Source organism: Dasypus novemcinctus, chromosome 8, assembly GCF_030445035.2.
Source record: "Dasypus novemcinctus isolate mDasNov1 chromosome 8, mDasNov1.1.hap2, whole genome shotgun sequence".
Lineage (NCBI taxonomy): Eukaryota > Metazoa > Chordata > Mammalia > Cingulata > Dasypodidae > Dasypus > Dasypus novemcinctus.
In genome coordinates, this window is record NC_080680.1 from 16,757,836 (window position 1) to 16,829,924 (window position 72,089).

The 72,089-nt window shown below is 38.5% G+C and overlaps 1 pseudogene; it reads left to right on the forward strand.

Annotated features, from left to right (window-relative positions):
- The first annotated feature begins 26,067 nt into the window (after window positions 1-26,067).
- LOC131279408 (GTP:AMP phosphotransferase AK3, mitochondrial pseudogene) lies at window positions 26,068-27,003 on the forward strand (annotated as a pseudogene).
- The last annotated feature ends 45,086 nt before the right edge of the window (window positions 27,004-72,089 follow it).

A 72,089-nucleotide genomic window follows, 5' to 3' on the forward strand; every position in this document is an offset into this window, starting at 1 on the left:
ATTTGAGGAGCCATCAGTGATAGTTTTAGTGCCCTTCCTAACTCCCTCTCCAGGGCACTTTGGAGTGGTTTGTTCCCCTTTTTGGGTTCCTGGCCCTGTTTTGACTGGGAGAGACATGATTTGGGAATGTCTTCTCAAGGGTGGTCTTCCTCTCAGGATTTGTCCTCCAGACAAAATCAGCATGAGAGAATGAATGGAGTACAAAAATCTGTAGAAGTGGTCAGCCTGGAAAAAGGCCTGCCATCTTCAAATATTGGGGAGAGAAATGTCTGTCCCTGAGGACAACTGAACTCCTGTAAACAGGTGAACTCCAAAACATCTAATAAGCAAAAGCCCAGGACAAGACAGAGGCCCAATAAGATAGGGAAAACCTTACACACTTCATTTGCTTTGGACCAACCTTCGCAATAGGACTGAAGCTCAAGAAAATCTGTTTTATCACCAGCTGGTTACAAAACCAGGAAACAAACATCTCAGGGAATAAATCCCAGAGTTACTATTTTAAAATATAAAATAAAAATAATTAAAATGTATGCTCTGCAACAAGAGTACAAGACCAAAAAAAGGAACAGAAAATGATGACCTATCTAAAAGAAGATGAAATACAGAAAACACCAATGAAGAGGAGGAGAATGTGGTTATATTGAACAAAGCCTTTAAATAAATGACCTAAAAATGCTCAAGGAAATGAAGTAAAGTACAGAAATAGAACTAAAGAACATCAGGAAAGCAACAACTCATATAAGCAATATGAGTGGTTAAGTAAAGAGATAAAAAATTTTTAAAAGAACCAAACAGAACTTCTAAAGTTGAATACCATAATAACTGAAATGAAAAAATGCCCCAGAGGGTTTCAAGGGAAGATAGGAGCTGGCAGAAAAAAAGAATCAGTGAATTTGAGGACAAGACACTTGAAAGGATTCAAGATGAGGAGCAGAAGGAAAAGAAAAATATTAAAAATGAAAATAGCCTAAGACAACTATGGGATACCATCAAGCACCAATATATGCCTTACAGGACTCACAGAAGCAGAAGAAAAAGAGAAAGGAGCAGAAGGAATAGTTGAAGATATAATGACAGAGAACTCCAGAACTCCCCAAACTTAGTGAAAGATGTGAATATGCACATCCAAAAAGTTCAGAGAACACCTAACAGGATAAATATGAAGAAAAATACACCCCATCATATAATGATTATTATAGTGGATGTAATGACAAGGACAGAGTGCTGAAAGCAGCAAGAGAGAAGCAATGTATTACATATAAGACAGTCCCAATTAGATTGAGTGTCAATTTCATCAGAAACCACAGGGTCAAGAAGACAGTGGGTGGAAATTCTTACAGTGCTGAAGAAAAACAACTGCCAACCAAGAATTTTATATCTGGCAAGACTTTCTTTCAAAAATGAGCATGAGATTAAGACATACTTAGATCAAAAAAAGCTGAGGGAGTTCATCACCCCTGGACCTGCCCTACAAACAATGCTAAAGGGAGTTTTCCAAACTGAAAGGAAAGGCCACAAGACAGTGGTTCAAAACAGTATAAAGAAATGGAGACCTGTGGAAAAGGTAAACTTTTGGATAATTACAAATTCCAGTTTATTTTATATTGTTTGGTGTATAATTCTTTCTTTCTGCAGGTGCTAAAATATAAATGCATAAAAAAGAGTGATAAAGCTATGTTTTTGGTATAAAATGTACAATGATATAAATGGTAACAAGTACAAAAAATAATGGGGGACTAGAGGGGTATAGGGAAAGTATATGTACATGCTGTTGAAGGTAAATTGGTACCAAAACAAATATGATTGTTATGTGTTGAGGATATTAAATTTTAACCCCATGGTAATCACAAGGAAAACAGATGAAAAATATGTCAAGAGAGATATGAAAAGATATTCAATATGGTAAAGACAAGGAAACAAAAATATATAAAAGTGGACATTAACATAAGTGAGGTACAGAAAAGATGAAAGACTTACAAAGGTTAAATAATAAAATGGCAGACAAAAGCCCTGGCTTATCAGTAGTGACTTTAAATGTCAGTGGATTCATATCTCCAGTCAAAAGACAGAAAATGGTAGAATGTATAAAAAAGCATCACCCAACTATATGCTGTCTTTAAGAGACAACTTCAATCCAAAAATAAAAGTAGGTTGAGGGTGAAAAGAAGGGGAAAAAAATACTATGCAAGTAGTAACCACAAGACAGCTAGGGAGGCTATACTAACATCAGATAAAATAGACTTTAAAATGAAAACAGAACAAGGGGCAAAGATGGTCATTACATACAGATAAAGGGGACAATTCAACAGAAGGATGTAACAATTATAAATAATAACATTTAACAGCAGAGCTCTAAAGTATATGGAACAAACACTGACAGATCTGAATGGAGAAATTGATGGTTCTACATAAATAATAAGACACTTTAACATACCACTCTCAATAATGGATAGAACATCTAGTCAGAAGATCAATAAAGAATTACAGAACTTAAATTATACACTAAACCAACTAGACCTAAGAGACATATATAGAACACCGCACCCAATGAAAACAGAATACACATTCTCCTTAAATACACATGTCAGGATAGACAATATGTTTGGACGCAAAACAAGTCTCTATTATTTCAAAAATATTGAAATCATAAATTATATATTCTCTGACCCCAATGGAATGCAATTAGAAATCAACAGCAGGAGAAATGGAAAATCCACAAATATGTGGAAATTAAACAGCATACCCTTCAACAACCAATGGTTTAAATGGGAATTCAAGAGAAAAGTTACAAAATAAGTTGAGGTGAATGAAAATGAAAATACAACATACCAAAACTTATGGGATGGAATGAAGACAGTGATAAGAGGGAATTGTATAGCTCTAAATGCTTACATTAAAAAAGAAAAAAAGATTTCAAATCAGACACCCAACCTCAAAACTGTAAGAACTGGATGAAGAGCAAACTAAACTCAAAGCTAGCAAAAGGAAATAAAGATTAGAGCAGAAATAAAATAGAAAATGAACAAACAAAAACTAATAGAATAAAAAAAATGAATGTTGGTTCTTTGAAAATATCAATAATGTCAACAAACCTTTAACTGGACTGACAAAGGAAAAGAGAGAGACAATACACACAACAAAAATCAGAAATGTGAAAGGGAATATTTGCATCAACCCCTCTGAAATAAAAAGGACCATAAGAGGATACTGTGAACAATTGTATGCCAATAAGGTAGAAAACCTAGATGAAAGAAACAATTTTTAAAGAACACACCAACTACCTACATTGACTCAAAAATAAATAGAAGATGTCTGCAAATCAATAACTAAGAAATAGATTGAATTTGTGATTTAAAAAAAAAAAAAAAACCTTCCCTACAAAGAAAAGCCCATGACCAGATGGCTTCACAGGGCAATGATACCAAACATTACAAGAATATTTAACTCCAGTTCTATTAAAACTCTTCTAAAAAAAATTGAGGAGGAGGGAACACTCCCTAACTCATTCTATGAGGCAACATCCCCCTCAATGAAAGCCAGATAAAGATAACACAAGAAAAGAGAACTACAGACCAATATCTCTTATGTATGTGGATACAAAAACCCCTAGCAAAATACCAGCAAACTGAATCTAACAACAAATGAAAAGAATTATAACCCATGATTGCGGCTGCTTGCTCAGTCGGTAGAGGTGGGGTCTGGCTGCGGACGAGGGGTCGGTCCAGCTCAGGACGAGGGGTTGGTCCCGCTTGGGACGAGGGATCGGTCCCGCTTGGGACGAGGGGTCGGTCCGGCAGCAGACGAGGGGTCGGTCTCACAGGGGTTGCGTGGTTCAGCTGACGGGGTCGCCCGGCGAAGCCGGCGACGAAGGGGTCGCCCGGAGAAGCAGGCGAGGAACTGGGGACAAGGGAGGCCAGGCCCTTGTCGGGGGCTCTCAGGACTGGAGGGCGCATGGCAGAAGAACCACCGGGGAGACAAGGTAAACACGCAAGTCCGCTTTATTGAGGGAGAGGCAACAGTTTTATAGGGGCTGGGGAAGGCTGATTGGTCGAAGCCACGCCCTGTTCTGATTGGTTGCCGGTGAAAGGTCAGTGGGAGGTACTGGACGGGGGAGGGGTGGTGGTTAGGGATTGGCTGTTGCTGTTGCTGGGGGAAGGGGCAGGGTTTAGGGATTGGTGGCTGCTGTTGCTGGGGTGGAGGGCAGACTTGAGTTTCCCGCCCACGCCTGGCTGTTGCTGCTGTCGGGGGGAGGGAAAAGGGCAGACTGGATTTTTCCGCCCACACCTGGCTGTTGCTGCTGTCGGGGGAGGGGAAAAGGGCAGACTGGATTTTTCCGCCCTGCGCCTGCGCAGGGAGAAAGAAGAAGAAGGGTGCCGCCCCACAAGGCATCGTGTGGCGCCATCCAGGAGGAGGGGCGGCCGCGGAAGCATGGCTGCTGAGAAGGGGAGACCCAAGGGCACTCTGCGCCCATGCCGAGCTTCCTTCAGGGGTGGCGGTGAGTCCGACCAGCCACCCTATTATGGGGGCAGCAGCTTGGCCTGCCGCGGCTGCTCCCCCGCCAGGCCAGCAAACCACACTTCAGCCCGAGGGGTGACCGCACATGATGAAGTGGAATTTATCTCTGTGATGCCTGTTGGTTCGACATAAGAAAATAAGTTAATGTAATACATCACATTAACAGAATGAAGGGGAAAACATTGATGATCATCTCAATCAATGCAGAAAAATTATTTGTCAAAATCAGCACCCCTCATTGATAAAAACACTTAGAAAACTAGGAATATAAGGAAATTTCCTTAACATGATAAAGGGCATATATAAAAACCCATAGCTAACATCCTACTTAATGATGAAAGAGTGAAAACTTTCCTTCTAAGATCAGGAATAAAGCAATGATGCACACTGTCACCACTGCTTTTCAACATTGTTCTGAAAGTTCTTGCCAGACCAATTAGGTAAGAAAAAGAAATAAAAGGCATCCAAATTGAAAAGGAAGAAGTAAAACTTTCCTTATTTAAAGGTGATATGATTCTACCAATAGAAAATCCTACAAAATCCACGACAAAGCTACTGGCACTAATAAATGAATTCAGCCAAATGGCAGGGTACAAAATCAACACCCCAAAATTAGTGTTTCTATACACAAGCAATAAATAATTAGAAAATGAAATTAAGAAAAAATTCTATTCATAATAGCAACTAACAGAATGAAATATCTAGGAATAAATCTAACTAAGGATAAAAGGACTTGTACACAGAAAACTACAAACATTGTTAAAAGAAATGAAAGAAGACCTAAAGAAATGGAAGGATATTCCATGTTCATGGATTGGAATATCATTAAGATGTCTATACTACCCAAAGCAATGTACTGATTTAACGCAATCCCAATCAAAATTTCAACCATCATTTTTTGCAAAAATGGAAAAGCCAACCATCAAACTTATGTGGAAATGTAAGGGGCCCCAAAGAGCTAAAGCTGTCTTGAAAAAGAATGAAGTTTGAGGATTCACATTTCTTGATCTCAAACTTATTACTAAGCCACAGTAGTCAAAAGAGCACAGTACTGGCACAAGGACAGAAATATAGACTATTGGAATCTAATTGAGAGCTCAGAAATCAACTCTCACATTTACAGTCAACTGATTTTTGACAAGGTGGCAAAGACCACTCAATTGGGTAAAAATAGTCTCTTTAATAAGTGGTGCTGGGAAAACTGTATCTCTACCTGAAAAAAAAGGAGGATCCCTAATTCATACAATATACAAAAATCAACTCAACATCAATCAAAGACGTAAATGTGAGAGCTAGAACTATCAAACCCCTAGAAAAAAACATAGGGAAGCATCTTCTGAACCTTGTATTAGGAAACATTTTCTTAGACTTTATACCCAAAGCACAAAACAAAAGAAAAAAATAGATAAATGGAACCTCCTCAAAATTAAAAACTTTTGCTCCTTACAGGACTTTATCATGAAAGTAAAACAAAAATTTACACAATGAGAGAAAATATTTGGAAACCACATATCTGATAAGGGATTAATATTCTGAAATTTTAAAGAAATCTTTCAACTTAATAGCAAAAAGACAGACAACCCAATTTTAAAAAGACAAAAGATTCAGACAGACATCTGTCCAAGGAAGATACACAGATGGCCAGAAAGCACATGAAAACATCATCATTACCCATTAGGGAAATGCAAATCAAAAACACAATGAGATACCATCTCACTCCCATTAGATGGGAGACTATTTTTAAAATGGGATAAATGTGTTGGAGAAGATACAGAGAAATAGGAATGTTCATTCATTGCTGGTGGCAATGTAAAATGGTGCAACCACTATTGAAGACTGGTGGTTTCTCAGAAAGCTAAGTATAGAACTATCATATGATCTGGCAATCCCACTACTAGGTACATACACAAAAAAATTGAAAGCAGGGACTTGAACAGGTATTTGCACACTGATTCTCAAAGCAGCATTATTCACAATCGCCAAAAGATGGAAGCAAATTAAGTGTCCAGCAACCAATGAATGGATAACTAAAATGTGGTATATACATATAATAGAATATTATTCAACCAAAAGGGCAATGAAGTCATGATACATGCAATATCATGGATATACTTCGAAGACATCATGTTGAATGAAATAACCAGACACAAAAGGACAAATATTATGTGATCTCACTGTTTTGAAACAATTAGAATAAGTAAATTCAGAGTCAGAACTGAGAATATAGGTTACTATGGGATAGGGTGGGGATAGAGAATGGAAAGTTAATGGTTAAAATGTACGGGCTCCTATTCGGAATGTTGGAAGTATTTTGTTATTGGATGGGAGTAATGGTACTAGAACATTCTGAATGCAATTAACAGCATCAATATATATAAATATACATATATATGAATATGATTAACAGGGGTAATGTTAGATTTTATATGTGTAACAAATTTTTTTTAAAAAAGAGTGGATATCCTTGTCTTGTTCTTGGACTTTGGAAAAAGCATCCAGGTTTTTGTGTGTGTGTTTGTTTGTTTACCATTAAATACCATGCTGATTGTGGATTTTTCATAGGTGGTCTTTATCAGGTTGAGAGGGCTTCCTTTTCCCTTTATCAATTTTTTCCTTAATCCATAACGTTTTTGGTGTTGTATCTTAGAGTTTATGGCCAAATCCCTGGACACCTGATTTTCCTCTTATAATATCTTCTAAAATTTTATAGTTTTGTGATTTACATTGAGAGTAAAGATCCATTCTGAGTTATTTGTACGTATGTGTATGTGAAGGACATAAGGTTTCTGCCTAGCTTAATTTTTTTGGCACATAAATGTCTAGTTTGTGTCTCAGTATTTTGAAAATGGCAATCCTTTCTCCATTGAATTGTCTTTGCCTCTTTGTCAAAAATTAGTTGGCCTTTTTTGCATGTGGGTCTATTTCTGGGTTCTATGTTTTGTTCTGTGGATCTGTTTTTCTCTTCTTTCTCCAACATCAGACAGTCTTGATTACCAAAGTAAATCTTGAAGTTGGATAGTATTGGTCCCTTTGATCTTCACCTAATGTGTTGGCTATGCTGTTTCTTTTGCTTTTCCATAAGCTTTAAAATCAGTTTATTGATGTCTACAAAATGAATAACTGAGATTTTTTATTGAAATTATATTGAATCTACAGATCAGGTTGAGAAATACTGACTTCTTAACAATATTGTCTTTCATTCATGAACATGGAATATTTGTCCAATTATTTAGATCTTATGTTTTTTTCCCCAGAGTTTTGTAAATTCCCTTATATTACTCTTATACATATTTTGCTAGATTTATGTATAACTATTTCCCCTTTTTGGTGCCAGTACAAATAGTGTTTGTTTTTCTTTCAAATTCCAACTATTCATTGCTGGTGTATAGGAGAGATATTGACCTTCGTATATTAACTTTGTATCTGCAACCTTGATAAAATGGTTTTTGAATTCCAGGAGTTTGCCTTTTATTATTCCTGTTGATTTTATACATAGACAATCATGTCATATATGAATAAAGAGAGCTTTGCTTCTTCCTTCCCAATCTATATACTATATTTCTTTTCCTTGTTTGATTGCATAATCTATGGCTTCTAGTACAATGCTGAGTAAGAGTGGTTAGTAATATGGCCTGTGCATAAATTCAAACTTATTCTATATCCAAGTATGCCTAGTTCCCAGATAGCCAGTTATAAGCTCTATAGGCTTTGGCTATTCAGGGAAGATGCAAACTATATGTGTTAATTCAAACTTACCTGGAATGTGGGGGGTATGTGTTAATTCAAGCTTACCTGGAGGATATGTGTTAATTCAAGCTTACCTGGAAAGTAGGGAATATGTGTTAATGCAAGATCTATCTGGTACTCAAATAAAACACTTGAAACTCAAACTAACAAAAAAAAAGAGATCCTTTTGCATATAAGCACTGTTTGACTCCCCACTCCTATATCATCTGTATAAAAGGGACCCAAAAATCCTATTTGGGGCTCAGTTTTTGTTAGGACAAGAGTTCACCAAGCCCAGCTGGCTGTTAATAAATCTTCCTTCTCAGCTTCTCACATCCTGGCCTTCAATACCATGTACACCCAACTTCTCTCTGCTACAACATCTCTGGGGGCTTGTCTGGCATATGCTGAGGCCAGAGGTGGAAACAGTTGATTGCCCCTCCCAGACATCTCCAAGAAGTCCAGGAGGGCCCAGGCAAACCCCAGTCCTGGGCACCTCTGTACTCCCCTTAGTCCAGATAGAGGTTATGGATTCCACCAGAGTTCTCCCAGAGAAACTGGAGGCACGAGAGGGTTCAAAAGAAACCCTGAGAATGAAGCAAGGAACTCTGCATGCCAGATGGGTAAGACCCCCCAGGGGCATAGTGCAGGAAAAGCCTAATTCTAAAAAACAAGGGGAGCCTGATTAACTCCCAAAGAAGACCCCAGTATTCCTGAGGAGAAGGGAGGAAGCTGTCTTCTCTAGGTCCAAGAAAGAATAGAGGGTGGTTGTGTACATGTGAGATGCAGAGACACACTTCTGCAGGATGGGGGTAGAGTCCCAATTCATGGTTCCATGGTGACTTCATCTGGTCAAGGGCTGTCTGGAGGGCCCCCTGCAAAAGGACCCTCTTCTGAGTTGGGGGCTTGTACAGACCCACTAAGGCTAATAGGCACCATAGTCTCGCCTGAGGTATGTGGCCAGAAATGTCGATGTGCTGCATCGACACAGGGTGGAAACATGGGAAACACACAAAGTAGGACCCCATTAGGTTGTATGCTGAAAAACTTTCCCTGAGCATTCCATGGAGATGTATATGGCATAAAGTTCCAGCCAGGAAAGTTTAGAATGCTTTGTGAATTAGAATGGCCAACTTTTGGTGTGGGCTGGCCCCAGGAGGGCAACTTTGACCCCTGGATCATCCATAAAGTCCACAACATAGTAACCAGAAAACCAGGGCTCCCTGACCAGTTCCCCTACATCGATGCCTGGCAGGATGCTGTGAGTCAAAGTCCACCCTGGCTAGGGAAATGCATGACTAAAGTAGCCAGAATTTGCCTGTAAAAAGCCCAGAAGTGCTGTCCCAGGAACTAGGCCAAACAAGCTCTGTGCAAAGGGTCAGAGGAAGTGAGCCCCAAATCCAGTGTCAACCCACACATTCTAGAAGAGCCAGACAAATATGACCTCCTGCCACCTTACACAACTACTCATACCATGCCAGTGCTGAGGAGTAGGGATGAGCCAATTTCCCTGAGTAGTGCATCCCTGCCACCTCCACAGCTGCCTTTGCCACCATCCCCACTGGGAAGTGCACCCCCACCACTCCACAGCTGCCTTTGCTGCTATCCCCACTGGGACGTGCTCCCCCACCACCTCCACAGCTGCCTTTGCCACCATCCCCACTGGGAAGTGTGCCCCCACCACCTCAACAGCTGCCTTTGCTGCCATCCCCACTGGGAAGTGTGCCCCGGCCACCTCCACAGCTGTTTTGCCACCATCTGCACTGGAAGTGCGCCCCCACAGCCATTTGCCCCTGGCAGCAAAGTGCCGCCCATCTGTCAAAAGGAGTCCCTGAAAGACAACAACTCAGACCATAGAGAGTGCCAGAGACAGGTGGAGCAGATGGAGCAGGTAGAAGGGCTGCCCTACAGTTACCTTTCCATGAAGCCCAAGCTCTAATTTATTGTGATGCAGATGGTCAGATTCAAGGAGGAAACTGAACGTTCATGTACCAACCCTTCACTACCACCAACCTTTTTAACTGGAAGAGTCAAACCCACCATACTCCAAGAAGCCTTGGGCCATGACAGACCTCTTCCAGTCCATCATATAGACCCACAAATCCACCTGGGCTGATTGTAAACAACTCATCATTACCTTACTCAACTTCGAGGAGAGAATGTGAGTCACACAAAGGGCTCTAACCTGGCTCGAAGAGCACCCACCTGAGGCAACCCTGGACAGTGACCAATATGCCCACACATGGTTCCCAGAATAGGACACCCAATGGGATCCCAATGACACAATTGGGCTCAACCGACTAGAAACTTTCCAAAGGACCTTAGTTAAAGGGTTCAAAGCAGCAAACATGGCAAAAACACCCAAGCCCTACAAACTCTTGGTGAAAGTCTGGCTCAATTCTATGAGAGACTATGCAAGGCATTTCATGTATACAAGCCCTTTAACCCAGATGCTCCTGAAAGCCAAACAATGGTCAATGCAGCATTCATTGCCCAATCACAGGCTGGCATCCAAACTACAGATGTTAGATGGGTTTTCTGGTATGAATATTTCCCAGTTCATGGAGGTAGCCATCATGGTTTATGTTAATTGCAATGTAGAAACCAGGAAAGAGGAAAATTGGAAAATGAAAAAGAGAACAGACCTTCTCTCAGCAGCAATAGTCAAAAGAAGCAATCCTGTGTCAAGGAAAGCAAACTGGGAAGCCCCTGCCCCCAAGGAGATGGGGCCCACCCCTAGGGTGAAATCAGTGCATGTACTGCAAGGAGGAGGGGCACTGGAAACAGGAGTGCCCCAACAGGCCACTAGACCCTGTCCCCGCAAAGAAAGCAGCCAAAGCATCAGCCAGGAGAGCAAGCAGACTATCGCAAACTAAACCCCGGGTTCACAAAAATTCAAAAGGAAAACCTGCAAATCAGCTCATCAGACTTGCAGAATAGAGGGCTCTGATGGAGATTATTAGGACACACTGGGCTCCTATTCTCTCAGTCCCATGGAGCCTATGGTTGCAGTCCAAATTGGAGGCTGCACCATATATATGATAGTTGACACTGGGGCTCAACACTCTAATGACCAAGCCAGTTGAACCATTATCAAAAAGACAAGCCACTATCATAGGGGCAACTGGTAAAAGCACCTGGTGGCCCTTCCTCCAAGCCAGGACCTTGGGGGTAAAGAAGTCGCTCACAAGCTCCTGTATCTCCCAGAATGCCCAGCCCCCCTCCTGGGTCAGTACCTGCTGCCTAAACTACAGGCTAAGATTAACTTTGACACCACGGGGCAATCCGTATTAACACTGGGACCACCAAACACTCCAAAAATAGCACTAACCCTCCCTCTGCAGGAGGAATGGAGACTATTCTGCCTCAGCAGTGTTGGCCAATCCATGGCCATACAGCTCCCTTTCAAAGACGTACACAAATTATGGGCAGAGGGCAACCTAACAGGGATGGCACATGATATTCCTCCAATTATTGTTGAAATAAAGCTCACAGCCAGCCCAGTGAGCATAAAGCAATATCCAGTTCCACATGAAGTGCAAGAAAAAAATCTGGCTACATACTCAGAGTTTGCTGAATGAAGGCATACTAAAGCCATACCAGTCTCCATGGAATACCCCACTCTTCCCAGTTAGAAAGGCTGATGGGGATTACTACCAGGTCCAGGAGTTGTGAGCAGTCAACTCAGCAGTAACAACCATACATCCAGCAGTCCCCAACCCTTACACTCATACTCTCCTCAGCTTGATACCCTTATCAGCAATCTACTTTTCATGCCTGGATCTTAAAGATACCTTCTTCAGCATTTGGATAGTGCCCCTGAGTCAACTGATTTTTGCCTTTAAGTGGGGCAATCCAAGCTCCAGTGAAAAGCAACAGCTAACCTGGATACAGCTCCCTCAGGGATTTAAGAATGCACCCACTAATTTTTGGACAAGCCCTGGCCAATGATTTCAAGTCATTTAAACCAGAAAGCCATAATTGTTTTCTCCTCCAATATGTAGATGATCTCATCCTCAGAAGTCCCACCTACCAAGATTGTGCTAATGGAACCCATGCTCTCTTAAAACATCTGCAACAAAAGGGGTATTGGGTGTCCAAGAAAAAAAGCCCAAATCTTCCTACCTCAGGTCAAATATCTAGGTTATAAAATAGTACAGGGGCTCTGTGAATTGGGACTTGAAATAAAGGAGGCAATCTGCAGCCTCCCTGAACCCAGCACTCGCTGAAAGTTGCGAGAATTCCTCGGAGCCGCTGGAGTCTGCTGCATTTGGAACCCCAATTTTTGGGTCCTCGCACACCCTTTATATGAAGCCACAAAGGGAGGAGAGCATGATCGCCTGCTCTGGGAAACCCCACCGAAAGTTGCTTTCACCACTCTCAAGCAGGTTCTGATGGAAGCACCAAGCCTCGGGCTTCCAGATCTCAGTAAACCATCCTACCTATACATCCATAATCACCAAGGTATAACAGTAGGAGTACTCACTCAGTACCTGGGTTCCTGGCAAAGACCTACAGCCTAGCTATCCAAACAACTGGACACTGTAACACAGGGATGGTCCTCATGCATGCAAGCTGTAACAGCTGCAGCACTGCTAACACTAGAAGCCATAAAATTAACTCTTGGGCAGCCTATAATTTTTCATGTTCCACATGCAGTAATCACAATCTTAGAAGCCAAAGGAACACACTGGCTTACTAACAGCTGCCTGGTTAAATATCAAACCCTATTATGTGCAAATCCATCTGTCTGACTGGAACTCATAAAAATAAAATAAAATAAACCTTAATCCTGCTACCCTGCTACCCTTTGAGACAGGGGTTCCAACCCATAACAGCCTGGAAACATTGCAAGAAGTGTATTCCAGATGGCCTGACCTCCAAGACCAGCCACTACCAAATCCTGACATGGACTTCTTCATAAATGGGAGTAGCTTTGCTCAGGGCAGTGAGTGGGATACACTGTAGTAACCTCCAAAATGACAGTGGAAGCCCAGCACCTCCCAGATAACACATCAGCACAAAGCTGAACTCACTGCCCTCACCCAAGCCCTACAACTTGTGGCTAGGGCCAAGGTTAACATCTACACAGTCTCCAAATATGCCTTTCTAACCCTGCATGTGCAGGAGCCTTATACAAACAAAAAGGACCCATTAACTCAGGAGGAAAGAGCATTAACTTTGGCACACAGATTCTGGAACTACTAGAAGCAGTCTGGGAGCCCAGCAAGTGGCCGTGATGCACTGCAAGGGACACCAGACAAGCCATAGCCCTGTTGCTCAAGGAAATTGAAGGGCAGATGCTGAAGCAAAAAGAGCAGCATGGGAAGGATCCCTATCTGAAAACCTGGCTGCTGCCCTCATTCCTCAACCTTTTAATTATCAGAAACTCCAGTATTTACTACCTGCTCTCATCCCACAGCCTCTGAATCACTCAGAACCACAATATACTCAAGCAGAGAGAGAATGGATACTCTCTGAGAGTGGTACACAAGGAGCAAACAGGTGGTGGACACTGTCTGATTACAGAATAGTCACACTTAGAATATTAGCCGGAACCATAGTTCAAGACTACCATGAAAACACACACTTGGGAAAAACCCATCTTAAAGAAGTGCTAGAAAAATACTTCGACATCTTTAGTCTAGTCACTATCACCCATGCCATATGCCAGCAGTGCATGACATGTGCAAAGAATAACCCTCATGAGGGACCCATGGGAGCCCCAGGAGTCCAAAGAATTGGCAGTATACTTCTTGAAGATCTAGTAATTGATTTCACCAAAATACCACAATCTGGAAGCTACAAATACCTCCTAGTCCTCATTTGCACCTTTTCTGGTTGGGTGGAAGTCTTCCCTACTCAGACCATAAAAGCTGAAGAAGTGGCCAAAGTTCTCCTCAGAGAAATCATTCCTCAATATGGGCTACCCCTCTCAACTGGCTCTGACAATGGACCTGCCTTCATCTCTGAAATCACTCAAAAGCTTGCCAAAGCACTGTGCATCCAATGGAAATTGCACACCTCTTACCATCCTCAAAGCTCAGGACAAGTAGAGCAAATGAACCGTACAATAAAAACTTACACCCAAGTGCAATTGCAAAGACCAAAAAAGAAGGATGGTCCAACAATGAACCCTTGATCCTAATAAGTATGCTTGTGAGCCTGTGCGCCTGAAATAAGAACTAGGCCTAGAGCTGCAGGGTGCCGAAGAGTTACCTCCTGAGAGCCTCCATGTTGCTCAAATGTGGCCAGTCTCAAAGTCAAACAGCATATAACTGCATTGCCTTCACCCCAGTGTGGGACGTGACTCCCAGGGATGAGCCTCCCTGGCACTGAGGGATTACTGTCAAGTATCACCTGATGTTGTAATTAGAAAACAACCTTGAATAAAAGGGGTTAATTCAGACCAGCAGAATATCTCAGCCTACATGTAATATCAGGAGTTAGAAATGTTTTTTGACCTTGAATAAAAGGGGGAAGTGGAAAGGGCAAATGAGTTTATGTGGCTATGAGTCTCCAAAAAAAGGGCCAGGAGGTCATTAGAGGGGTCGTCCTTATGCATACCTCAGCAGAGTCCCAGAGACAGATAAAGTAGATACAACCCCAGGTATTGGTTCTTCTGAGGGCTACAGAGACCCACAGGTTTATGGTCATGGCAGATGGAGTTCAGTGTCATGTCAGTTGACCCTACTTGGGAGTTTGTGTTCCTGAATGTGATAGAGTTGGACTCAGATGTGACCTTGGTTCACAAACCTCTCCTGTTACTTTTACAGAACCTGTGGTGGGCGCTGGGGTTTAGTGTATACTCAGAGTTCCTAAATCTCTGGACTGTCCATATGATAGCCAGGCCCTGAGCCTCAACAGACTTGCAACTCCTACCTTCTGGTTTATTGGACTTACCCCGGCCAGTTAATAGGGAAGTGAAGAAGGTCAATCACCACACCAGGGAAGCAAGAGTGCCTACAACTGCAAGCAGGAGAATTGCATCCATCATCCAAGTGGAATCTAAGCACCCTCTCGATATAGAGGTGGAGTGGACATAACCATCCCAGGGCCCACAGAATGGAGGAATAGAGTATGGATTAGAGTGGACTTACTGATATTCTATTCTGTAACTATTGTGATTAGTAATGGAAGTAAATGTAGCATTGATGTGGAGAAAGTGACCATGGTAACTGCTGAGGGTAGGGAGTGGGAAGAAGATATGTGATGTGGGGGCATTTTCAGGACTTGGACTTGTCCTGGGTGGTACTGCAGGGACAGTTACTGGACATTGTATGTCCTCCCATGGCCTACTGGGTGGACTGTGGGAGAGTGTAAACTATAGTGGACCATTGACCATGTGGTGCAGGAGTGCTCAGAGATGTATTTACCAAGTGCACTGAATGTCCCATGATGATGTTTGCTAAAATTTGCCAAGAAACTGTGCTAAGATGGGTGCAAGTGATCCTGAGTGCGCTCCTCCAAGTTCGGGCCAGCCCTAGCCAAAAGCTAAGCCTAACCCCTTATGAAATCATCTTTGGGAGTGCCCCCCCCAATATGAAATATAGAAGAAGATCTCTGAGAAAGAGGAAACTTATCAATAGCTCAGCAAATGATCAGCTTAGGAAAAACCCTATAAAACCTGCATCACTGTGTCCAGGAAAGGTTGCCTATTAGCTTAAGCAGCTCCATACACCTGTACAAGCCAGGAGATATAGTCTGGGTCAAAGACTAGAAATCAGTTCCACCAACCCCTCAATGGCAAGGACCCTATCTTGTCATTTTATCCATCCCCAGTGCTGTTAAAATAGCTGAAATCACTCCGTGGATACACCATAGCCAGGTCAAGTGAGCTGCCCCAGAGTCCTGGACCTGTATTCCAGATACCCACAACTCAACCAAACTCATTTTGTGAAAGAATAAAACACCAAACTCTGCTCCAGTCACACCCTGGAAGCTGATTCATCTATCCATAGCCAAAGAGTGGGAATCCAGTTTAATCTCAGTTACAATGCCCCTTTGGTTATTTTCTCAACTCCTAGCACTGACCTTCCCCTGGTCCCAGGTCAGCACCACTGAGTGTAAGCCATGTAGCCAAGAAGTACAAATGGGAGCTCATGTCAATACCACATTAATATATTATAGCCATTACACCTGCAAGGGCCATATAATCACCTGCCAGTTTCAGGGAATCTCCTGTAGTGTCTGTAACATATCTGGCCAAATAACCTGCTATGACCACAAGCCCCCAACAGTCTACCATATATGGGAAATAAGAAAATTTAATCAAAACAGGGAGCTACTTAACTCCACTCCAGTCACTAGCCAGAATCAATGAGTGTCCCTCCTATTTGATGCATGTTAAGTTTCAGACACTGGGATACCATGGAACACCAAATGTGGAAGGCTCAGCTGGGAGCAGAAATATACTCATAAAAATAAGTATACATGTGCTCCAGAAATTAAAAGTGCAGCCTGAGGAGGGGGCTTCTGGTGTAAATACATAGGTACATACTACTGCCCCTACTCGTCCTGCATCACATGGGCCACCTGGAACACAGACACAACTAAACAAACAGCCATCCTCTCCAAAAGAATGGCCCCAACTAACTGTCCATACAGTCAATTTAACCCCTTAAACCTCACCATACTTAAACCTGAATCCTGGCAGACTCAGGGGTCCAAATAGGCCTCTACATTGACAGTAAAGGAATAGACCCAGGAGCATACATCTGGGTTGGGTATCAGGGACACCCACTCACAAGTAAAGCCCATTCTGTGTTCCACTCCTTCTACGAAGAAATGGAAAAGCCCTTTTCCATTCCACAAGCAGCAAAAGACCTCTTTATAAACCTAGCTGAAGTAGTAGGGACAGCCTTAAATATCTCCTCATGCTATGTATATGGAGGAACTAATATGGGAGCCCCATAGCCCTGGGAAACTAAAGAATACAATTACAGCCAACCATATAACGAAACTGGCCTCCCAGCTGTCCCCCAAGATAGTATGTGGCCCTTACAAACTTCTGTCATAGGAAAATATTGTGCTTCAAGGGCCTGGCTAAAATCCTCTGTATCTGTTGGAAACCAAATATGTATGGGGGGAAATTTCCAAAATTACACCACCAATACAATGGAGCCTTGGGGAACATGGAATGAATTTGACCTCATTCTCATAAATTATACTTTCCCCAAATTAATCACAGTGTGGAACTCCACCGCAAACGACCCCTGTACTGCCCTAAATGGTCTGTACTGGATTTGTGGGAAAAGTCGCATTCTGAGAACTTCCCCAAAACTGGTGTGGTACTTGTATGCTTGGTACAATAAAACCTTCCTTCTTCCTCATTATCTTAGCTGAAGGGAAAGAGCTAAGCAAGCCAGTATATCAAAACATAAGAGAAAAAAGGTCTGTCATTACCCGGGGAGGTGAAGAATGGCCCCCTGAGCATATAATCCAGTACTATGGGCCAGTAACTTGGGCAGAGGATGACATGTGGGGTTATTGAACCCCTATTTATATGTTAAACCAAATCATCTGCTTACAAGCCACAGTAGAAATAATAACTAATGAAACCACCCATGCTCTAAACTTACTAGCCCAACAGCAAACTAAATTCAGAAACACTATCTATCAAAACTGTCTCACCCTAGACTATCTCCTGGCTGCTGAAGGGGGAGTTTGTGGAAAATTCTCTCTCTAATTGCTGCCTTGAACTAGACAGTACTGGAAATGTTATCAATGAAATTACAGGCAAAATGGAAAAATTACTCATGTTCCAGTGCAAACCTGTAATGGTTGGAATTTAAGCAATCCCTTTGGAAACTGGCAGTCAATAGCAGACAATTTCAAGCTTCTAGTGGAAATAATTGCCTTCCCCATAGGAGGATGCTCCATACTTCCTTCCTTCCTTTCATTGTAAACAGGATATGTGCCCTAATAAATGGTAAAACTGCAGACAGTTGCCTATCTCATGGCTCCATATGCATACCAGTCAGTCCAGAGAGACTCTGACAATAGTGATGCCATAGTTTAATAACCTTAAATAGTCATCAAAGGGGGAAAGTAATATGGCCTGTGCATAAATTCAAACTTACTCTATAGCCAAGAATGCCTGGTTCCTGGATAGCCAATTAAGAGGTATAAACTCTATAGACTTTGGATATTCAGGGAAGATGCAAACTATATGTGTTAATTCAAGCTTACCTGGAGGATGTGTTAATTCAAGCTTACCTGGAATGTAGGGGATATGTGTTAATGCAAGATCTATCTGGTACTCAAATAAAACACTTGAAACTCTAAGAAACTAAGGGGGGAAAAGGTCCTTTTGCATATAAGCACCATTTGACTCCCCACTCCTACATTCTCTGTTAAAAGGGACCAAAAAATCCTATTCAGGGCTCAGTTTTTTTATTAGGACAGGAGTCCGCTGAGCCTGGCCAGCTGTTAATAAATCTTCCTTTTCAGTTTCTCACATCCTGGCCTTCAATACCCCGTACACCCAACTTCTGTCTGCTACAACAGTAGGGGAGACATCCTTGCCTTGTGCCTGATCTTGGGGGAAAGAATATCATTTCTCACCATTAATTATACTGTTATCTCTTGTTGTTTTGTACATGCTCATTGTGAAGTTGATGAAGTTCTCTTCTATTTTTAGATTGTTGGAAGATTTTTATCATGAATCGGTGTTGTATTTTGCCAAATACATTTTCTGCATCTATTCACATGATCATATAATTTTCTTCCTTAGCTTAAAGCAAGGATTCTTAACCCTTTTTGTTCCATGGTCCCTTTTACCAGTCAGGTGAAAACCACACCTGCACCAACATGTCCCCACAGAATTATGGTTTTTTTGAATTTCAGTTCAAGCTCATGGACCCCTTGTTAAGAACGCCTCACCTAAAGTGTGATGGATTACATTAATTCATTTTTGAAAGTTGAACCAGCTTTGCATAACTGGAATAAATCTCACTTGGAAGTGATGTATAATTGTTTTTACATATTCTAGGATTCATTTGGTAAGGTTTTGTTGAGGATTTTTTCAGCTATGTTCATAGGAAATATTAGTCTAAAGTTTTCATTTCTTGTAATGTCTTTATTGTTTTAGTTTTAGGGTAGCAGGAATTAATTAGATATTATTCCTTCTGTTTCTATTTTCTACTTCTATGTTCTGGAAGAGATTGCAGAAAATTATTTCTTCCTTAAATGTTTGGTACAATTCACCAGTGAAATCATCTGACCTTGGTACTTTCTTTATTGGAAAGTTATTCATTATTGACATGATTTCTTTAATAGATGTGGACCTATTCAGATGATCTGTTTCTTCTTGTGTGAGATTTGGAAGATTCTGTCTTTTATGAAATTGCTCCTTTCATCTAAGCTATCATATTTGTGATGCTTATTCCTTTATTGTAATGTCCATAGGATCAGTCATGATAGCCCTTTCCTTTCAGATATTAGTAATTTGTGTTTTCTTTCTTTTTTTCCTCAGTTAGCCTGGCTAGAGGTTTTATCAGTTTTATAGAATTTTCAAAGAACAAGGTTTTGGTTTCATTGATTTTATCTATAGTCTTCCATTTTCAGTTTCATTGATTTCTGTAATTTTTATAAATTTTTTTCTTCTGGTTGCTTTAGGTTTATATTGCTCTTCATCTCTAGTTTCCTAAGGCAGAAGTTTAGATTATTGACTTAAGATCTTTCTTTTCTAATACACACATTCAGTGATCCCATAAGCACTGCTTTCACAGCATTCCACAAATTTTGATAGTATTTTCATTTAATTAAAACTGTTTTTATATTCTTTTGAGGCTTCATCTTTGATTCATCTGTTATTTAGAATTTTGTGTTTTAATCTCCAGATATTTATATTTTCCAGGTGTCTTTCTGTTATTGATTTCTAGTTTAATTTCATTGGGGTCTGAGAACATTTGTTGACTTCTGTTCTTTTAAATTTGTTAAGGTGTGTTTCCTGGTCCAGAATGTGGTCTATCTTGGTAAATGTGTTATGTAGACCAGAGAAAAATGTGTATTCTAATGCTGCTAGATGAAGCAATTGTTAAATGATTGATGGAGCTGTTCAGTCCAGCTATTCTTTTACTGATTTTCTGCCTTTAGAATCTGTCAATCTGTCAATTAATGGTGAAGTATGTTGAAGTATCCATTTATAATAATGGAATCATCCATTTCTCCTTGCAATTCTATTAATTTCTGTCTTTGTTTCCTCTTTTTTATATTCCCTTCTTTGTCTTCTCTGGTTTTCATTGAGCATTTTATATGATTCCATTTATTCTCCTCTATTCACATTTCAATTTTTAAAAAATTTATGTAGTTACCCTAGTTTATAATTTACAACTAATTTAATTCCATTTTCTAATAATTCTATATAGCTTCACAGATATTGCAGGTACCTTAGAGCATTCCAATTCCTTCATTCTGACCCTCCTTTATATATCTCACATGCATTTCACTTATCCTTAAGTTATAATCATGCAATAATTTGTTGCTATTATTATCATGAAGGAACAGCTATACAGTAGGTCAATGAAGAGTAAGAAAAATTAAATATTTTATTTTTATTTTTATTCCTTTTATAATTTTCTTACTTTCTATATGTAGGTCCTTGTTTTTGACCTGTATCAATTTCCTGCTCTATGTGAAGAACTTTTAACATTTCTTGCAAGTTAGGTGTACTAGCAACAAATTATCTCAGTTTTATTTGTCTGATAATGTCTTTACTTCTTCACATTTGGAGGATAATTTTGCTGGGATACAGGATTCTAGATTGTAGCTTCCTTCCATAATACTTTAAATACTTTCACTCCATTCTTTTCGAATGTGTATAATTTTTTAGAAGTCTGATTTAATTCCTATCCCTGTTCCTCTAAGATATATGTTATTTATTTTATCTGGATTTTTTTTTTGTCTTTGGTTTTATGATACTTGAATACAATATACCTAGTTTTTTGTTTTTTGGGTTTTTTTTTTTTTTTTTTTTTTTTTTTTTTTGGTGTTTAAGCATCCTGGATCTGTGGTTTGGTGCTGTCATTAATTTTGGAAAATTCTCAGTAATTCTTCAATTATTTATTCTTTCTCTCTCTTCTCTATTCCCATTATGCATATATCCATTTCCTAGGACTGCCATAACAAAGTATAAAAGCTAGGTGGTTTAATAGATGCATTTTTATTGATTACAGTTCTAGGTGCTTGAAGTCCAAAATCAGGGTGTTGGCAAGGCCACTCTCCCTCTGAAGTCTCTAGGGAAGAATCCGTTCCATGCCTCTCTTCTGGTATCTGTCAGCCCAGGAGTTCCTTAGCTTGTAGATGCAACTGCCCCCATGTTCCTATTGCCTTCCTTCTCTCCTCTGTGTATCTTTGTGTATCCATTTTCACCTTCTTATATTGATACAAGTCTTAATGGATTATGGGCCCATACTCTTTCTGTATGACTTCATTTTAACTTGAGTAATAAAATTTGTCATGACCTTATTTTCAATCAGATCAATTATGAGGTACTGGGTATTAAGATTTCATCTTTTTAGATGATGTGATTCAACCCATAACAACATGTATATTAAGTTATTTTTTTTGTAATTTCTCACAGTTCTTGGATAGTCTGTTCTGTCTTTTTACATTCCTTTTTCTCCTTGCATTTCATTGTGAGAATTTTCTCTCAACATGTCTTCAAACTCACTGATTCTTTCCTCTGCTGTGTCCAGTCTACTAATGCATACATCTTTTTATTTTCTTAGTGTTTGCCCTGGGGATTTCAATTATCATCTTAATTTAAAACAATCCAGTTCTGATTAGTAGAATCTAATTTAAATAGTGTACCAAAATTTTGCTTTTATATAGTAGTTCCATTCCTCCCTGCATTCTTCGTATGACTATTGTCATGCAAATTTTTGCTTTATGCTGTTGTATTTTAAATCAAATAAATAAAAGAATTACAAACACTTTGCTTTTATATAGTTCCATTCCTTCCTGTCTTCTTTGTATTACTATTGTCATGCAAAATACAATACTATTGTATTTTAAACCTAGTAAAGATAAGAATTACAAACAAAAATACATTCACATTGTTTTTTATATTTACCTATGGCATTGTCATTACCAGTACTCTTTATTTCTTAATGTGGATTTGAGTTACTGTCTAGCCTTCCTGTAGCATTTCTTTTACAGCAAGTCTTCTAGTGAGGAATTCTCTCAGCTTTTGTTCTTTTGCCAATGTTTTGGTTTCTCCTTCACTTTTGAATGATAATTTCAGTAGATGTACAACTCTTGATTGACAGGTTTTCTTTTAGCATTTCAGTATGTCATCCTCCTGCCTTCTGACCTCCATGATTCTTTTATGAGAAATTAGCTGTTAATTTATTAAGGATCACTTATACATGGTGAATTCTTTCTTTCTGCTTTCAAGAGTCTCTCTATATCTTTGCCTTTTGACAGTTTTTTTTTTTTAAATGATGTGTCTATTTGCAGAGTTCTTTGAGATTTTACTACTTGGAGTTCATTTAGTTTGTTGAATATGCAATTATTGCTTTTCATCAAATTTGGGGAGTTGTTGGTTGTTGGGTTTTTTTGCCTTTATTTCTTCAAATATTCTTAATGTCCCTTTCTTCCTCTCTTCCTTATTTCTCCATTTGAGCAACCTCAATGGACTTAAAATTTGTTGATTTTTTCTTCTGCCTTCTCAAATCTTTTGTTGAGTCCCTCTAGTGAAGTTTTTGTTTTAGCTATTGTACTTTATAATTCCAGGATTTTGCTTTGTTTCTTATTTACAGGTTTCTTTTTATAAGTAGATACTCTGTACTTTCTGGGACATAATTAACATTAATTTTTTAGACATGGTTTCCTTTAGCTCTTTGAACATATTTATAGCAAATGAGTTAAAGTGTTTGTCTTGTCAGGGATGCAGGTTTATGCACAATGTTCATAGTACCATTATTCACTATTGCCAAAAGTTGGGAGTAACCCAAGTGTTCATCAACAGAAGAATGGATAAGCAAATTGTGGTATATATGTACAATGCAGTATTATTCAGCTGTAAGAAGGAATGAAGTATTGACACACACAACAACATGGGTATATCTTGAATACCTTATATTAAGTGAAGTAAGCCAGTTACTTAAGGACGAATATTACATGACCTCACTGATATGATCTAAGCCAATTAAGCAGGTTCACAGAGCTAGTCTAGTAGATAGGTTATCAGGATACAGAAAGGGAGTAGAGTGTGGTCAGCCTATGCTTAATATGGGCAAAAACCTCTGATAAGGTGAAAAGGGGTGGTTTGGAAGTGGGTGGAGATGATAGTGCAGGGATGTGAGTGGGTGGATGGTGCTGGAATGCGATGATGAGTGGGGTGTGGCTTTGGGTTGGACTATGACTGGAACTGGGGAGAGGACTGGAGGAAGGAAAGGTGAACTCTGTGGATTTGTAGATCTGTGGTTAAAGCTACAATGGTGGGGATTTTCTTTTGGCAAATATGGCATGAGAGAGTTACTTGTGCAGGACATGAGGGATGGGACTTATATGGGATAAGGTATACTGGGGCAAGCTCCTATGGAACATGAAAATGTTCATCTTGTCATAGGGTGTTATCTCAGTGGGTGGAGACCCATGCAATAAACAAGGAAATATTTAACTCCCATCATGGGGGCTCTCTCTGACTAGAGGAGCCCACATAAATATCTCAGTGCATAATTCTGTTCTTCTCTTCTTTTCTCCCATTTATCAAATTATTTTTTTAAGAAAAACCTCCCTTCCTGAGGAGTCCTGCTATGTTCTCAATTAGAGGGTCAAGAATCCCTCAAAAATATAGGCAGTGCCTAAAGAAGAAGAAAAAAAGAAGAAGAAAACAGACCAATATGTCAAGCCTTGAGTATTAATACTGTAATTATGAAACTTATTCTTCAAAAATTGAAACTTAGTGGTTACCATAGGTTCTGAAAGGAGGGTGAGGGAAGAATAGATGGAACATGGGGCATTTTTAGGACATTGAAATTGTTCTGCATGATCTTGCCCTGATGAATACAGGCCATTATACAAACCTACAAAATGTACCTACAAAATGTAAGGAGCAAAATGTATACAACGATGTAAACCATTGACCATGGTTAGTAGCAATGTTTCAATATTTGTTCATCAACAATAACAAATGCACCATACTCAGGTAAGATGTTATTAATAGGGGGAAACGTGAAAGGGGAAGGAAGAGGGGTATGTGGGAATCCCCTGTATTCTCTATGTGACTTTTCCATAACCTAAAGCTTCTATGAAAATAAAGTGAAAAAATAAGACACCAGGGAGACATACAGAAGAATTGTCACTGTAAATAAAAGATAACATCTTATGGTGATCAAAGACACAAATGCAAGAAGTTTTCTTGTATTTTCTTTGTTATTTTAAAATTTTTATTTATATATTTTTGGCTTTGTATTTGGGGAGGTTTTGGATTGCAAAAAGATCTCAACTGTGGCAGGGAGATCACTGGTGAGAGGTCTCAGGGGTGGAGGGATGTGGGGGGAGTGGGCACACCTGAGGTTTTCCTCTATGGAATATAAATGTGCTTAAGTGGTCATGGGGTGTTGTCTCATTGGGTGAACACCTACACAATAATCAAAAGAATTTTGAATTCTTATCCTGGGGTGTCCTGTTACATTCTCTAATAGAGTAGAAAGAATCCCTAGAGCACATAGGCAGTGCCTAGTGAGACAGGACAGATGATTACACCTTGATATTGATATTTGTTTTTATGAACCTTGTTCTTAGAAATTGGAACTTAGCCAATATTATATATTGCCTAAGAATTATCTCCCGAAAGCCTCCTTGTTGTTCAGATATGGCCTCTATCTAAGTCAAATTCAGCATATAGACTCACTACCTTATCCTGGCATGGGTCATGACTCCCAGGGATGAGCCTCCCTGGCACCAAAGGATTACTACCAAGTGCCAACTAGGGGTGCATTTGAAAAAAGACCTTTACCAAAAGGGGGAAATATTAAATACAAACGAGTTTTTATGGTTAAGAGGTTTCATACTGAGTTGGAAGATCATTCCAGAGGTTACATTTCTCCATGTCTTAGGAGAATCTCACTGCTGCTCCAATAAATAGTGCCTCAAGCAGGCAGACTCCTGAGGGCTCTAGAGACATCTAGATACTATAAGCAGGGTAGACAACCCCAGGAAATCAGCGCCCTGTCAGTGGGACTTATCTTGGAATATGTGATAACCTATCTCCCCAATTTATTGGAGTCAGATTCATTTATAATTTTCCTACACATGGCTCTTATGCCCCTTTTATTTGAACCTATAATTAGCACTATATGCATTAAATATATGTCCCAGAGATTTAAGTCTTTGAGCTGTTCATATGCTGGTTGAGCTCTGAATCTCAACCAAGTTATAATCAACACCTACTCTCCAGTTCATCAGATTTGCCCAGGACAACTAACAAAAGGATGATGAGGGATAACACCCATCCCCCAAAAACAGCATCTACACCTGCAAGCAAGACAGTTCCATCCATCATCCCATGGGATCTAAGCCCCCTCTCAATCAGAAGCAGAGTGGGCATCACTATCCCCAAATCCTCAAGATTGAGGAATGAACAAACATGGGGAGTGGAAATGCAACTATAGACGAAAGTAGATGTATTGTTCTAGTAATTGAAGAATTTGTAACATTGATATAAAGACAGTGGTCACCGGCGCGGCCGCGGCCTCTGCCTGCCCCGCCGGCGCCCGCCGATCCCAGAGCCCAGGGGTCCGCGCAGCCGCGGCCTCTGCCTGCGACCATCGGGGCGGCCGCGCGACTACTGCGCGCGGTTATCTTGGGGGTCCCGGGCTCGGGCAAGGGCACCGTGTCGTCCCGCATCATCACACACTTCGAGCTGAAGCACCTCTCCAGCGGGGACCTGCTCCGAGACAACATGCTGAGGGGCACCGAAATTGGCGTGTTAGCCAAGACTTTTATTGATCAAGGGAAGCTCATCCCCGATGATGTCATGACTCGACTGGCCCTTCACGAGCTGAAAAATCTCACCCAGTATAGCTGGCTGTTGGATGGTTTTCCAAGGACACTTCCACAGGCTGAAGACCTGGATAGAGCTTATCAGAGAGATACAGTGATTAACCTGAATGTGCCCTTTGAGGTCATTAAACAACGCCTCACTGCCCGCTGGATTCATCCAGCCAGTGGCCGAGTCTACAACATTGAATTCAACCCTCCCAAAACTGTGGGCCGCGATGATCTGACTGGAGAGCCTCTTGTTCAGCGCGAGGATGACAGATCAGAGACAGTTATCAAGAGACTGGAGGCTCATGAAGCCCAAACGGAGCCAGTCCTGGAATATTACCAGAAAAAAAGGGGTATTGGAAACATTCTCCGGAACAGAAACTAACAAGATCTGGCCCTATGTATATGCTTTCCTACAAACAAAAGTTCCACAAACAAATCAGAAAGCAACAGTTTCTCCATGAGGAAAAATCCATGTAATTAGTATGATGAGCAGAATCCTCTTCCTTTCATTTAGAAGCTCCTTGTCCTAAGACTCTGGCATGTATGAGTTCTTTGAAACTTAGTTTCACTTCTGCTGATTTTATTGTAGATACTAAGGATGCACCAAATGAGTCACATACAAAGATTTATCTTCTGAAATATTCAAGTGTGTTTCACCCAGTTATCTTCTATGGATGTGCAATTCAAAAACATCAGAGATGTCTAAATTTTTTTCAAAATCTTGCAGAGCAAAATTAAAAGAGCAATTTGTAATAATCCAAATTTGTTCAGTTAAGATGGGTAAGGTTCCCATATTTTTCTTGAAATGTGAAGAAAAATTACATTATACTAGTTGAGGGAAAGTATATTATTAGAGGCTTTTACATAGATTGATGCCAAAAAGACATTTCTGGCTCTGTGGGATGTGGTATTGACACTATAAAATTCCAGAAAAAGACAATTAGATTTACAGATCAGCTGCGCAGAATGCAACTTCACTGCTGCCTTTATCTAAGAAACTTACAAGCTGGCCATATATGCTGTATTTATTTTGTTGTTAAACATACATTCAGTTTACTGACAATTTTCAGTTTACTGTAAAAATATATCTAATAGCATTTAGGAAAATTTATATGACTTATTTTCTTTTTAAAATACATATATACTGAGAGATATGATTTATGTTAGAAACTGGCTTTTAAGTTATTGGCTAAGCACCAAAGTTGAATGAATTTTCTTGATGAGGAAATATAATTAAAGTCTTATGTTTTTAGACGTTACTTGGGTTAAGAAGCATGTGCTTTAGGATCTACTTGCCAGTTTCTCTTTTTGGTCCAAATGTACAACATACCTTGATGAGTAACAATTTAAAGTACAAGAAAGAAAAAAAAAAACCTCATGTCCAACTAAAATAAGCACACTTTGCCATTAGGAAGTAGAAATAGGCATACCTGGAGAAAATAACTTTAACATACCAGTCATAATTAGTAAACAGATGAAGCAATAAAAAGGAGTGATAGGTTAATCGGGAAAGTAATTTTAATATGCTGAAGCAGTTCTTTGTCCCTCATCAAAGAAGTTGAAACCTGCTGGCGTTCACTGCCATCTATCTTAAGGGGAAAGAACTGCTTGGTGAGTGTAATCTGAGCAATCATTATTTTTAAATCATTATTTTAGGGGCAAAGAGGATGCAGGCTTATGTGTTTGGCTTGGGAGGGGTAGAACTGGTGAGCAGAAACCAACTATCTTAAATGGCATATTTAGCCTCACTTTACTTGGTGCTAAATCAAATGAAACAAGTTCTTGTACAAGTTAACTGCCTTTGAAGATTTGGCCCATTTTACTACAGTCACTTAAAATAGAAATGCCAGGAGGCGGTTCTTACATATTTGGGGGGAAACACTTATAGTCCTTTTTTCTGATTTTAGTTTTCATTCATTGTTGATCTTTAAAATGGACCAAACGGACCTTTTTAAAAAGGTTGCAGTAAATATTTCACTTTGCAAAACCTTCTGTAATGCCTTGACTCGTTAATCTTTGCTTTCCAAAAATGTTGTGAACTACTCAATTTATGAACTAGCACACCATTTTTATTATTTTACTATAATAAAATTAAATGTTAGGAAAAATAAATAAATAAAGACAGTGGTCACCAAAGGCTCTGAGGGGAGGGTGAGGGAAGAATAGGTGTGAATGGGGCATTTTTTGGGAAATTGGAATTGTTCTGCATGACATTGCAATGATGGATACAGGCCATTATATATATATTGTTAAAATCTATAAAATTTTGCAGTGCAAAGTGTAAACCATAATGTAAAGTATAGACCATTGTTAGTAGCAATGCTTCAATATGTGTTCATCAATTGTAAGAAATGTACCACACTAAGGAAAGATGCTTTTAATGGGTTATGTGTGGGATGAGAACGACATGAAGTATATGGGAATCCCCTCTATTTTCAATGTAACATTTATGTAATCTAAACCTTTAAAAATAAAATAATAAATTTAAAAAAAATTGTTAAGTGTTTTGCCATGGAAATGAAAGACACACACCAAAAGTCATATGCAGGGAGGGCTCCATCAGGTTTATTTCCCTTGCTTATATAGCATGTATTTTTGATTCAGCCAAGGGCTGTGGTTAAAGTTAAATTTCTCAAGGACATTTTTGTCTTGGAACAAGAAACCTTGTCTCTAGACTCACATCCTGTCTAGTGGCAGAAAGGGCTAGAAGAAGCCATTTTCAAACTTCAAGTGAAAAGGGATAGCTTGTACAGAGATAAGCTAGGAAAGAGCTATTTTTGCTCTGAAGCAAGAACAGAAGAGCTTCAATAGATCATTTAACCATGCCCTTGCCAAGATGGTAGAACTAATCCCCACATCTCCCCCCTTTATTTTATGAGCAGGTGGTTTTATTTGAGTAGCTGTATATACAGCAGCCAGGTACTCATAGCATTGTGTGGTACATTGCTGTAGTTGGAAATAGCATTGACATCCTATAAATATAATAAGACAGAGAGAAGTTAATCCTCCTATTGTTGCCTGCCATTTAAAATTTAGATTGGAAAACCATGTCGAAGGGCTCAGCCACTGTAACTGTTGGGCTAAGATTTTTAGTGTGGTTTGTTGAGTTTGATTTTTTAAGTTCCATAATTGCCACTCTAATTGGTGTTTTTTAATTTGGTTTCAATTATGTTGGATGTCATTCCATTTTAAAGGAGTGATACAAATGCTAGAATGCCTCCAGTCAATTTCATTTATTAGTGGCCCTGCAGGAGGCCTGTCCATGTTGAATCATTTGAGGATAATGATTGCTCAGGATCCCACCAGGAGGTGAGAACAAATAGGGGTGGATCTATTATATGGGCCCAATAGGTGTGATGAGCAATACAGAGGTTAAAAGACATAAAGATGAGCAATATGTGCATTTTCCATGTTCCCACTTTAGCAGAAGCATAGTGACTACTGCCAAATAAGCTAAAAATTTATTTTAGGCATCTTAGGGCACCCAACTCATGCCATAGGAGCTTGTGCCTGGTTGCCCAATTTTTTAAGACTCCCCCATGTAACTGGTTCAGCTCCTTGGATAGTCTTTGGGAGATGTTTGATAATTGCAGGTTGAATGCTTCCAGGCTCAGTATTGGGTTGTGCTGCAGATTCCACCAGGCCATGGTATGGTTTTACACACTTTACTAGAAGCCAAAGAGATCCTCTTGGGGAGAGAACACATGCATACCCTCTTCCCCATGTTAGTAAATTTACCAGACCATGTCAATTACCATTAGCTTTTTGTCCATCCAGGGGTTTGTATAACACTTTAGGATAAATTTTTACAATTGGTATTTGAAAATGTCATTTTGCTGCTGCATAACCATTCTCATTGTGATTTTTTAAATTTAAAGTACATAAGGCTATTTGTATGACATCCTTTGGACTGGCTGGACCTAACACCCTATTCCCCCTTTTTTTTGTTTTGTAAGCATAGTTTTAAGGTGAAGTGAAATTGTTCTGTAAAAAAAATTATTTGTTAACATAATATTAATATAATGAAATATGGTTAAAACTACAGGTCTTTAATACAGTTAAATTTTTGTTATTAGGCTAGGATAGGTAATTGGGCTATGCACACAGCTTTGGGAAAGCACTGTAAAATTTACTCTTGGTTTGTTCACATATGAATGCAGGCTGGCTTGACTTGCCTAAGGAGATATTAGAGAAAGCTTTAGCAAGTTTTAAAATAAAATGATAGTGACATAATTGAATATTAATTTTTGTAATAAACTAACAATATTTAGGGTTGCTGCACACAGCAGTGGTGTTACTTTAATTTATGATAGTTTACTGTTTTATATCATTCTGTGGCAGCTTTTATTGTGAATCAGACAAGTATGAGTTAAAGCATCTGCCTTACGGCAGCTTTCAGTGGAAATCAGATGAGTATGATTTAAAGCATTTGCTTTTTGATTTCCAGGTAGAGAGGTTGTTTTTATGATATATATTATTGCTAATAATAATTAAAATTATGATTAACAACATTACATTTTTATATAATGTTAGGCCAGAACATTGTTAAATTTTCAGGAGTTACATACTTTTTAAGTTTTCATATGAACTTTTTACTCATACAACTTTAAACAGAGGGTTAAAGAATCCCTTTTAGTTTTATAACACTTTTAAATATTGTTCATTTAACTTATAACATATTAAATGAACTTAACTATTTTATTATTTCATTTCTTTCAAAGTAAAAGAACAAATCCTTTGCAACAGCCTGAAATAAAAGATATTTTTCAGGATTTGACTTTAGGAAAGCATGTTTAAACACTATGTTCTTTAAAGTGAAAAGACTTGCTTCTATTAAATCATAAGGTTAAAGAACAAGAAGCTATTTTGATAAAACAGACTTTTCAATATTCCAATTATTCATGAGGAAAAAAACCTTTTATAAACTTATACTAAAACAGATTAATGACTTAAGAAACTTTGAGAAAGAACAAAATTTAACTTTGCATTAGTAGACTATTTGATACTAAAGCTTTTAAAACTTAATAGATAGACTCATGAAATCTCATTTAACTTTAACCATAAAAATTACTTTTCTGCACACCTTCTGCACCTTTTGTATTCATTCAGATTTTGTCCTAAATTTTACTCTTTTTAAATAACTAGTCATTTTATCTTAGGACAAAATTATACTCAGTTTCCTTAATAATAAAAACACATTCTATACACCCTACATACATAAGTTACCAAAATGATTTTGGAAACTGTCTCCAAGCAAACTTTTTACAACAAGCACTTACCTTCAACACTAAACAAACATTAAAACAATAATTCAATTTGGTTATATGAAAATATAACTTTATCTTAAATTTCAAATACCTAGTAGCAAGCAATACTAGAAACAGTATTTTAGAAACAAGTTGGCAAGAAGAGGCTGACTGCTAATAAGTTTTTTGTTATGAAGTTACTTTTTGTTATTATTATCAATTCGGTTTCTCCTTAATAATGACTTCTTGGAATTAGCTATTCAAACACTTCAATTCAAACAATGCTTTCACAAACTTTTTATAATTATTTATAACCACATAGACTATAGTTATTTTATCTTAAGACAAATTTCACCTTCACAGAACACATTTTCTCACTGAATGCTATGACAATACTTTCTTCAACTTGCCCTATGCATTCAAGTTTTGTCCTGCATATTTCTATTTTGATTTTATGAAAACTAGCCATTTTATTTTAGAACAAAACACAGTTTTTTTTAACAAACATCAAATTTCAGTTAGCATTCACATAAATTTTTTACCTTTTTAAATATTCATTTAAGTTTTACATCCTTCATTTTATCCTGTGAAGAAAAATAAACTATTCATTTCAATTTAGGCAAGAACTATTTTTTATAAAGATACTTGCAGTAATTTCATTAATCAAGACTTACAATTTTTTATTATTGTAGAGATCTTATTAGCATTTATGCTTATGTATTAATATAGCACTTATTTATTTTTTGACCATTTGAATAGTGCTCTTTTAGAAATTTTTATTTATTAATTTCATAATACCATCTGGAGCTATTAAAATATACACTGACATTGAATAACCACAAAAACAATTATAGCACACTAATAGAAGCACAAAGTTTACCATTTGACTCATAATTCTAGGTCTAGAGTTCCCATAATTCAAAATCTAAGGTTCCCTCATTGGGGAAGTACAGACAAAAGGTCTGTACTGTTTGAAGAAATGTAATAATTTGTTCTTCTTTCACTTCACAATTAGCTGCTTTCAATAGTTGCTGTAAAGTGTGGAGATAGATCTCCTGTTGCTCGGATAATGTATTTCCCATGTTATACTGGTGTCTGCAGTCAGTTTATCTCTCTCAGGGCAGCTGATGTTCTGTCTGTGCAGGATGCATACTCTGGAGCAATCTCAGTACACAGACACATTCTTATGACTGAACCCAGTGAGCAGCTTACCTCAAGGGCAGCTGTGATTGCTGGCAGCAATGAATATCTGGACTGTAGTTACACTGGGCTGTTCCCAGGTGCCCTCCCAAAAAATTCCCCTCAGCTAGGGGGAAGATCAGCTGCCCCATGTTGGGTACCAATTTCCATGGGAAGGAAAGATTCACACACCAAAACTCATATGCAGGGAGGGCTCCATCAGGTTTATTTCTTTGTTTATATATCATTTATTTTTTGATTCAGCCAAAGGCTGTGGTTTAAGTTAAATTTCTCAAGGATGTTTTGTCATGAAACAAGAAACCTGGTCTCTAGACTCACATCCTATCTGGTAGCAGAGAAAGCAAGAGGAAGCTGTTTTCAAACTTCAAGTGAAAATGATGTGGGTTGTGGGTGGGAGGCTCTTTGTCTCTTCAGAGATAACCTAAGCTGTCTGACTTATGGGTGTGAGACGGTAAGAGGCTGTAGTACTGTCCTTGGTGACCATGGCAAGAAATCCAGTCCCAGGAAACAGTTTAACAATGCAAGGTTTATAAACTTTAAGTATTCAGGTGAAATGCAAACCAAATATGCTAAAAGCTTATCTAGAATGCCTGAGGTCCATGCTAAAATCTTACCTAAGATGTGGAAGATATATATGCTAATTCAAGCCTATTGAGAACTAAAAAAAAAAGGACCATTTGGCCTTTCCTCTCTGTATGAAAGGGACTCAAAAATCTTGTTTGGGGCTCGGGATTGAAACAGAAAGCTCCCGAATCCAGCTGGCCGTCAATAACCATTTTTCCTTCTCAAAATCATTCCTGAGTCCTGGCCTCTCTATACGCAAATAATTAAACCTCTCTCAAATTCTACAACAAAAAGAGATAACTTTTACAGAGATAAGAAATGACAGAGCTGTTCTTGCTCTGAAGCAAGAACAGATGAGCTTTAACAAATCATTTAACCATGCCCTTGCTGAGATGGTAGAACTAATCCCCACAGTGTTGTCCTATAAATCCAACACCTGGTCTTCCTCAGGCATAGTTTCTTTTCTTACATCTGAGTGAGCCATACTTTCTCTTTCCTTGTGTATCTCCTAATTTTTAGTTGAAAATGGTACACTTTAAATAAAACGTGGCAATTCTTGACATTAGATTCCTCCCCTCCTCAGGGTTTCGTGTCATGGCTGGTTTTGTTGATATTTGTTTAGTGTCATTTGCAGACTATTTCTGTAAAGCCTGTATTCATTTCTGTGTGCTGCCACTGAAATGCCTGGTTTATTTGCTTAGGGGTCAGATAATGGTTGGCAAAGGTTTCCTTTAATACCCAGAGCCATTATTGGGTCATGCTTTCAACAATAAGAAATTTACAATTCTGCGGTAGTCTTCACTTGTTACAGAGCCTTATGGTCAGTTAGAGGTGAGAGATTATCCATCTAGGCTTTCAGAAATATGTTAGAACTTTATAAATCCCTGTCTGGAAATCTTATTCCCAAGGTTTTCTAATTAAGCCCCTTGTTTGCCCAACCTGGTAGCAGTTCCTCAGGCACTAGCAATATTAAACAATTGCAACTGATTATTTTAGGCAAATTCCCAGAGGATAGGGCTGTTCTTAAAAAGTAAACTCTTCAGGAAAAATACAATCAAAACCTGAAAAATGAAGTCTTCAGCAAGCTGCCAGACAGGTCAAATAATGACAGTTCTTTGGAGATGAAGCTATTTAGCAAACACAATCCATCCCTTCCAGTGACTGTAGACCGCTGCATTTAGAGCTACTGTAGTTGTAAGGCTGCTGTTTTCCGCTGCAACTGCAGAGCTGACCTGTGAGATTAGGGCAAGTTCCAATGCCACAGAGCTTGCCATTCTTAGTGAGATTCAGTCTTTTTTGTTGAATAAATGCTCTTTAGTTCATTGTGTAAAAGTTCATTTGCCACTGGTTTGGTGTTTTGTTTTGTTTTGTTTTTTCTTTTCTGAACAAACAGATTTCAGAAGTCTTTGCCATTCTGGCAATTTTTCTTCAGGATATAGCATTTTTATTATGGCTTATTTCATAAACATTCATCCATGTTACCACATATTTCAGTAGGTCATTCCTTTCTACTGAGTGGTATTCCATTGTGTGGATATGCCACAGTCTGTTTCTCTGTTCATATAAAGGTTTCTTTATGTGGATATATTTCTTCTTTTCTATTGGGTTAATACCAAGGAGTCAGTGGGATTAAAGGGTCTTGTGATAATGTATTTTTGCCTACCAAACTGTTTTTCATGGTGGCTATACCATTTTGCATTCCTCCCACCAATGTGTGAAAGTTCTAGTCTCTCAGTCTTTTTGCCAGCATGTAATAATGTCAGTCAGGGTTCCATTTATTTGACTCATTATCTTAGACATGCATTTGGTATTTCTTTTTGGTTTTGATTTATATCTCCTTAATTTCTAATTATGAACATATTTATGTTGCTTTTTGACATCTATTCCTCTTCTTTTGTGAACTGCTCTTCTATTCCCCACTTGAAAGAAAATTGTTTCTTTTCTTAACACTGAGTTAGAAAGTTATATATATTATGGGTACAATTTTTTCTTCAGATAACTGATTTGCAGATATTTCCTCTCAGCTGATGTCTGTTTTTTTTTCATATTTTAAACAATGTCTTTCAAAAACCTATTTTAAATTAGCATTTTTTAATGATTTTACAAATTTTCCTTTTTGAATTTTGCTCGTTTTTTTTTCTTGCCTGTCAAAGAAATCACTGCCTAATCTAGTCACTAGCATTTGCATCTTTTTTCCTTATTTATATTTGAAAGTTATAGTTGATTTGTAAAGAGATTAATTTTCTCCATTGAACTGGATTGGCACCTCTTTTGGAAATGAATTGATTCCATGTATGTGTATTTATTTCTGGATTCTCTATTTTCTTCCTTTAATCTGAGTCTATTTTCTTTTGCTAATACCACATGTTCTTGATTACTGTTGCTTCATAGGTTGTTCTGAAATCAGGTAATACTGTTCTTTCAACTTGTTCTTCTCTTCAAAAGTCTTTTGGATATTTGAGTCCTTTCTCCTCTATATACATTTTAGAATCTATCTCAGTAAAGATTTCTTGGATTTTGATTATGAATGCAGTGCATCTATAGAACAATTTGAAAGAACTGATGTACAGACCATGTTGAAGCTTGCAATTTGTGATCCAAAATCTCTCCCTTCCTTTAGGTAATATTGTGGTTTTATAGTTGGGAAAGAACATCTCTCACTTACATTTTAAGAGAATACTGTCTCCTGTTTAAGGATAGCCTCTGGTGGGACAATATAGAAAGTGACAATTTAGAAACAATTTCAACAATCCTATTAAAATGTTCTGATATTAAGGTTGTTAGCAGTATCCTGATATTAAGTGGTGGTACCTTGGTGAGGTCAGGTTCTAGGTTTATTTTGAAGGTAGAACTTTCATTATGAAAGTGATTGTGTCCCACAGTTCATAAATATTGTTTGCTGTTAATATTTTTTTGCCAAAATGATTTTAAAAACCTCATTTTTGTTTTCTGAACTTTCCTCTTATCATAAAAACAATAGACCATCTTTTTATGTTTTTCTTTTGTTCTTGAACTATTTTCCCTTAACCCATTTTTTGTGATTTGGCCCTGCATCCTCTTTAGATTTAATTTTTTTATTACCTGAAGTGTTAAACATACACAACATTAATTCATAATGTGCAGAATTCCTATACATCACTCCTCCACCAACACTTTGCTTTGTTGCAGGACATTTGTTACAGATTATGAAAGAACATCAAAATATAATAACTATTGTGATTAGCTTACATGTGGTATATATTTTCCATACATACCCTATTATTAACGCCATGTATCAATATTGTACATTTCTTATATTTCATGAGAGAATGCTTTTATCTTTGTATGTTAATTACAGTCCACCATCTACCACATGGTCCACTGTTATATAGTTCCCTGCATTGTTCCATCCATCCAAACTATATACTCAGTGACTCATTTTTATGACAAAGTTGTACAGTCATTGCCTCAGTAAATTTCTGAATGTTTTCCTTATTTCAAAAAAAAAACAACTCATACCTCCCTATTACTAATCATTTGCGTAAATATAGTAGCTTCTTTGACATGGATGCAAGAATATTACAATATTTCTGTTAACTATAGTTATAAGTTACATTACTTGTATTTTTCCCTTGCCTTACCATATTCTTACCACCTTGTAATAGTGATAATTTATTCTCGTTTATAGAACATTCTTGTATTCGTACTGTTAATCACACTCTTCACTCATCACCTGGTTCACTATATTATTCAGTCCCTAGGTTATTCTCTAGCTTTCTTTCAGTTGACATTTACATACCTAGACTACCCCTTTCAGCCACAATTACATTTATCAATCAATTGTGTTAGTTTTACTCACTTTAATGTGGTACCATCAACTCTATCCATTTCCACATGTTTATAGTCAAGCTAATTAAAAATTCTATATACATTAAGCATCAGTACCCCATCCCAGCCCTCATCCTACCTCCTAGTAACTTATATTCTAGATTTTAATTCCATGTGTTTATTCTGCAAATTTATGCTGACCTATTTCAGCATTATGTTCTCAAAGGTCATCATTGTTGTCATATGCTTCCCAATTTCATTCCTTCTTACTGTAGCACAGTATTTAATTGTATGAATATATCACATTTTCCTTATCCATTCATTAGTTGATTGAGGCTTGGGTTGATTTCATCTTTTGACAATTGTGAATAATGCCACTATGAACATTGGTGTGCAAATGTCTGTTCACATCACTGTTTTATTTCTTCTGGATATATTCCTAGTAGAGGAATTGCTGGATCATATGGCAGTTCTATATTTAGTTTCCTGAGGAACCACAAAACTGTCTTCCACAAAGCTGCTCCATCCTATATCCTCACCAATAGTGAAGGAGTGTTCCTATTTCTCCACATCCTGTCCAGCACTTGTTTTCTGTTTTTTTAATTATGGCTGTTCTATGAGGTGTTAGATGATATCTCATTGTAGTTTTGATTTGTATTTTCCTATTAGCTAATGATATTGAACATTTTTTAAGTGCTTTATTGGCATTTGAATTTCCTCTTTGGAAAAATGTCTATTTAAGTCTTCATATTTTTTATTTTTTTAAGATAATTAGATTACATAAATATTACATAGAAAATATAGGGGATTCCATATGCCCCTCTCCCCACACTTCCATATTTTCCCACTTTGGCAACATCTTTCACTAGTGTGGTACATTCATTGCAATTGATAAACACATTTTGGAGCATTGCCACTGAGCATGGATTATAGTTTACATTGCAATTTACACTCCCTCCCACTCAACTCTGTAGGTTATGGCAGGATATATAATGACCTGTATCTGTCATTGTAATGTCATTCAGGATGGTTCCCAAGTTCCCAAAATGCCTCCTTATTACACCTGTTTTTCCCTCTCCCTACCCCCAGAATCTCCAGGAGCACTGCCTCCATATCAATTTTATAAGTTCTTCCATTTCTAGAATCACAATAAGTCTACAGTAGAATACTAGTAAGTCTACTTTAGTCCATAGTTCCCTCCCAATCCTGAGGACTCTGTGATAGTGATACCCACTCCATCTTTAATTGAGGGGGAACTTCGAACCCAAATGGCAAATGGATGGGACTCTCTTGCTTGCAGTTGTAGACACTCTTTGTTCCTTGGCATATTGTTTGTCCATTGTCTCCTCCTTGTTAGTGTCCTGAGTGAGTCCAATGAACTGGAGAGTAGGTGTTGCAACTCCGTTGACATTCAGGGCTCAGCTGGCACATGGACAGCCCCAAGACTTAAGTCTCTTGGATGTACACCTACCAACTCTAGTACTACTTATAGGTTCAAATAGAAGGACAAAAGAGCCATGTGTAGGGAAACCACATCTGAGTTCAACTCTGTCACACTGGGGATCATAAATTCCAAAGTTGGGCCTATTGGCAAGGGACCAAACTCCTGAACTATCTGCCTTGACTATAAAGTCTGGATGTCTCCATAGCCTTTGGGAGCCCTTCTATTTTTGGTAGTATCTACTTTGTCTGTCAATGAGATCCTGATGAAAAGTGCATAAGCATTACCTCTGGAATGACCCCCTGACTCATGTTGAAGTCTCTTGGCCATATAAACTCATTTGTCTTTACCTTTTCCCCCTTTTGGTCAAGGTCTTTTTTTTTTCCTTAGTTACATCACTTGTTGGTACTTGGTAGTAATCCCTCAGTGCCAGGAAGGCTTATCCCTGGGAGTCATGTCCCACACTTGGGGACATTTATATGCTGAGTTTGGCTTAGAAAGAGGCCACATTTGAGCAGCAGGGAAGTTCCCAGTAGGTAACTCTTAGGCACCCTACAACTCTAGGCTAAGTTTCAATTTCAAGAGCAAAGGCTCATAAGCATAGTTATCAATATCAAAGGCCCATCAATGGGCTATCCTCCTTCACTGATCATTGTCCCATTACTTGGAGGATTCTTCCTGTTCCATTAGAGAATGTACAGAGCTCTCCAAATGGGAATTTGATTTTCACCCACTGTGACAATGCCCCCATGAATATCTGAACACATTTATTTGCCTTATATGTATGCCCAGGTGAACTTCCTCCCATGTGTCTCCCATCACTGACACCCCAATCCAATGATCCCCTGCCACAATTGTAACCCTTCTGTCATCCAAAACTTCTTCAAAAGTGTGTCAAACCCTCAGTGTTGTTGCAAGTAACTAGGAATCTTGTCCTTCAAGGAGTGGAGACTAGTCACTGTGGGCCCCAAAGGGAGGGTTGGAGGAATAGAAGGAATGGAAGCATTTTGGGGGTGATGGAAGTGTTCTACATGATCTTGCAATGATGGATAAAAGCCATCTTAAATTTCATTAATCATTTTTATAAAAATGTATTGTCTAAAATATAAACCATAATGTAAACCATTGACCATGGTTAGTGGCTATGTTTCAATATTTGTACACCACTTGTAACAAATGTGTCATCTACATAAAAAGGTTATTAATATGGGAAAGGGAAAGTGGGGGAGGATGTTGGGTACATGGGAGTCCCTGTATTCTGTATGTGACTTTACTGAGACCTAAAACTTCTTTGAAGACAAAATGAGGGTGGGTGTAAGGTATGTGGGAACCTTTTATATTTTTAATGTGACATTTTTGTGATCTATCTTCAAAAAATACAATAAAAAAGGAGAAAATGAAAAAAGTAAGACACAGGAAATAAATGGAAGAAAACAATGTCACTGTACATACAGGATAACAGATTTTACAGTGATGAAAGGCAAAATGTAAAAAAAAATTAATATTTTTTCATTATCTTTTTTAAAGATTTATTTTTTATTTATTTCTCACTCCTTCTCCCCCTCATTGTCTGCTCTCTGTGTCCATTTGCTGTATGTTCTGTGTCCACTTGCATTCTTGTCAGTGGCACTGGGAATCTGTGTCTCTTTTTGTTGCATCATCTTGCTGCGTCAGTTCTCCATGTGTGCAGTGCCACTCCTGGGCAGGCTATGCTTTTTTCACTCAGGGTGGCTCTCCTTATGGGGCACACTCTTTGTGTGTGGGGCACCCCTGTGTGGCATGGCACTCCTTGCACACATCAACACTGCACATGGGCCAGCTCACCACATGGGTCAGGTGGCCCTGGGTTTGAACCCTTGACCTCCCATATGGTAGGTGGATGCTCTAACAGTTGAGCCAAATCTGCTTCCTTCATTATCTTTTAATATCCCAACTTTTCTGTTTTATTTTTAGTTTTTAAAAAATTGTATTTTATTTCTTATATTTAAAACTATCATTATTATTACATTTTCTTATTAATTGTATTTGGCTATTTTATTGGCTTCATTTTTGAAGAAGTTTTGGATCTATTTAAGTCTTTTGCCCATTTTTTAATTGTATTGCTTGCCCTTTTACCATTGAGTTTTATGGCCTCTTTATATAATATGGAAATCAAACTCTTTTCAGATATGTGGTTCAAAAATATTTTCTCCCATTACATAGGATGCCTTTTCACCTTCTTGAGAAAGTCCTTTGAAGCCCAATAGTGTTTAAAATTGAGGAGGTCCCATTTGTCCATTTATTCTTCCATTGCTCATGCTTTGAGTGTAAGATTTAAGAAACCTCCACCTACTATCAGTTGTTGAAGATATATCCCTACATTTTTTTCTAGAAGTTTTATGGTTCTAGTTTTTACATTGAGGTCTTTGATCCATTTTGAGTTAATTTTTGTTTAAGGTGTGAGCTAGGACTCCTCTTTCTTTCTTTTGGATATGGATATCCAGGTTTTTTTAGCACTATATGTTGAATAGACTTTCTGGCCCACATAAGTGGGTTTGACAGCCTTATCAAATATCACCTGACCACAGATGTGAGGGTCTATTTCTAAACAATCAATTCAGATCCATCAGTCTATATGTCTTCTTTATGCCAGTAACATGCTGTTTTTCCCACTGTAACTAGGTAGTATGATTTAATGCCTGGAAGTGAGAGTTCTCCAACTTCATACTTCCTTTTTAAGATGTTTCTGGCCTTTTGGGGGCCCTTACAATTCCAAATAAATTTTATAATTGACTTTTCAATTTCTTTTTTAAAAAATAGCTGTTGGAATTTTTATCAGGATTGCTTTGAATCTGTAAATCAATTTGGGTAGAGTGACACCTTAATGATATTTAGTCTTCTCATCCATGAATACAGAATTTCTTTCCATTTATTTAGGTCTTCTTTGATTTAGCAATGCATTGTACTTTTCTAAATACAGGTCCTTTACATCTTTGGTTAAGTTTATTTTTAAATATTTTATTCTTTCAGTCATTAACATAAATAGAATTTTTTCCTGACTTGCTTCTCAGATAACTGATTACAAGTATGTAGAAACAATACTGATTTTTCCACTGATTCTGCCACTCTGCTGAACTTGTTTATTAGCTATAGTAGTTTTGTTGTACATTTTTCAGGACTTTCTAGTTATAGGATCATATCATCTGAGAATAGTGTAAGTTTTAATTCTTTCTTTCTAATTTGAATGCCTTTTCTTTCTTTTTCGTGCTTTATTGCTCTAGCTAGAACCTGTAGCACTGTATTGATCAACAATGATGACAGGGAAGCAGATTTGGCACAACAGACAGACCATTCACCTACCATATGGGAGGCCCAGAGTTCAAACCCAGGGCTTCCTGACTCATGTGGTGAGCCGGCCCACACCCAGTACTGATGTGCACAAGGAGTGCCATGCCACATGGGGATGTCCCCCATGTAGAGGAGCCCCACATGCAAGGAGCATGCCCCTGCAAGGAGAGCCACACCATGCAAAATAAAAAAGCATAGCCTGCCCAGGAATGGCACTGCACACACACAGAGATGACACAGCAATATGACCCAACAAAAAGACAAACAGATTCCTGGTGCCACTGACAAGAATACAAGTGGACACAGAAGAATACACAGTGAATGGACACAGACAGCAGACAATGGGGACAGAGGAGAAGGGGAGAGAAATAAATTTAAAAAGAAAAATACAGTGGTGACAGTGGGCATCCTTGTTATATTCTGAATCTCAATGAGAAAGTTTTTAATCTTTAGATTGTTGCTGTACAGTTGTTCACAGTATTGTCTTATGATCTCTTTTAGTTTTGTGGGGTCAGATTTCATTTCTGATTTTATTTATTTACATCTTCTCTCTTTTTTTCTTTGTCAGTCTAGCTAATGGTTTGTTAATTTTGTTGATCTTCTCAAAGAACCAACATTTGGTTTTGTTGATTCTATTATTTTTTTCTCAATTTCATTTATTTATGCTCAGATTTTTGTTATTTCATTCATTCTGCTTGCTTTGGGCAAAGTATGCTGTTCTTTTTCTAGTTTCTCCAGCTGTGTAGTTAGGTCATTGATTTTAGTTCTTTCTTCTTTTTAAATACAAGCATTGAGGGTGATAAATTTCTCTCTTATTGTATACCATAAGTTTTGATACATTGTGCTCTTATTTTTATCTTACGGTATTTACTGATATCTCTTGCAGTTTCTTCTTTGACCTACTGATTACTTAAAAGTGTATTGTCTAATTGCCATATCAACTCTTGTTGATTTCCAACTTTGGTCCATTATGATTAGAGAAAATGCTTTGCATAATTTCTATCTTTTTATTATTTATTTATTTATTTTTAGGCAGGAGAGTAAAGAGTTTATTAAGAAACAAGAAAATGAGAAAAGTACATGTTCCCTGCCAAGGCATGGACCACAGGCATACTGCAGAGTGAGTTGCACCTTCTAACTATTTTCATTTATTGAAATCTCCTTTGTGACTTAACATATTATCTACTCAGGGAAAGATCCATAAGCACTTGAGAACAATGTATATTCTGCTATTTGGGGGTATAAAGTCTGTACATCTGTATTAGGTTTACTACATTTTTCATATTTTTAAGCTCTCCATTTCCTTATTGATCCTCTGCCCAGAATGTCTATCGAATGATGAGAGTGTGTACTAAAGTCTCCAACTATTATTGTAGAGACATCTATTTCTCCCTTTGATTTTGCCAATGTTTGCCTTATGTATTTTGGGGTAACCTGATTAGGTGCATATACATTTATGATTATTATTTCCTCCTGGTGAGTTGTGTCAGTTATTAGTATATAATGCCCTTTCTTGTCTCTATTAATAGCTTTTTAAAAATTAAATTGTCTTTTTTCTAAGGAACATAGATCACAAAAAAAAGTAACATTAAAAAAATTTAAGAGGTTCCCACATACCCCACTCCCCACCCCACCCCCTCCTCCTATGTCAGCAACCTTTTTCATCATTGTGGCACATTCATTGCATTTGGTGAATGCATTTTGGAGCCCTACAGCACCACATGGATTATACTTTACATTGTAGTTTACACTCTCCCCCAGTCCATTCAGTGGGTTATGGCAGGATATATAATGTCCAGCATCTGTTCCTGCAATATCATTTAAGACAACTCCAAGTCCCCAAATCTCTTCTTCCCTCACCCCGCCCTCAGCAACTTCCGTGGCTACTTTCTCCAGATCAATGCTACTGTTTCTTCCATTACTAATCACAATAGTTCTATAATAGAATGTAAATTCACTGTAATCATATTTTATTCCTCCATCCTGTGGTTCCTGGGTTGGTGAAGTCTGCTCCAACACTATATCGAGAGGGGACTTAGATTCCACATGGGTGATGGATTTGATTCCCCTACTTGGAGGTGTAGGCACTCTAGGTTCCCATGTGTGGTTGTTGAGCATCTTCACTTCCCTGTTAGTTGACCTATGGAAGTCCAACAAAAGCTGAGTAGGAGCTGCAACTCTGCAACTCTGCTGAGGGTCAGGGTCCAGCTGGCACATGGCACATGGGCATGAGTCCAGAGATTCAAGTCTCCTGGGTATACAAAAAACCCAATACTGTGAACAACTGTACACCAATCCCAGCACCAACCACAGATTCAGTAAAAGTGACAGAAGAGGCATGTGTAGAGAGATCACATCAGAGTCCAGCTCCGTTACACTCAGGAGCACAAATTCCAAAGTAGGTCCCTCTGACAAGGCACTGAACTCCAGAGCCAACTGCCATGATCATAGAACCTGTGTATCTCTGTAGCCCTCAGGAGCACCAATACCTGCAGTTGTATCTACTTCAGCTGTCTCTGGGATCCTGCTGAGGCACGCATAAGCACAACCTCTCTGATTACCTCCTGACTCTTTTTTGAAGACTCTTAGCCATATATACTCATTTATCTTTACCATCTCCCCCTTTTATTCAAAGCCTTTTTCTAGTTGCATCACCAACTGGTGATTGGTAGTAATCCCTCAGTGCTAGGGAGGCTCATCCCTGGGAGTCATGCCCCATGCTGGGGGTAAGGTAATGTATTTACACACTGAGTTTGGCTTAGAGAGTGGCCACATTTGACCAACATGGAGGCTCTCAGGAGGTAACTCTTAGGCACCCTGCAGCTCTAGGTCTAGTTCAAATTTCAGGCACACAAGCTCATAAGCATAGTCATCAGTATCAAGAGCTCATCATTGGACCATCCTTCTTCACTGATCTTTGCCCTTGCACTTAGGGCATTGTTGCTGTTCCATTGGGGAATGTTGCAGAGCTGCCCCAGCTAGGAGCTCAGCACTCCCTCAGTTGTTATTTGTAACTGTAAGTACAATAAAAATACCCAACATGTATCTGAACATTTTTATGTACCCTATATACATGCCCTGGAGAACTCCCTCCCAATCATTTGTCCCCATCAATATCACCCCACACCAGCATTCTTCCCCTGCCATAGCTGAACCCCTCCGTGGTCCAAAATTTAAACCTAAAATATTGCCAAATTCAATTAATAGGAAAAATAAAATAGTAGTGGTAGGTTTAAAGATTAGAAATAGAATAAATACTAATTTAGAAAAACAAAAATAAATTGGGGTATTAAAAAATGAAAAATTTCATAAAACTTTGTTTTTGACATTTTGCCTTTCATCATTGTAATAGGTGTTGCCCTGCATGTACAGTGGCAAGGCAATTTCTTTCATTTCTCCCTCAGTGTCTACATTCTTTCTTTCTTTTTTTTTTCTAATTTTTAATTTTGTCTTCAAAAAAGTTTTAGATCATGGTGTAGTCACATATACAATATGGGGACTCCCATATACCCAACATCAAACCCTTTTCCCCCTTCCCCAGCAATGATCTTTTAACATGTTCTTGTTATATTTATCGCAGCTGATGTACAGATATTGACACATAGCTATCAAACACAGTTCAATTTTAGTTTACATTATGGTTTATATTTTACCCTATAGGCTTTTATACATTTTTGGTGTAATTTAACATGTCCTATATCCATCATTGTGTAATCTTGTGGAAAACTTTCATTTCTCCCCAATTATGCTGTTTCCATCTCCTCTCTCCACCTCACCTCAGAGCCCAGAGTAACAATCAATCTTCACTGCTTGAAGGACCAGATTCACAGATACTTGCAACAATGCTGAAGGCTTGGCATAGTAGACTGTCCTCTCCTATTGGGAGTCACCAATTATCTTGAGAAACACAATTCCCTCAATTTCAGAACATCAGACCTCCCCAGGATATTGGTACACCTTCCCGCTCATTGTATGGGTCTCCACCCACATATATATCACACTATGACAAGATGAGCACTCATTCACTCCCTAGAAGCCTACCCCTGTGCCAGATACACCCCCCCCCCGCCTTAATCACCTTAAAACAGGTAATCCTTCCTTATAATATTTTCTAAAGAGTTTCCTCAACATTATAGTTTCAACCACATACCTGACAATCTCCCATATTCAACTGTTCCCCCCAGCCCTCCCCCAGCACCTTGGACCATCTGATACATCCTCCCAACCCTAGCCCCCTCAAGCCTACAAAGCCCCACCCAAAGGTATTCCTATGCCCCCATCTTATCCCTTCCCCGTACAAACACTTATCTCAACTTTATCATAGATTTCACCAATCTAGGCATCACCTCACAACCTTTCTCTCCGCCCCCAATTTCCTGTAAGCCTATCATCCAGACTCTAGCTCTCTGAGACAGCTAGTTTGCTTACTTCATATCAGAGAGATCATGCAGTATTTGTCCTTCAATGCCTGGCTTGCTTCACTCAATATAAGGTTTTCAAGATTCATCCATATTATCCCAAGTGTATTCCTTATTGTATTCCTTCTTATAGCTGAGTAGTATTCCATTGTACGTATATACAACATTTTGCTTATCCATTCATCTGTTGATGGGCATTTAGGTTGATTGCAAATTTTGGCAATAGTGAATAATGCTGCTATGAACATTGGTGTGCATATATCAGTTTGTGTCCTTGTTTTCAGTTCTTCTGGGTATATACACAGCAGTGGAATTGCTGGGTCTTATGGCAAATCTGTACCTAGTTTTTTGAGAAACCAAACTGTCATTCAGAATGGCTGGATCCTTCTGCATTCCCACCAGCATTGGGTGAGTGTTCCCATTCCTCCACATCCTCTCCAAACTTATATCTTCTGTGTTGTTGTTTTTTTTTTTTTTTTGATAGCCACAAGTCTAATGGGTGTAAGATGGTATCTCATTGTAGTTTTGATTTGCATTTCCCTAATAGTTAGTGATTTTGAGCATCTTTTCATGTGTTTATTAGCCATTTGTATTTCTTCTTTGGAGAAGCATCTGTTCACATCTCTATCCCAATTTTTAAATGGGTTGTTTGTCTTTTTATTTTCAAGATATAGGAGTTCTTTATATATACAAGATATTAGTCTCCTATCAGATATATGGTAACCAAATATTTTCTCCCATTGGGTAGGCTGTCTTTTCACTTTCTTGACAAACTCCGTTTAGGTGCAAAAGGCTTTAATTTTGAGGAGGTCCTCTTTGCCTATTTGTTTTTTTGCTGCCCATGCTTTGGGTGTGAAGTTCATGAAGCCATTTCCTATTACAAGTTCCTGTAGATGCTTCTCTACATTGTTTTCCAAGGTCTTTATGGTCTTGGCTCTTACATTTAGGTCTTTGATCCAACTTGAGTTGATTTTTGTATAAGGTGTGAGATGGTAATCCGCTTTCATTCTTTTGCATATGGATATCAAATTCTCCAGGCACTATTTGTTAACGAGACCATTCTCTCCCAGTTGGGTGGGCTTGGTGGACTTATTGAATATCAGATGACTGTGTATATGAGGATCTATCAGAACTCTCAATTCAGTTCCACTGGTCAATGTATCTATCCTTGTGCCAAAACCATGCTGTTTTCACTACTGTGGCTTTGTAGTATGTTGTGAAGTCAAGTAGTGTGATTACTCCAATATCGTTTTTCTTTTTCAATATGTCTTTGGCTATTTGGGGCCTCTTTCCTTTCCAAATAAATTTCATAATTATATTTCCTAGTTCATTTTAAAATGCTGTATTGATTTTTATTGGGATTGCAACGAATATGTAAAACAATTTTGGTAGGATACACATCTTAATGGTATTTAGTCTTTCTCTCCATGAACAGGGAATATTCTGTTTAAGTTTTCTTTGATTTCCTTGAACAATGTTTTGTAGTTTTCTGTGTATAAGTCTTTTACATCTTTAGTTAATTTATTCCTAGGTATTTGATTTTTTTATTTACTATTGAAATGGTATTTGTTTCTTGATTTCCTCCTCAGATTGCTCTTTGTTGGTACACAGAAATGTTACTGATTTTCGCACATTGATCTTATAACCTGAGACATTACTGAATTCATTTATAAGTTCTAGAAGCTTTGTTGTAGATTTCTCAGGGCTTTCTATGTATAGGATCATGTCATGTACAAATAGTGAAATTTTCACTTCTTCCTTTTCAGTTTGGATGCCTTCTATATCTGGTTCTTGCCTCAGTGCTTGAGCAAGTACTTCTAATACAATATTCAATAGAAGGCATGATAGTGGGCATCCTTGTCTTGTTTCTGGTCTTAGAGGAAAGATTTTAGGATTTTACCATTGTAAATGATGTTAGCTGTGGGTTTTTCATGTATACTCTTTTCATGTTCTGGAAGTTTCCTCCTGTTCCTATCTTTTGCAGTATTTTTATCAAGAAAGGGGCTGTATTTTGTCAAATGCTTTTTCTGCATCTATAGATATGATTATGTGATTTTTTTCCTTCAATCTGTTTACATGGTGTATGACATTAATTGAGTTTCTTATGTTGAACCATCCTTGCATACCAGGAATGAAACACACTTGGTTATGGTGTATAATTCATATAATGTGTTGTTGAATATGATTAGCAAGTATTTTTTTTAGGACTTTCACATCTAGGTTCATTAGGGAGATTGGTCTGTAATTTTCCTTTCTTGTGGTGTCTTTGTTTGGCTTTTGTATTAGGGTAATGTCAACATCATACAATGAGTTAGGTGATGTTCCTTCTATTTCAATTTTTTGGAAGAGTTTACGCAAGATTGGTATTAATTCTTTCTGGAACGTTTGCTAGAATTCACCTGTAAAGCCATCTGGACCAGGGCTCTTTTTATTGGGGAGGTTTTTTGTTTTGGGGTTTTTTTTTCTTTTTTTTTTCCTTTATTTTTTTAATGCTACATTTAAAAAAATGAGGTCCATATATACCCCCCACTCCCCTCACCCCACTCCTCCCCCCATAACAAAAACCTCTTCCATCATCATGAGACATTCATTGCATTTGGTGAATACATCTCTGAGCACCACTGCACCTCATGGTCAACGGTCTACATCATAGCCCACACTCTCCCACAGTCCACCCAGTGGGCCATGGGAGGACATACAAAGTCTGGTGACTGTCCTTGCAGCACCACCCAGGACAACTCCAACCCCCAAAAATAGCCCCACATCACATCTCTTCCTTCCACTCCCTACCCCCCAGCAGCCACCATAGCCACCTTCTCTACACCAATGCCACATTTTCTTCAATTACTTATCACAACAGTTCATGAATAGAATATCAGGAAGTCCACTCTAATCCATACTCTATTCCTCCATCCTGTGGACCTTAAAATGGTTGTGTCCACTCCACATCTATATCAAGAGGGGGCTTAGGTTCCACATGGATGCTGGATGCAATTCTCCTGCTTTCAGTTGTAGGTACTCTTGGCTCCCTGGTGTGGTGGTTGACCTTCTTCACCTCCATGTTAGCTGAGTGGGGTAAGTCCAATAAACCAGAGTATAGGAGTTGCTAGTCTTTTGAGGCTCAGGGCCTGGCTATCACATGGTCAGTCCAGAGATTCAGGTTCCCTGGGTATATATTAAACCCCAGCACCAACTACAGATCTGGTAAAAGTAACAGGAGAGACTTGTGAACAAAGATCACATCTCAGTCCAGCACCATCACACAGAAACACAAACTCCAAAGTAGGCCCAAATGACATGGCACTGAATTCCATCTGCCATGACCATAAACCTGTGGGTTTCTGTAGCCCTCAGAAGAACTAATACCTGGGGTTGTATCTACTTTAGCTGTCTCTGGGACTCTGCTGAGGTGTGCATAAGGACGACCCCTCTGATGACCTCCCAGCTCTTTTTGGAGACTCATAGCCACACAAACTCATCTGTCCTTTCCATTTCCCCCTTGATGCAGGTCAAAAAGCATTTTTAACTCCTGGTATTATATGTAGATTGAGATATTCTGCTGGTCCGAGCCAACCCTCCTAGTCAAGGCTATTTTCTAGTTACATCATCAGCTGGTACCCAGCAGCAATCCCTTGGCACCAGGGAGGCTCATCCCCAGGAGTCACGTCCCATGCTGGGGGGAAGGCAACGCATCTACATGTTGGGTTTGGCTTCGAGACTGGCCACATTTGAGCAACACAGAGGCTCTCAGGAGGAAACTCTTAGGCACCCTGCCGTTCTAGGCCTTGTTCTTATTTCAGGTATATAGGCTTACAAGCATAGTCATTAGTATCAAGGGCTCATTGTTGGACCTTCTTTCTTTTTTGATCTTTGCCGTTGCACTTGGGGGATCATTGCTGTTCCTTTAGGGACTGTGATAGAGCTCTCCTGGCTAGGAACCCAGCACTCCCTCAGGTGTTGTTTTTAATTGTAACCACTATGAAAATATCCAAACATTTTTATGAACCCTGGATATATGCCCTGGAGAACTACCTGCCAACCATATGTCCCCTATCAATAACATCCCACACCAGTATTCCTCCCCTGCCATTGTTGAACCTCTCTGTGAAGCAAAAATTCTTCAAAAATGAAGCCCAATATATTGCCAGGTTCCATTAATAGTAAAATGGAATATAGTGATGCATTTAAAGGTTAGATATAGAATACATATTAATTTAGAAAAATTAAGGTAAAAATAAATAGGGGTATCAAAAAATTTAAAAATGCAAAAGCTTTGTTTTTGATGTTGTGCCTTCCATCACTGTAATAAGTGTTGCCCTGTATGCAAATTGGCAAGGCAACTTCTTCTGTGTTTTCCTCAGTGTCTACGTCCTTTCTTTCTTTCTTTTCCCTAATTATTAAGCTTATCTTCAGAAAAGTTTTAGATCAGAGTAATTCATATATATAATATACAGTACTCCCACATATCCAACATAAAACCCTTTTCCCTTCCACAGCAATAATCTTTTTACATATTCATACTATATTTACTGAAACTGATGTACAGATATTGAGACAATAGCATTCAAACAAGGTAACATTTGGGTTTACATTGTGGTTTATATTTTAGACTATACAATTTTTAAAAATTTTTAGTTATCTTATGTTTTACATTATGATTTACATTTTAGCCTATCCAGCCCCTACACATTTTTGGTGTAATTTAACATTTCTTATATCCATCCTTGCATAATCCTGTGGGACACTTCTATTGCCCACACAGTTACATTGATTCCATCTATTCAATACCTCTTTCCCCCTCCCCTTAGGGCCCACAGCGACAGTCACTCTTCATTGCTTGAAGGGCCATGTTCAGAGATACTTGCAACAATGTTGAGGGCTTGACATGCTCAACTACCCTAATGCATTGGGAGCCACCATTTCTCTTGAGAGATACAATTCCCTCTATTTGAGAACATCAGTCCTCCCCAGGATGTGAGTATACCTTCACTCTCATTATATGGGTCTCTATCCAATTATATAACCCACAATGACAAAATGAGCACTCACACACTCCCTAGAAGCCTGTCCTGTATCAGATTACCCCCTTTAAGCATCTTAAACAGGTAACCTTCCTTATTATATTTTTGAAAAAGTTTTCTCAGCATTATACTCTCAACCAAATACCTGACAATCTCCTATGTTTGTATGTTCCCCCATTCTCCCCCCAATTTCTTGGGCAATATTACCCATTCTCCCATCCCTATCCCCCCTCAAGCCCACAAAGCCCCACCCAAAGGTAACCCTATGCCCCCATTTTATCCCTTCCTTGTACAAATACTTACCTCCAGCTTATCATAGATTTCACCCATGTAGGTGTCAGCTTACATCCTTCCTCTACCCCCCAATTTTCTTTAAGCCTATCATCCAGTCTTTAGCTCTCTTAAGCAACTTGGTTTACTTATTTCATATCATTGAGGTCATGTAGTATTTGTCCTTCAATGCCTGGGTTGTTTCACTCAACATAAGGTTCTCAAGATTCATCCATGTTATTACATGTGTCTGTAGTGTATTCATTCTTAAAGCTGAGTAGTATTCCATTGTATGTATATACCACATTTTATTTATCCATTCATCTGTTGATGGGTATTTGGGTTGATTCCTAGTTGGGAGGTTTTTAATGACTGATGCTGTCTCTCTACTTGTGATTGGTTTGTTGAGATTGTCAATTTCTTGTTTCATCAGTGTAGGCTGCTTCTATGGTTCTAGGAATTTGTCCACTTCCTCTAAATTGTCCTTCTTGTTGGCATATAGTTTTTCAAAGTATCCTCTTATGATAGTCTTTATTTTGGTGGGGTCAGTGGTGATAATCCCTCTCTCATTTCTTATTTTGTGTATTTGCATCTTCTCTCTTTTTTTCTTTGTTAGTCTAGTTAAGGGCTTGTCAATTTTATTGATCTTCTCAAAGAACTAGCTCTTGGTTTTGGTCTTTTCTAGTGCTTTCTTATATTCTATTTCACTGAGTTCTGCTCTGATCTTTGTTATTTCTTCCTGTCTTCTTCCTTTGGGTTAGTTTGTTGTTTTTCACTAACTCCTCCAAGTGTACAGTTTGGTCTTCAATTTTAGTTCTTTCTTCTTTTTGATTTTTGAATTTATGGCTATGAACTTCCCTCTCAGCACAGCTTTTGCTGCATCCCATAAGTTTTGATATATTATCATTATCATTAGCTTAAAGGTAGCTATTGATTTCTTTTGAGATTTCTCCTTGACCCACTCTTTGTCAAAGAGTGTGTTGTTAAACTTCCATATTTTGGTGCCAAATCTGGGTCTCTGGCTTTTGCAGATTTCCAACTTCATTCCACTGTGATCAGAGAAATTATTTTGTATGATTTCAATCTTTCTGAATTCATTGAGATTTTCTCTGTGGCCTAGCATGTGGCCTATCTTGGAGAATGATCCATGTGCACTTGAGAAGAATGTATATCTTGCTGTATTTGGGTATAATGTTCTGTATATGTCTATTAGGTCCAACTCCTCTAATAAATTGTTCAAAGTCTTTGTTTCCTTATTGATTCTCTGTTGAGATGTTCTGTCCTATGATGATAGTGGTGTATTAAAGACCCCTCTATAATTGTATTTCTTCACTTAGTTTTTCCAGTGTTTGCCACACATATTTGGAGGCACCCTGGTTAGGGGCATAAATGTTCATGATTGTTCTTTCTTTTTGAAAGATTATCCCTTTCACTAATATATAGTGTCCATCTTTGTCTCTCACAGTAGTTTTGCATTTAAAGTCTATTTTGTCCAATATTAATATGGTTACTCCTGCCCTGTTTTGGATACTGTTTGACTGTAAGATTGTTTTCCAGCTGTTCATTTTCAACCTCCTTCAATCCTTGGGTCTAAGATGTGTTTCTTGTAGACAGCATATAGATGGGTCATATTTCCTTATCCATTCTTCCAATCTGTCTCTTAACAGGTGAATTTAATCCATTAACATTCGATGTTATTACTTTCAAGGAATTACTTGTATTAGCCATATTGTCTTTGGATTTGTGTTTGTCTTTTCTTTTTTCTCTTTTTTTGTCTTTTTGGTTGTTCTTATACTCTCCACCAATTCCCCCTCTCCTGTTTTTTTCTTTCCTCCTCCAGAACTCCCTTTAGTATTTCTCAAAGGGTATGTTCTTATTGGCATACTCTCTTAGGTTCTATTTATCTGTGAATAATTTGAACTCTCCATCATTTTTGAATGCTAGCTTTGCTGGATAGAGTATTCTTGGTTGGAAATTTTTTCTTTTAGTACCTTAACTATATCATACCATTGCCTTCTTGCTTCCATTCTTTCATATGAGAAATCAGCACTTAATCTTATTGAGCTGCCTTTGTATGCAATGGTTCTCTTTTCTCTTGCTGCCTTCAGTATTTTCTCTTTTTCTTGGGCGTTGTATAATTTGACAAATATATGTCTTGGGGTAGGCCTGTTGGAATTTATGCTATTTGGGGTGTGTTGTGCTTCCTGGACATGTTCATCCATCTCCCTCAATAGGTTTGGGAAGTTTTCAGCCATTATTTCCTCCAACACCCCTTTTGTCCCCTTTCCCTTCTCTTCTCCTTCTGAGGTGCCTATAGTGCATATATTTGTGCATTTTGCCTGTCATTCAGGTCCTTAAGTCCCTGCTGGATTTTTCCTAGCTTTTTATTGATCAATTCTACTATCTGTTTGTTTCAGATGTACTGACTTCCACAACACTAATTCTTTCCTCTACCTCTTCAAATCTGCTGTTATTTGCTAAGAGTGTATTTGTGCTGTTCATCACCATTATATCCATTATCTGTTTGTGTAAGTTTACAATTTCTTCTGTATGCTCTCCAAGTGTTTTCTTAATACCCATAATCTCTTCCTTCACTTCCTTAAGTTGGTCTATGATATATGTTTTGAGAGCTTTGATTAGTTGTTCAATGTTTTGCTCCTCTTCCTGGTTTTTAGTTTCTTCATTGGATTGGTTCATGTTTTCCTGATTACTAGTGTGGTTTGCAATTTTTTGTTGCTGTCTGGTCATCATTTTATCCTGATGGGTTTATTCAGTTCCTTAGCTTCTCCATCTAGTCTTGGGGCTTATTTAGGTGTTGTTTTTGTGTGTGTGTGCTAAGTCTACCCTTTGATACTTTGTTCTTCTTCTTATATTTCTTTTTTTGTGTGTGTAAGTTCCCTTGAAGGAATATATTAAGCCAGGGAAAGCAAAAGGGGTAAGAAAAGAAAAAGTATAATGATAGTATTGATAGTAAGTGTTAATAGAAGAACTATGTGAGATCTAGGAGAATGGATATTAAGCTCATGTAAGCTGTGTAGAGTTATAACAGTAAAAAAGTAGAGTACCTACAAAGAGATGGTAAAATGATTATGGAGCAGAACATAGTATGAATTAAAAGGCCAGTGAGGTCAGGAGAGAGGGAAAGAGAAAAGAAAGGGCAATAACATGAAGAGTGAATAAAAGATAAAAAACAGAATACATGTGTTAGAAATAAAAAGTCAGAAAAATTGGGGGCTAAACAAAGAGAGGTAGAATGAAAGAGAAACAATAGACGGTGGAGGATAGAAAGATGTAAAGGAAAGGGGATAGCATTGGTAGCCAAAATCAGTATATATAGAAAAGAGGAAATCAAGAATGAGGAAGCCCAGCAAATAAGAAACACTGCCCACAGCACCTAATAGAAAAAAGAAAAAAGAAGAAAAGGGAAAAAAAGAAAAAGAAAAAAAAAAGGTCAAGAAAGAAAAAAAGGTGGGGTATGGGGGGATAAAGAGGAAGGAAAAACAAGAAAACAAACCAACAAAAAAGACCAGACAAGGCCTCAAGCAAGGAATCCTCTTTGTAACTGTATAAACTGCTTAGGAGTCTGACCATCCCCCTTTCTCCCTTCCTCACTTCCCGCTGTCCCAGGGCATCAGGAAGGCTGTGTGAGGGCTTCCTTCAGAGATTCGAATGGGACCCTGGTGAATCAACTCACCACAGAAAATAATGACTCTTAGTTTCTTGAGAGAGAGCACCCACACCTTGCCAGGAACAATAAATATGCTATTGGAAGCCTGCAAAGCACATCCTATTGTCTGTCTCCTTTAAGTGTACTATGGGGGGCTAATTTTCTGACTCCACCTTCTCCCAGATCAAGTTTCCCTATTCCAGGGGATTTAGGTAAATTGGGCTCTCTCAGCAGATTCACCTCTCCTCTCTTCCTAGCCTCTCCCATTCCAGCTGGTATTCTCCTCTAAGCTCAAAAAAAGGGGACCAGAAAATTGAACCTGCACTCCTTGGGCCCCTCTGCACCTCTCACCAAAACCCTCCCACTCTTGGAGTTTGTCCAAGACTGGAGGGCTAGGCGAATGTCAGAGTTCTGGGAGTGCTAGGTTCAGGGAATGCAGGCCTGGAAGAATGCAGGCTTGGAGTACATGGGTTTGGGGAATGTGGGTTATGGAGAATGCAGCATTCAGGGAATGTGAGATTCAGGAAACACAGGTGTGGGGATTGCATGTTTGGGCAACCCAGGGCTTGGGAATGTTGCCATGTGACCAGTGGTGTTCAGAGAATGCTGCAGCTCTCAGCCCTATGGGAAGGGTTTTTGCCTTCCTACAGCTTCAGAACTTGTGGTTTTTACCCTGAGTAAGCACAACCTTTGTCTCAGTCTCTCCAGACTAACATCCAGACACCTCCTGCTTTGTAGCTTCCCCAAACTGCCTGCTTAGGCAGGATTCTGTCCTCACTCTGCTGGTTTTTTGCAGGAGAGATGACCAGTGTGCACTCACTTGGATGGTGCACTCACTCAGATGCCATCTTGCCCCATCTCCTCAACAGCTTTGCCTTAAAAGTCTTTCACTGAATATAAGTATAGCTACTCCTGCTTTTTTTGTTGTTACTGCATCCATGGACTATCTTTTTTAAGCTTTTCACTTTTAATCTATTTGTATCCTTGAGTCTAAAGTGAGTCTTTTATAGACAGCATATAGATGGCTTTTATTTCTTATCCATTCTGCCAGTCTGTGTCTTGTATTGGGAAGTTTAGTCCATTATCACTCAATAGTATTACACTAAAGGCAGTTCTTCACCTTTTTTGACCTTTGAGTATTATCTGTCATATCTCATTTCCCCTACTTTTTTTACATTTTTACTGATAAAATCTTCATTTCTAGACTCTCTTCCAAGCCTCTCTCTCCTGTCATTTCTTTTCAGGCTGTATAGCTTTTGTATTTTCTGCAAAACCAGTCACTTGTTTACAAAGTCACTCAGTTTTTGTTTATCTGTGAATATTCTAAACTTGCCATCATTTTTAAAAACAATCTTGCTGGATATAAGATTCTTGGCTGGCAGTTTTTCTTTCATATCTTAATATATTGTACCACCGCCTTCTTGCCTCCAGTTCTGATGAGAAATCAGCAATTAATCTTATTGGACATACCTTATATTAATGAATCATTTTTCTCTTGCTACTTTCAGAATTCTCACTTTATATTTGGCATTTGACATTCTGATTAGTATGTGTCACAGAGAAGGTCTATTCAGATTTATTTGCATTGGTGTACCTTGTGCCTCTTAAACATGGTTATCTAAGTCCTTCAATAGAGTTGAGACATTTCCTCAAATATTCTTGCTGCCTCTTTTCCCTTCTGTTCTGCATCTGGGACACACATGACATGTATGTTTGCATGCTTCTGGTTATCATTTAGTTCCCTGAGACCGTATTCAACTTTTTCAATTCCTTATCTGTTCTGTGTGTTCACTTTCAGAGGCTGTCTGTAAGCTCACTGATCTTTCTTCTGCTTCCTCATATCTGTTGTTATATGCCTCCAGTGTATTTTTTAAAAATTAACTTATTGAAGCATATCACTCATACATAAACATACATAAACAATGAGTGTATAATGAGAGTTGTGAATTTACAAAGCAAATATATATAACATGATACAGGACTCTCATAACTCACCCTATGACCAGTAACTTGCATTGTTATTGAACCTTTTTAACTAATGATTAAAGAGCATTGTCAGATAATCTATTCATGAACTATTGTGATTAGTAATCAAAGAAAATGTGGCATTGGTGTGGAGAAAGTGGCCATGGTGGCTGCTGGGGGTAGGGAGTGGGAGGAAGAGATGAGATGCGGGGCCATTTTTGGAACTTGGAGTTGTCCTGGGTGGTGCTGCAGGGACAGTTACCAGACATTGTATGCCCTCCCATGGCCCACTGGGTGGAATGTGGGAGAGTGTGGGCTATGATGTGGACCATTGACCATAGGGTGCAGCAGTGTTCAGAGATGTATTCACCAAATGCAATGGGTGTCTAATGATGATGGAGGAGATTGTTGTTATGGGGGGAGGAGTGGGGTGAGGGGGTGGGGGTATATGGGACCTCATATTTTTTTAATGTAATATTAAAAAAATAAAGACAAAAAAGAGCATTGTCAAAATATTACTACTAACCAAAGCATTTCCCCCCAACCAACCATATTATTATTATCTTTATATCATTTATATATAAATATACATAAACAATTATATGTATAGTAAAAGTTGAGAACTTACAAAGCAAACGTGCATGACATCATAGAGGGATCCCACACATCAACCCTCCACCAACACCTTGCATTGTCGTGAGACGTTTGTTACAAATTATGAAAAACTATTGTCCAAATCTTGCCACTAATCATAGTCCTTATCTTTCAACACACCAATTATTATTGTTTAAATATATTTTTTATTATAGAAGTTGTAAACTTATAAAACAATCATGCACATGTGCAGAATTTCCAAACAACACCCCTCCATCACATTGTGGTGTGTCATTTGCTACATATAAAATAATATCATCTGATTATTGCCATAATCATAGTGTACATTTGGCTCACATTTTCCATACTGCCTCATTATCAACACAGTACATCTTTTGAATACATTCAAGAATGTTATATTATTACTACTAACCACAGTCCATAGGTCACTCCAGCTGTATTTTTCCCGTGCTTCTCCACATTCCCAACACCCTGCAGTAGTGATGTACATTTGTTCTAGTTAACAAAGGACACTCTTGCATCTGTACCTTCAACCACAATTTTCATCCACCTCTCGGTTTACTGTGCTATCCAGTTCCTAGATTATTCTCAAGCATTCTGTCAATTGGCATTTACATAACTAGTTTACCATTTTCAGTCACATGAAATGTGACTGGTTCTTGCTTTTATTTTTAGTTTTTTGATCCATTTTGAGTTAGTTTTTGGATAAGGTGTGAGATAGGGATCCTCTTTCCTTCTTTCAGATATGAATGTCCAATTCTTTCAGCACCATTTGTTAAATGGATTGTTCTGCCTGAGCAGACAATCTAGTCTGCTGGACAGGCTAGTAAAAAATCACATGACCATAATTGTGAGGGTCTGTTTCTGAAATATCAGTTTGGTTCCATTTGTCCATTGTGTATGTCTTTAGGTCAGTACCATGTTGTTTTTACCACTATACATAGGTATCATGATTTAAAGTCTGGAGATTGAGGGTTCATTTTTCCTTTTTATGCTGTTTCTGGCTATTCAGGACTTCTCACCCTTCCAAATAAATTTAATGATCGTGTTTTCAATTTTTTCTTTAATGCTGGTGGAATTTTTATCAGGATTGCATTAAATATGTATGATCAATTGGAGTAGATTTGACATCTTAATGATATTTAGTCTTCCAATCCATGAGCATGGGATGTTCTTCCAGTTACTTAGGGCTTTTTTTCATTTGTTTGAACATTGAGTTGCAGTTTTCTGAATACAAGTGCTTTACATCATTAAGTTTATTCCTGATTATTTGAGTTTTATCTGTCATATTTTATTTTCACCACTCTTTTGACACTTTTAGTTACTTTTATTGATATAATCTTCATTTCTAGACTGTCTTCCAGGCCCCTCTCTCCTGTCTTTTCTTTTCAGGCTCTAGCACACTCTTTAGTATTTCCTGAAAATCTGGTCTCTTGCTTAGAAATTCTCTCAGTTTCTGTTTATCTCTAAATATTCTAATTTCACCCTCATTTTTGAAAGACAGTCTTGTTGGATATAAGATTCTTGACTGGAAGTTTTTCTCTTGTAGTATCTTAAATATATCAGACCACTGTTTTCTTGCCTCCATGGTTTCTGATGAGAAATCAGCACTTAATCTTATTGGATATCCCTTATATGTTATGCATTGCTTTTCTCTTGTTGCTCTCAGAATTCTCTCTTTGTCTTTGGTCTTTGACATTCTGATAAGTATGTGTCTTGGAGTTTGTCTATTTGGATTTTTTCAGATGGAAGTACGTTGTGCTTCTTGGACATGGATATCTATGTCCTTCTATAGAGTTGGGAAATATTCTACCTTTATTTCTTTAAATATTCCTTCTGCCCCTTTTCCCTTCTCTTCTCCTTCTGGGACACCCATGACATGTATGTTTGCATTCCTTTTGCTGTCATTTAGTTCCCTGAGACCTTGTTAAATTTTTTCCGTTCTTTTCTTCATCTCTTCTTTTGTATGTTCACTTTCAGAGGCTATTTCTTCAAGTTCACAATCCTTTCTTCTGCCTCCTCACCTCTGCTATCATATGGTTCCAATTTTTTTTTAATTTCATTGATTGCACCTTTCATTCCCATAAGATCTGCTATTTTTTTATGTATGCTTTCAAATTCTTCTTTATGCTCATCCAATGTCTTCTTAATATGCTTAATCTCTTTAGCCATCTCATTGAATTTATTAAGGAGATTTGTTTGAACATCTATAATTAGTTGTCTCAATTCCTTTATGTCATCTGGAGGCTTATCTTGTTCCTTTAACTGGGCCATATCTTCCTGTTTCTTGGTGTGGATTGTAAATTTTTGTTGGTGTCTTGGCATCTGGTTTACTAGAGTGTTTTTTCTGGGTGCAGTTGTTCTCTCTAGTTTAGTGCTTCCTATCATTTCTCCCTTGCTGGTTGTGCAGTAGGCACCAGGCATGTAGTTGGTGCTGTAGGCTGTGAAGGCTCAAGCTGCTGTCATTGCACCAGGGACCAATGAAGCTTCTTCCAACTCTCTCCTTTGCCAGGGGTAGGGACAAAGTCACAGCTATGTGGAATAATCCATGTGAAAGCTAGACTGTAGTTGCCCAGAGAGACTTATGGAGCTTCACATCCCTTTCTCCCCTACCTGGGGCAGGGATGGAGCTGCAAGTGTGGGCAGCAATCTACACAGTGCAGGTCCTAAGATGACTGTAGTTGCCCTGGTGGATTTCTGATTTTCAGTCTATGCCAGCCAAAATTCCCTGAAGTTACCTGTAGAGGCTGGTGCAGGGCTCCTCAGCCTCCTCCCTGCCAGAGGCAGGGCTGAAGTCTAGGCAGGCTGCAGGCTGATCTGCATGAAAGAAACTAGTTCCTGTCGACACTAAGAGCTTCAGTCAGTCGGACCACACCCTAGCTGTTCCCAGGTTGTTTCTTAGCCAGCCAAGTCTACCAATCAGTAGCCAAAATCGGCAGCCAATCATCTTCTCCTCCCCTGTTTCTGGGAAATGGAGCTTCCAATTCCCATCACAAAGCAGCAACTGGGGCGACCTCCAGAGTAGGACAATCATCGGCCTCGGCGGCTTGGCCGGTAATTTCCCAGAGAGGCTGGCGCAGGTCCCCACAGCTTTCCCCTTGCTGGAGGTGGCACTGGGGCCTAGGCTAGACCTGCAATATGATCTGGATGGGAAGAAGCCGGTCCCCACCAGCACTGGGATTTTCAGTCTGCCGCACTTCCCCTTGTGCCAGGCGTGGAGTTAAGATGGCAGCTCCCAGCCTCTTTCTGATCTGGACAGGCTCACACCTTATCTATTCTCAGGATCATATTGTAGCCCACTGGATTTCCTCATCATAGCTGAAATTGGTGCCCAACTGTCTCTTCCTCCCCCGTTTTGGGGAAGTGGAGCTTTCAATTCCAGCCACAGAAAAGCTCCCAAGGTGGCTTGTGCCTCCAGTGGAGAATAGGCACCAGCCTCCAGGAGGTGGAGCACTCTACTTATGAGTCTTCTATGCAGATGGGCAGTCTCCTCCTTCCACTCCCCCAAGGACATTGCAGGATGCTCTTCTGGCCTCCTGGAGCCCCCAAACAGGTGCTTCAGCTAGCTCCAGAGAGCTCTGGGTGTTTGCTAACTGCACTGTAGCAGGAGCTGACTCTAGGAGCTCCTTACTCCACCACCATCTTGCTGGTTCTCACCTCCAGTGTATTTTTAATTTCATTTATTGTGCCTTTCATTCCCATAAGATCTGCTATTTTTCTATATATACTTTCAAATTCCTCTCTGTGCTCATGCAGTGTCCTCTTAATATCTTTTATCTCTTTAGCCATTTCATTGAATTTATTAAGGAGATTTGTTTGAGCATCTATGATTAGTTGTCCCAATTCCTTTATGTCACCTGAAGGTTTAGTTTGTTCCTTTCACTGGATCATATCTTCCTGTTTCTTGATGTGGCTTGTAATTTTTTGTTGATGTTTCGGTGTCTGACTTACTTGCTCTATGTGTTCCAAGTTCAGCTTCTGTTTTTAGTCTAAAGCTTTCTGTTTGATTGGCTTTGTGCTACAGCCCTCTTTGACACTTGGTTCAACTTATTTTAGAAATTTATAATGACTTATGTTTAGCCAATCTGAGTTTTTCTGCTGTTTTTCATATATTTTTGTTCTTTTGCCCTTGCTGGGCGTGGAGTAGGATCTAAGGATGCAGTTGTTACTATAAGCAGTGGAAGCTGTAGCTGCCTGAGTAGCCCCAAGATCCAATTAATCTTCTTCCACTTTCTCCCCTATCAGGGATGGGGATGGAGCCACAGTCATATGCAGTAATCCAAGTCATGCAGAATAAGACCATCTGTAGTTGTCCAGAAAGACTGACGGAACTCCACTCCCCTTCCTCCCCTACCTTGTGTGGGAATGGAGCCACAGGCATGGGCAGTAAACAAGTTGTATACAACAAAACTGATCTCAGTTGCCCAAACAGCCTGACAAAGCACTGGCCCACTTTCTCTCCTGCCAGGGGCCAGGATGGAGCCACAAGTGTGTCCAGCAATCTAGTTCATGTGGGCAAAAGCACCTGTAGTTTTCAGAGAGGCCTAGGAAACCTGTCTTTCCTTCTGTCCTATGGGGGCAGGGATGTAGCCACAAGTGTGCCCTACAATCTAGTCTGTGCAGGTTGAAAACAACAGCAGTTGACTGGAGAGGCTGATGGAGTACTGTCCCTCCTCCTGCCCTGTCACAAGTGGGGATGGATGCACAGATGTGTCTGACAGTCTAGTCAGTACAGGCCAAAAACAGCTGCATTACTGAGAGAGTCTGAGGGAGTACTGTTCTTCCTCCTGCCCTGTCATGCGTGGGGATGTAGCCACATGAGTGTCCAACAGTCTAGTCTGTGCTAGCTGAAGGTAACTGCAATTTCCCTCCTCCTGTCCTATTGGAGGCAGGTATGTAGCCACATGGGTGCCCAGTAATCTAGTCCATGAAGGGCAAAAGTAACTACAGTTACCCAGAGAGGTGGGGGCAGGCCCCCCTCCCCCAAGCTTCCTCCTTGCCAGAGGCAGGATTGGTGCCCAGGCTGGAACAGCAATCTGACCTGGGTGGAATTTCCCTTAGCCCATTTTTAAATTGTTTTTCTGATATTATTGTGTCCAATATCTGTTTATAACTTATGAAGATTAATCCTATTTCTATAATTTAAACAGCGTATTTCCACCCTAATTTGTTATTTGCATTTTTGGCTTCTTGTGTTTTTTACCTAATTGCTATAAGGAAACTTCATTTTTTTGCTAATTTAACATCTTTTCTGTTGTGATTCAGGGAGTCTTATTCATGTTAGGCCTATTTTACTCTAAGATTCCATTTAGTCTTCTAAAAGTTGATTGCCTTTTTTTCCCATTTCAGTCTGTATTCCATACAAGAATATCCTGGTCTCTGTTGTGAAATATAGATCTAACATTCTTTTCCCATTTGACTGTCTAGTTATCTCTATAACATTTCCTGAAAATTTCACTTCCCTGTAAACTTTTTTGACCAGGAAGTTATGTTAGATTTTGTATTTCACTTTAACGTGTTTTTTTGTAGCAGGGAATGTGCTTGCTCAGTCTATTATATAGCCTAACAGAGGAGTCATTTATGTTTGAAATTATCTTTAGTTTTAACTTTCAACACCCAGCCCTCTCCAGTCTCATCACACCATGTAGGACTCTCAGCCTTCATGGCTGATTTTTTTTCTGCCAGCCTCTTAAATAGTGGTATAGCCTTGAACTTTGTACTTGGTCCTTTTCTCTGCTTAGTTTATTTGTAGTTTCTGAGCCAGTGAATTACTGCTGATGACTTCATTTACTACCTTGATGGCTAATGTCTCCTAAATATTTATCTTCATCTTAGATGTCCCTGGTATACAAATGAGTAATTGCACCTGCATGTTCCATGGACATTTTTAACAAGATTGGTCCCACTATGACCAACCCTGTGCTTCCATTCTTCCCACCTTAAGTTTATGGCATCAGCATCCTCCCCACTGCCCACGTAGCTTCTCTGGTAACCTGCCTAAGAAATCAATGACCAAATTGTGTTTCTTTCTCTTATAGAATTAGTTTTTTTTTACTTTATCCCCATTACATTGCCTTAATAGAGGTGGCCGTCTTAAACTTTGTTTCTTCTTTTTTGCTGCTTAAGACATTCTCTACCTGTTTTTTGGGGCATTGCTTCTGTAATGCCTCCAGGCTTTAGATGTGTCTCTTATATGCTCCTATTACCTCAGCAGGGAAGTCCGAGTGGGGGGAGGTGGTGTGTGTTTCCTAGAAAGTGCTCAGGATTGTCTATTGGGGTGTAGGAAAAGATTATAGGAATCCTATTTTTAATAAGTTAAAAGAAAACACTAAGCTTAATCAGTAGTATAGTAACTGAAAGTTTATGTTTGACCAGAAATGTACCATTACTGGTTTCAGTGTCATTCAAGGACATGGCTGTGTAGTTCACGCAGGAGAATCGGCAATACCTGGGCCCTGCTCAGAGGACCCTGTACAGAGATGTGATGCTCGAGAACTACAGTCATTTCATTTCAGTGGTGAGCAGACCTTACCATGCATTTTTCTACAGAAAACAATTTTGTGTGGGTGTTTTTTTAAGATTTATTTTATTTATCCCTGCCCCCTCATTGTTTGTGGTCACTGTCTGCTCTCTCTGTCCATTCACTGTGTGTTCTCTGTCTGATCATCTTCTCTTTAGGAGGCACTGGAAACCTGACCTGGGACCTCCCAAGTGGAAAAGAGGCACTCAATCATTCGAGCCACCTCAACTCCCTGGTTTTTTGTGTCTCTCATTGTCTTTCCTCCTTGTTTCTCTTGTTGCACCATCTTGTTGCACCAGCTCACCACACCTGCCTTCTCCAGGAGGCATCAGAAACTGAACCCAGAACCTCCCATGTGGTAGGCAGAAGCCAAATTATTTGAGCCACATCCACTTCCGGGCAATTTTTTTTTCTCTAGTTCTTGACTGCTACTTTTATCATGTGTGTTATTTCTTGTACTATTTCTATTTGTGTTTGTTTTCATTGGACTGCTGCTGTAGTAAGGAATTACACAACAGGGTGCTTTAAAACAATGGAAATTTATTCTCTCACACTTCTGAAAGCTATAATTTATTCTCTTTGAGCTCCAAAGGTACAAAATCAGAGCTCCAAAGTCCAAAATCAAGGTATTGACAGGATAGTTTTCCTTCTGAAATCTCTAGGGAAGAATCCTTCATTGCCTCTTTCTAATTTCTGGTGGTGCATGGCAGATTCTGGTATTCTTTGGTTGTAGCTGCATCCATTTCAATTTCTGCCTCTGTCTTCACCTATGTGTGTGCCTTTTTCCCTTCAAAATCATCCTATTCTTAAAAGGTCCCCCTTTTTTTTTTTTTTTTTTGGATTTAGAGTCCATCCTAATCCAGGATACCCTTGTCTTCTCTTGATTAGATTGTTAAGACCCTTTTTCCAAATAAGATCACATTCTTAGTTTTCATTGGTTATGACTTTGACCTATCTTTTGGGGTTACAGTTTAACTCACTATGTGATTAATTGAATTTTCTCTGGAAAAAAGTCTACAGAAACAATTGTGTTTGTTCTCTAGTTCCTTTTTTTTTTAAGATTTATTTTATTTATGTATCTCTCCCCTCCCCTTCACTGTTGGCACTTGCTGTGTCTGTTCATCTTCCTTGTTTCTTTAGGAGGCACCAGGAACCAAGCCCAGGGCCTCCAATGTAAGAGGGAGGCACCTAACTGCTTAAGCCACCTCTGTTCCCTGCTTTGTTGTCTCTCATTATTTTTTCCTTTTGTATCTTTTGTTACATCATCTTGTTGCATCAGCTAACTGTGCCTGCCCACCGTACCAGCTTGCCATCCCACTCGTCCTCTTTAGAAGGCACCAGGAACCTCTGCTCCCTGCCTTGTTGTTTCTTTAATTATGTTTTTCTTCTTGTGTCTCTTGTTGCATCATCTTGTCATGTCAGCTCACTGCACCTGCCCATTGCACCAGTTTGCCGTCTTCTTTAGGAGGCACCGGGAACTGACACACAGACCTCCCATATGGTAGGCAGGAGCCCAAGCACTGGAGCCACATCTGCTTCCCTGTTCTCTAATTCTTCACTGCTACTTTTATCATGTGTGTGATTTCTTGTACACTTTCTATTTGCGTTTGTTTTCATTAAACTGCTGCTGCAGTAAAAACTATTTTCTCCTGATTGAGTTTCATATGTGCCATCCTTTCATACCAGATAACTTTTGCTTAGATGCTGGATATTGTGAATTTTACACTTTTTGGATGATTGATTTGTTGTATTTTTTTTTCAATGTTTTGGTACTTTTCCTGGCATGCAGCTAATTTACTTAGAATTCATTTGATTATTTCAATATTTGCTATTCAGCTCCATGTTGTATTTATATCACCTTTTTTGGGGGGGGCTAATCTGGCTACTCTACAGTGGGAGTACTGTACATGTTAATCTTTTGCATCCTCTGCCTATTTAGTGATCTTTCTATTCTGGGTGGTCCTTTGGCATTTTCTCACCTTTCTCCTTTCTAAAGACTTTTGACCATTCTTGGCTAGTTTCCTTATAGTTGAACAAATCAGTACTCAGTGAAAGAGTCATGGAGCCTTTCTACAAATCTCCATTGGTCAACTTAGTTTCCTATCCAGTATTTTGTCCCACAAACTCTAATTGCTTTGATTTTCCAAACTCCATCTCCAGCTCCTCTCTTACTGACTTTCTGAGACTCTTTTTTTATTTCCCTTTCTGTACTGTGGCTGAAAACTCTCTAGCCAGTAAGCTGTAGCAAATATAGGGCTCATCTAACATGCTTCTCTTTTCTTAGGAATCCATGTCCTGTACTGGTTTTCCTTTTCTGTTTGGCTTTCTAATTGTTTGACCAAGAAGGTAAATTGGTCACTGAGACTGCATCATGATCAGAAGTGGAAGTCTCCATATAATTCTTTTAATCAAACCCAAAATATAATAGTTGGACAATTATTAGAACTTAATGTTATTTAGGTTTGATATTCAGGGAATTAAGAATATTTATTTATTTTGCCACCTCTGCAAAAAGGGGTCATATTAGTACTTTCAATGTGTAGCTTCTGAAACTATACCTTCTTTTACACTCAGAAGTATTGAAACCAATGCAGCTGATTCAAATCTGTATAGTTTCCCATTTACAGGGTATTACTTTGTAAAACCAGAATTGTTCTTCAAATTGGAGCAAGCAACAGATCTATGCTCTGCAGAGGAAGAATTTCTAAACAGAAACTATCCTGGCGAGTTATCGAGTACTAACAAAAGGTATCCAGGGGAAATTGAATACAAAATGATCTATTAGATCAGGGGTTCTTAACCAGGGGTCCATAGACTCCCAAGGGATCTGTGGAAAGATTCCAGGGGGTGTCTGTGGGCTTGCATTGAAAAAAAAAATCAACTTATTTTCTTTATTTTCTCTGACCTCTAACTGAAATCTAGATTTCTTCACTTACTATTGTATGCGATAAATTACAGTAGTATTTTGTATCACATTACACTTGTTGCAAATCTCAAAAAGTCACTTACACTAATCCATATTTGGAAATTACAGTAGTTGTTAGACCCAACGCTAGTTGAGTGTCATAAAACTATCTGTCACTACATTATGAGAAGGGATCCTTGGTTTTCACCTGACTGGCACAGGGGTCTGTGGAACAAAAATGGTTAAAAACTCTTGTATTAGATGCTTTTATCATTATCAGTTTCAAAAGAATAGATTAAGTATGATGTGTAAGATGAAAGTATAACATAGTGATGCAATGTAATCATTTTGGTTTTCTAATTTATAAAAGCTGAGGTCTAATATATCATTTAGAGCTGACATAATAATTTATAGATTATGCTCATTAGTAAAATGCTAAAATCTAAGAAAGATTATGGGGATTAAAAGATGGGAAGAGAGAGAGAAAAAAACATTAGTTTCATCTTTGGTTATGTAATATGGAGTTACTTGATACTCTCTAAATAAATAGATGATTACTGAAAACATGTTTAGGGTTATAAAGGTACTTAATAAAGGAAAAATACAACCTTATTAGGAGAAAAATTCTCTTAAGAGAGCATGAAAGCAGAACTTATATAAAGCCCAGAATAACTCAGTATAAAGAAGATAAATATAATTGCTGTCTCAAGTAAAGTCAATGGGTTAAAGTCACTTATTAATAGAAAATGCTATCAGATTCTACCAAATAATTGTACTTGAACAAAGCCTGGGAAGTTTAAAATATGAAATCATAATTTAAGAAGGCAGTAAACATATATATACAATTCAAGATTCATGTATCTGTTACTCAAGATTGGATCAAGACAAAAGTATTAAATCAGAAAATGGGCACTAGGATAATATTTTAAGTGATCATTTAAAAAGATAGAATAAAATTGTGAATATCTGTATAACAGAATTATTATTAAGATCCACATCTTAACATTTGTAAGAGAGATAAAGAAAAATAGCAATACATTAACTATGGTAGACCTTATATATTTGTTTGATTCTGTACCAAATATGCTGTGCAATATCTGAGACTCTAAAACAATAGTTGGCAAACTGAATCCCCTGGTCAAATCCCACCCGCTCCCTGTTTTTAAAAAAAGTGATTTTGGAATTCAGCCATGGAAGTTCTTTTAGAGATTATCATTTGCTGTCTTTGTGCTACAGCACAGTTGACTAGTGACAGGGAAAGTATGGCTTAAAACACCTAAAATATTTTCTACCTGGCCCTATACAAAAAATATTTGCTCACCCCTACACTAGAACAGAGGTTTTCAACCAAGGATGATTTTGCCCACCAGAGAACATTTAGCAATGTCTGGAGACATTTTGGTTATCACAACTTGGGAAAGGTACCACTGGCATCCCATGTAGAAGCTAGAGATGCTGCCAAACATCCTACAGTGTTCAGGATAGCCTTCAACAACAAAAAAATTTAACCCTTTCTGAAAATGAATAGTTGAAAGCTGAAAACCCTGTTCTAAAAATTACACGTATTTTAGAAAGTGATTCTAATATATATCTCTAGTTATATCTTCAAACTCTGTACTCTGGAAACAGAATAAACCAATACTGACAGAACATTCAGAAAATATAAAATTATTTTATATATGCATGAATTCTGCAGACTGAAATACCTCATTCATTAAAACTAGAAATTGCAAACAATATGAGCAAAACTAAAATCTGGAAATAAAAAGAATATATATATCCTTTGCAAATCTATTTGATCAAATTTCTGGTCAACCAAGGTAGTGGTTTAATGTACTATAGGGTTCTGTTCCCCCACAGAATCTAAAAAAGTAGCAAAAATTGGCAGAGCCATCTTCCTCAAAACTCCAGAAAATAGTACAACTGGGTTAGTACTGAATCGAGAAAATGCGTCTCAAACATTCTTCCTGACCTCTCATCCTTCCACTATGGGTCCCTGGCTCTATTCTGGATGGCAGAGTAACCCTTGTGGCATACTGGAATGCCTGTATGTTGTTGCCAATTTATTGGGTAGCAGCCTGAAATACTGAAGCAGGACATACCTCTCTGGCTCACACCCAAAGAACTAACCCTGCATGCAGAAGCAGCTTGAAAACAGCTGTAAGTGAAATAAACAATTAAATCAAAGCAGCCTGAGTTAAAGGATTACTGGATTTAAGACATTAAATAGAGCACCCTGGTGGGGGTTAAGTCTGATTCATAGGGAGTAGAGGAGTCATTTAGATTTCATAATCAGGAATACCTGAAGCCATGAGCACAACTCCAAGATGTCCAGGACAAGATGCAGGCTCAGAAAAGACAGAAAGACTCCACATTTTTGCCTTGGGATGATTGTCTTGATAGGAAGGCTAAACTGAAATGAGCACCAGGCAACACAGAGCCAATTTGCAAAGACTGTGAAAAGTGTTTTTTGCATTGATTTGTTTCTTTTTGTCAGCTCCTGGCACTTAAGAAATCTTTTTCATATCTTTAGCTGATACAAACTTAAGGAACAGACAGCTCAGGGACCAAATACCAGAATTAACAGGTTGAAAATTAAAATGTACAGTGTGCGACAAGAGTACAAGACAAAAAAAGAAAGAGGAAATAATGATCCATCCAAAGGAATAAGATTAAACTTTAGAAACCATCAACAAAGAAGGCCAGATATTGGATATATCAAAGACATTTTAAAAATTATCTTCTTTATGCTCAAAGAGATGAAGCAAAACTTGGAGAAAGAACTAAAGCATATCAAGAAAACAATGAATGAACTACAAAAGAATAGTAATAAAAAGATAGAAAAAATTTAAAAGACCAAGCAGAAATACTGGATTTGGAGATCACAATAACTGAAACAAAAAATTCCCTAGGGGGTTTCAGTAATAGATTTTAGCTGGCAGAAAAAGAATTTCTGAACTCTAATACAAGAAAATTGAAATTATGTAGGCTGAGGAGCAGAAAGGGAAAAAAAGGAAAAAAGTGAACAGAGCCTAAGATACCTGTGGGAAACTCTTAAGTGTACCAATATATACTTTATGGGAGTCCCAGTAGGAGAAAAAGAGGGAAAGGAGCAAAAGGAATATTCAGAGAAATAATGGCAGAAAACTTTCCAAATTTAATGAAAGACATGAATATACAAATTCAGGAAGACCAACAGACCCCAATCAAGATAAACTTGAAAAGGACCATGTCCAGCCACATAGTGGGCAAACTATTGAATGCCATGGACAAGGAGAGAGTTCTGAAAGCTGCAAGAGAAAAGGAAATGTATATACAAGAGAGTCCCAATAAGATTAAGTGTCAGTTTCTTTTCAGAAACCAACTTGATAAGAAAGCAGTGGTATGAAATATTTAAAGTGATGAAAGAAAACAATTGCCAACCAAAGATTTAATATCCACCAAGACTATCTGACAAAAATGAGGGAGAGATTAAGATATTCACAGATAAAGAAAACTGAGGGAGTTCATTACTATCAGATGTGCCCTACAAGCAATGCATGAGTCTTTAGACTGAAAGGAAAGGACATTAAACAGTGGACTGAAATGCCATGATGTGGACCATTGACCATGAGGTGCAGAGGTGCCCAAAGATGTACTTACCAAATGCAATGGATGTGTCATGATGATGGGAACGAGTGTTGTTGGGGGGGGAGAGGTGGGGTGGGGGGCAGGGGTTGAATGGGACCTCATATATATATTTTTAATGTAATATTATTACAAAGTCAATAAAAAAAAAAGAAAAAAAAAAAGAAATGCCATAAAGGAAGGAAGATCTTCAGTAAAGGTGACCATATGGGTAATTATAAATACCCGTACTATTGGTTTGTTTGGTTGGGTTTTTTTTTTGGGGGGGGGAGTATATGATTCCACTTTTTACTCCTTACAGGTTCTAAAATGGAAATGCCTAAAAATTAACAATAAATCTATAATTTTGGAAGTACAATGTATAAAGATGTAATTTGTAACACGTACAATAAAAAGCTGGGGTACTGAAGAGTATAGGGACAGGGTGTGTGTGTGCTACTGAAATTAAGTTGATATCAAATCAAACATGATTGTTATAGAGTTACATGTTAAATTGGAGGAACAATTTTTAAAATATTGATACCATACAAAAATCTTATCTGGACATAATAGCAATAAATTAGAAAATATGACAAATACTGAAAAAATAACCAAATATTAAAATCAAACCATGAAAAAAATCATTGACTAAAATGAACAGTGAATAGATTTCAGTATTCTATTACAGCATTTGGAAACTTAAATACCCCCATTGAATAATGGCTAAAACAACAAGAAAAATTATCTATGAGGAAATAAAGTATAAACCAACTAGATCTAGCAGACATGCATTGCTGGTGCTGATATAATTTGGTACTGTTGCTGTGGAAAACCATTTAGTAGTTCCTCAAAAAGTTAAACATAGAATTACTGTAAGACTGAACATTTCTTCTAATTGTATACCCTTGAGATTTGAAAACAGGCACCCAAACAAGTACTTGCACATAGCAAAGGTGGAAACAGCACATATATCCATCAGTGGATGAATACATTTAAAGAAAGTTATAGCCTTACAATGGACTATTTTAGCCACAAAAAGAAATTAATTATTGATACAAGTTACAACAAGGATGAACCTCAAAAACATTAGGCTACATGAAGAAGCCAGACATAAAAGATGGTATGTGGTATGATTCAATTTATATGAAATATCCAGACTAGATTAATCCATAAAGGCAAAGCACATTATTTATTGCCAAGGACTGGGGGCATTAGGGAATGGGAAGTGGCTGCTTACCATTTGTGGGGTCTCCTTGGGGATTTTGAAAAT